This window comes from Sinohyriopsis cumingii, chromosome 17 (assembly GCF_028554795.1).
Source record: "Sinohyriopsis cumingii isolate HCF-2022 chromosome 17, ASM2855479v2, whole genome shotgun sequence".
Lineage (NCBI taxonomy): Eukaryota > Metazoa > Mollusca > Bivalvia > Unionida > Unionidae > Sinohyriopsis > Sinohyriopsis cumingii.
Window position 1 is genome coordinate 66,778,448 of NC_142977.1, and position 72,089 is coordinate 66,850,536.

General features: G+C 37.5%; 1 protein-coding gene across 1 annotated transcript; it reads right to left on the minus strand.

Annotated features, from left to right (window-relative positions):
- Positions 1 to 20,622: 20,622 nt before the first annotated feature.
- LOC149779148 (uncharacterized) lies at positions 20,623 to 58,482 on the minus strand. Its single transcript, XM_089938574.1, has 6 exons — positions 58,304 to 58,482; positions 50,067 to 50,173; positions 25,702 to 25,845; positions 24,394 to 24,509; positions 23,095 to 23,206; positions 20,623 to 20,887 (listed from the first exon to the last, which is right to left on the minus strand). Exons 3-6 carry the CDS (start codon positions 25,832 to 25,834, stop codon positions 20,754 to 20,756), a joined length of 495 nt encoding a protein of 164 aa, XP_089794700.1. The 5' UTR covers positions 25,835 to 25,845; positions 50,067 to 50,173; positions 58,304 to 58,482; the 3' UTR covers positions 20,623 to 20,753.
- Positions 58,483 to 72,089: the final 13,607 nt, after the last annotated feature.

Genomic DNA, 72,089 nt, shown 5'->3' on the forward strand with positions numbered 1-72,089 from the left:
CGTTTAGCAAATATTTCTCTTGCAACCACATGTCCAAATGCAAACGGTCCATCAGTTCTAAACTTTTGTTGTCTCCTTTGATTCTGTCTCTTCGTTCTACAAATCCCGCATTGTGTTCTTTGCTTGTATCAGTTACCAATTCTTCAAACTGGCCTGCATCGTCAGCTTCCCATACCACACAGGCATTGAGATGAGTGTTCTTGGCATCTATTCCGTACGTCAAGAGATTTTCCAGGTAGGCACGGTAAGGGTAAGTATCCATGCTGCTACTGACTAGTTTGTTATTCAAGTACAAGTCCACTCCACTGAACAAGGAATGCATGAAATTGTTGACGGGAGCTACCGCTTCAGTGTCTATATCACCTCCTGTCTTATCTATAACTTTGACTTTCAGGTACAAGTAACTGCTATTCAGATCGATGTAATCTTCGGGCTGTCCTTTGATTTCAAACTCGATGGGAGCGGAATCGGTCAGTGAGGAGACGGGGTGAAATTCCACCCACTGGGATTCTTGCATCGTCAACATGGTGGGGGGCATGGCAAACAGATCCAGTTCCGTCTTGGAACAGGCGCAAGACTCTCGGTGCATCATTTTTTTCTGTGTCTCAATAATCGAAAACGTCTAAGTCTCGAACGGTTCTTCTTTTCTTGGCCTTTCTTGCTTGAAGTCTGGTGAAAGGGTGTTTTCTTCGTCGTCTCCTTCTGCCTTGTCCTTGCTGAATGCCTGATTCGGTAGCGTGCAGAGCATTTATAGGTGTGTCTCGTCGACCCAAAATGTCTTTGCCCGTTTGCAGCAAGACATTTTTGCCAGCCCTCATGAAGGCTTCTTTAGGGTTTTGTTTGTCGATGATGACATTTTGGAGAAATTCTTTGCCTTGCGTCAGTGCCGCATCTTTCAAGGCGTGCAATCCGCGTGTCACCATCGGTTTCAAGACTGGGGCCACCGAACGAAAGGCCGATTTTAACATGTCTCCTAAACCGTGTCCTCGTTGTCGTGCAACCCCTCGGTACACTGGATACATGACTTACTTACGAGTTGTGAGAGAACCGTTTTCGAAAATGGAGTTTCACCGTGACTTTTCCTTTGGTGAATGGAATATTTTGCCCCAAATCTCCTTTTATAGTAATGTTGACCGTGTCCAAATACGACTTGCTGACAGGTAAATAGTGAGGATGGACAAATTCGCGGTGGACGTGGTAAGTGTTTCCACCTTCCTCGTCAGTGTTTGCGGCAGAATCCACTTTGAAAGGAATGACACGCAGTAATTGCACGGAGGTGTGTCCCACCACGTTGTATTCCACCACATCAGAATACACAAACATCAAATTCAGTCCTTGGTTCAGTTCTACTGGGGTACGAAAAAACTTGGCAAATGTCTCGTTGTCAGAAATGATTGGTAATTCGGGTTTTTGTTCTACTTTCTTCCTCAGTTCCATGTCACCGCCCAACATCTCAAACAATTCAGGACAAAATAAGAAAGACATAACTTTGGGCCCCTCAGGAAATTTTATCAGGAAGCGACGAGATGTTTTGTGGTACTCCAGGGTGACACTTTTTTTAGCACTTTCCAAAGCTTTCAGAAATACACCATTAAACCTGGTGGCTATGGTGTTGACCAAATGTTGACCACTAAAATAATAGCCTGGGGGAATGAACAAGTGATAGGTGGTGTACTTTTGTGTACGGGTTTTCTTGTCATATTTGCTATGGGTATCCATCCACTGTTGCACTTGCTCGTCATGAACTTCCACATCAAATTTATTTTGATTGGGAAGGACATTGAGGACTTGGGTCGGGTGAATCATTTCTACTAAAGCCACTTCCCAATGGGCTTCGTGATCTAAGGGGATGGCTTGAGGTAATTTGGCCGTGTAACAGCACAACGTGTTGTGGGGAAACACCTCCATGGAACTGTCACTGGGTAAGGTTAAGTAAAATTGATTTTGGTGACTCATAATTCCAGAGTTCTGTGGCTGTCCGAGGGGATATTACTGGACGTCAGAGGCGTGTCTCCACCAAAAATGGGGTTCTGGTTGTGGTTGGAGTGGTGACTGGCACTGGCACTGGACACAAAATTCCCGTTCGAGGAGAATTTCAGGGAGGGATTGGGAAGCAGGTAACCGATGCAACTGCTCAAAAAAATGGTCCACAATTGTTTGTCTCCTTGTTGCAAACTCAAATTGGCGATGGCTGCCCCGATGACACAATACACCACGAAGATTTGGCAGAAAAAGACGATTTGCGTTTTAGGCACACGTTCTCCACACCACACCCACAAGGGTTGTTTTTGTAAATCTTGCACAGAAGAACTGGGTGAAGAAGGAGTGGTCGACGTAGCTGCGTCTGCTGTGTGAAAGGGCATGATGGTCACTTCTTCTTTTTATAGTCGATGACTTGCGAAGCGTCGATCCAAGAATCGAAACTGGGTGGATATCCTTTCCAACGTACTTTGACTTCTTTGACACGTCGTTTGCCCACTTTACGGGTTCTGCGTTCGAGAATGCTTTCGATGTCGTACACGTCGTCTTCTTTTTTGGTGACACGTTGTAACTCGGGTAAATAAACCGTTCCTTTGAGTACTTCTCCGTTCATGTCTTCCAATTTATAGACGGTAGGATGACGACCATGCACTCGTCCAGTGACGCGAAACAATTCAGTCGTCCAGTTAGGTAAGTAACCTTTGTCGAAAGTGCGTTTGGTTTTGCCAATGCGCACCCAATCTCCTACGGTCAACTCTCCACTTTTCTTGGGGACAGCCCTCGTCGGGGACGTACCAAACAGACGCTCAAACACCAGCACTTCGTTGTCGGGAGTCACGTCCTGCGGGGCACGTCCGATGCTTCGATGGTAAGATTGGTTGTACGCTTGCACCAGGTGCGGTAAGATGTCGATGTACTTCAGAGTGTGGTGATGCGTAAAATATTTCCACATGCGTTCTTTCAAAGTACGTTGAAAACGTTCCACGATGCTGGCTTTGGTTTCGGGATTCTCGGTGGTAAAAAAATGAATGTCACGTTTCTTTAATTCTTTTTGGAAAGCTTGGTTCAGAAATTCGGTGCCTTTGTCCGTTTGCCATCGAAGAGGGTGACGACCACTTTGTTTCAACACCCGTTGCAGGGCTCGCACTAACTCGCTGCTCGATTTGGAAGTCAAGGGCACGACCCAGGCAAATTTGGAAAAGACGTCGATGACACAAAACAAATATTTGTAGCCACGATTGTAGCTGGCCAAATGAGAGACATCGGCTAAATCGGCTTGCCATTGATGATCGATGCCTTCCACTCGGGTGCGACTTCTGGCAAACTTGCGTCGAATGGGTTTGTGTAAAGTGTAGGTAGCTTGTTCTTGTAACCATCGTTGCACTTGAGGTAAACGGAGACTTTTCAGTCGAGTTTTGGCAGCACGATACAATTTTTGAACTCCTGCGTAACCTGCAGGATGCGAGGGATCGTAGTAAATGCTGGCTAAAACTTTTTCCATTTTTTTGTGTTGGTTGGTGTGTTAATAAGGCACCCACTCTTGGAAGAGGCTACTCTTTTTCTCTTGGGGTATTTTCTTGGATTGCAAGGCTTTGCGTGTGCGACCGGCAATAGGTGTTGAAGAGGAGGAGGATGTCTGAACGGGGGATATCGGTTCTTGTTTCACTTCTGTCTTCACTTCTGTCTTCACTTTCTTTTTCTCTTGTGATGAAGAAGGGGTGGCCATCATCTTTTTAATCCATCCAATTCTGGAGGTAGGTGGTGTTGTTAACTTGCGTACTTTTTCTGGTGGAGTTTGAAACCCTTCTTCTTCTTTTCCTTTTTCTGTCTTGACCACTGGTACTGGTACTGGTACTGGTGATGATGCTGGACTTTTCATCAAGGTCTTAAAATCTTTCAAAGTGGGTAGAGCTGTTTCGTCTGATTCTTTCTGGTGAAAGAGTTGCAGTCGTTGCAAGAGTTGACCGTACTTTTGCGATTTTTCTGTTTCGGACAAATCTTGGCGATCCATCAAGGACTGCAATTCGTGTTGTAACTGGGACATCTCGCTCAAATTGGGATTGGGAGGTAAATGCGGGGTGCGTTGTTCTTGCCAACGATGGTATTCCATCCATCGTTTGTAAGGCACTAAAGCTAGTTTTCGTCCTTCCATGGGGTTGTCAGGGGTCGATTCTGAGATCTTGGGACTTCCGAGGGCCTTTTTATCTTGCTCCCACCAGTCCTCCCAACATGGTTCCCAAGACTCCTTTCAGTATGGGACCTAACAAGAGAGGTAAAATGCCTCCACGTTGCACTAACATCTTCTTTTTTTGACGAATGGGAATTTTTTTTCGAACCATTTGGCGAAGAACGTGACGATGCTTGCTTAAGCATTGTTTCTGGTGTTTGGACAAAGGGATCGTGCCTTTCAAAACGTTCAAACAACATTCGCACACGGTATCGATGACCTCTTTGGAGGCCGTTTGAATGAGTTTTTTTCGTAGGGGTGGAGAAGCTTTGGACAGGACAGATAACAGGTGCCCATGTTTGGCTAAACGTGGTGGCAGTCCTTTCCTTTTCTTTCCTTGGGGTTTTCTGGAGGGTGACATCTTTGAGTCTTTAGGAGCACCAAAAAACACTAATACCCTACTCGGTCACAGGCCTTTTTTATACTGGAACGCGTCGCCACTGATTGTCTTTACGTCGTATCAGTTTGAGGACAGGCATGACACGTCGTGCAGGGGTACGCAACGGACTAAATCGAGCCAGTTCTTGCTTGGACAAATCCAGTAAACTTTGTAACATGCCCGATCTTTCATGGACATTGATTTTGGGAGAAGGTACTTTGTGAGCAGCAGCCACTGCCGCTAAATTGGAAGGTCCTGCCACTGGGGAAGTTCTTTTGGGGGTCATCAACGGAGAAGTTCTTGGTGTGATCAAAGTCTCCAAGTACTCTTCAGTTCCTGGTGACATCAACGGAGAAGTGGATAAACGTGAGGCTGCCGGAGACGCAGTCACCGCCGTGGCAGGTCGTGGTTTGCGAGTGTAAGGTTGCGTCCTGGCCGAAGTGCCTCTCTTGCGACTAGTTTTCTGTGGGCTTTTCTTTTTCTGGGGACTTTTTCTCTGTTTCTTTTTCTGGGGGCTTCTTTTCTTTTTCCGGGGTGGTGTCTGGTAAGAGGAGGGTCCCGCCACTGGAGAGGTTATTCTTCTTGGGGACCTGGTCTTTTTCTTTTTCCTCTTGTGGCTTCGTTGGACTTTTGTCTTGGGGATAACTTTAGGGGCATTAGGATCCCATCTTAAGAGAGAGCGAATGATGACCCCTCCTAGAGTACCGCTCCCTCCAGGTTTCAAAATGATTTGTTTTTTGGTTTGAGTGTCGATGCGGGGATCGGCCAGTTGGATCAAAGCGACTTTGTTTCGATCGAAAAAGCGTTTGGTTTGATGAGGAATCTGAATGATTCCTTGGAGTAATTGAACCATCGTAAGACTTCTTTGAGACTAGCTTCTAAGACACGAGCTCGTGTTTGTGGATCTTTTTCTCGACTGATGCCATACAAGGCACGAATCAATTTGACGGGAAGATGCGACTGAAGGGACGTCATGTTCACACTGTGTGAGACAGACGAAAAAGGGTCTGAGGTTTTTATAGATTTTTTTCATGGGGAGTGAAATGAAGTCGAGGACGGAGACGTGTACAGGACAGGCCCTCCGTCTTGGCACCAGTGGTGAAACAAGTGGGTACGAAATCGCAAATCCTCGGGAGTCGTAGGTTTCAAATCGACGAGTAAATAGGCGTGTGGCGTTTGAGTGGCATCGTCGTACGCCTGAGTCAGCCAAGGCGTTCCTAACTGTTTGGCTAAGACTTGCACTTGCGATTTATCTCGAGGGCTTTTAAACAAGACCACGTAATGCGCATTGAGACTGATGGTGCGATGGGCTTTACTTTGTTGAAACAAATTTTGGGTGATGTAAATGACACTGGTATTACGGTGATGCCTTTTGCGCGTGAACCACAGTTTAATTTCTTCTTCGTCTTCTCCTAACATGTCGTCGAAAATGACCAAATGGGTTTGACGGGAGTCAGAGACGATGCCGTCGTCTTCTTTAGGAATGCCTTCCACAAACACGATGGAATCGCCTTGACTTTCTCGCAAGAGGCTGTACGCCGATTGCCACTCTTTGTAACACCACACGATCCGTTGAGGTGGCCGATCGATCAAATGATGTTTATGTTCGATCAAACGTTTGACGAATTCGATTTTGCCTGAACCGCTAGGTCCAGCAATGAGCATGTTAAAGGGATGGCGAAGATACAAAGCCTCCCAACTGGCACGATCTAAGTGTTCGTCGATGACTTTGACAGTAGAGGAAGAGGGAGCAGAGACAGCAGAGGTAGCCATGGTGTGAGAAATGTCACTTGTGACACGAAAAACAAACAAGACAAGAGTTTATATACTTTTTCAGAACACGTTTATTGAATGTTTTTTTTCAAACATGAATACGAAAGACAAAAATACATAAAAGCCAAAGGCTTAAGTACAAGGATAAAAGGCACATGATAACCATGAACGTGGAATAAACACAAGTGTCTGTACAACATGTTTTGGGTAATGTTCTAACCAGTTCTATAGTAGGGGGTAAGGTCACACAAGTGTCCCCCCGAAAGGGCCTTTCAGGCCTGTCCACGACAGTCCTGTCCTGGGTGACGGGTTCTTCTGGCACCGTCACTAACACGGGTTGAAAAGTAACTTTTTTCCTTGAACAACTCTCGTGCATACTGGGCCACTTCTTGGGTCCAAGCCTCAAAACCCCATTCTTTCCAGGCACGGACATCTGTCCAATGGGGATGTAAGTCACAAGCTACACACACATCGTCATACACGTCTTGGGTAGCTAAAAGTTGACGAATCTTTTTTTCCTGTTGAGGTCGAGAAGTATCCAGATAAAACCGCAAGGCTTTGAGCAAAAGGAGTTTTTCGTGACCATTTAAGGCCATTGAGGTGGTAAGTACTGATCGTAAAGAGTCCACAAAGAATCGGCTGGTAAACGAAATCCCAGAAAACAAGTCACTAAGACACACACCACTTGTCGTCCCAAATTGAATGGATACAGTTCTTGTAATAATCGATGGTAATGATCCACGGTTTGAATATGGTCATTGAGTTCCTTCCACGGAATCTGTTGGATGACATACGACATAAGTCGTGGCATAGCAGCCTGTTTTTATAGTCTCTTTGTTTCGAAAAGAATACACGTACTTTCTAGCCAGTGATCTTCGTTCTGCAGTTGGGAATGTAAATCTTGCACACTGTAACCGAAACGTCAGAGTTCGATTAGAAGTTTCCTCTTCCGCTAAGTAGATTCCACGTAACAAATGTTGGTAATCCTTTACCTCGTCTTCCTCAAGGGGTTGCTCTAGGTGAATCTCGAAGTAACCAAAATGATCAACACGTGAATCATCGGGGGCCTGGAAGTATTGAACAAGGTCTGACCATTGAAACAATTTCTGACGAATCAGTTCTCTTATACCATTCAGGTACCAGTGCTTAAAGATCTGGTGACGTAACGGATGCAATTGTTCTTTACGTTTCACTTGTATTTTGACCAGCTCTCGGTAAATGCATTCTCTCAATTCCACAGGCAAAGCACGAATGTTCTCTTGTAAAGTATCCATGAATAAGTCAGTCCGTACAATTCACAATCTTCTCATAGAGAGCAAAAGTAATCCACATAGTGAGTAATTTCTGACCACTGCCATTCAGGGTAACGTCCAAGAATGTCACTGAACTCTTTTGATGTAAACGGTCTAAAGCGATATAATAGGATGAATGCACCCTTGACCCAAAGAAATCTAACACACTGGTTGAGTTTTTTCACTTTCCTCTTATGAATTTCTCGACACAAAAGTTCTACAGTGACCCATTGAGATTTCACTCTGGCAAACCCCTGCCAAACTTCTTTGTAAATCTTCTCTTGCAGTTCTTTAGGTAATGATTCAATATCGTTTTTGAAATGAAGTTTAAATACTGGTCTCGGTGATGTCCAACATTTGACTCCTAACCAATCTGGTTTCTTCTTCGTCAACGACATTTTAAGTTACTTCAATGTCTCGGTCCCACTAAGGGTAAGTAATGACAATTCGGTGACCATCGAGCATGTTCTACGTAGGCCGAATCTTGCGGTTCCCAGTGGTGAAGTGACACACCGCAACTGAAGCACTTGACTTTATCTCCTTCGCCCAAGTAGAAAAATCCGGCTCTGGCTAATTCTTCGGGGGTCGGTCCTCCCAGATACTTAGGCCATTTTCCTTTGAACGATTGAAGACGATTTTCAAAGTCACAGTATTCCGACAAACGCACAGGAAACGAATATTCGTTTTTCACAGGTTCATTTCGATGAGGGTTGGGTGACAGGAACAGGAGTTTGCTCAGGGCTGGATGACATCCGTAGGGGGGTAGACGTGAAGGTGAACATTCCCCTTTAAACCCGGTAAAATGTCTAAGAGGACGAGCGGCATCGCTTTCGCATCCCTCAGGTTTGACACGCACAGCATCACTTTCCATGACAGGGGCAGTGAGAACAAAGTTCCCATGATGCTTTACGGCATCGCTCAGGTCACAACGTACAGCATCGTACCCATCGCAAGGCTCACAATCGCACTCGTCTGCAAACTCCGTTACGCAATTACAATGGTAACCACATGGACAATCGCAGTTTCCTTCCGGACATTTTCCGTCGCAATGCATGGGTCTTATCCATCCAATATTAGTCACACTAGAGGAAGATACAACTTTTTTACAATCCCCAAACTGGAACGATGTCTCTTTCAAAGTATTCATCTTGTTCGCTCGGTCTTGGTAGTCACAATGAACTATCGATCTTGACCATAGCCCCCTTTTTATACTAGTCGCAATGCAGTCTCCAGCTTGTACATCTTTCCTTTTTTACGTTTTTTATGTCTTGTTTCGGAAGGTACCGTCTCTAAGGTACCGTCAACATTGTACCGTAGTGTGATGGGTGGAAAGGCCATAGAAAGGTAAGGGCAGTGCGGAGACCATCGAGTATGTTCCAGAATAGCTGAATCTTTATAGATACATAGATCCATTCGTAACTTCAGTCCGCAAGCGAAACACTGTACCTCGTATCCCAATCCTGACTCAGGTCCCAAGTAGACAAATCCTGTTCTAGCTAAAACATGCGAAGAAGGTAATCCTTCCCTATCCGTAGGCCATTTCTGAAACGTGTCCAATCGACGGGCACAATCACAATAGTCAGGTAAGAAGACTGGAAAATGGTAGGGTTTGAACTTGGAGTTCTCATAGGGTTTCTCACTCGATTCTTGCTGTGGCGAAGTCCTCTTTCTGGTGGGTGGCTATCCTCTTACAACCAATGTTTTATACCAACGTGTCCATACGGTAAGGTGAAATGATTGGGAAGTCGAACTCGCCTCTGGTACACGATTTGATAGACTTTTTCCAAAGGTCGACTGACGATGTGGTGAGTGGGTAAACGTACAATCTTGTTCGGTTGGTGAGTGGTCACTTTAAAGTTTCCATCCTCTCCCGATTGCAAGGCTTCTTTCAATACCCCAAAGTTGACCACTCGACTGGTACGATAATTCAGAGTCAGTCCTTTCACTTTGCACGTCGTGTGCACTTCTCCTTGTTTGTCCCGGTATTCGTAGCCGTAATTTTTGGGACCGCCACTGACGAAACTTTGAATCTTGTCGTCGGGATGCTCGTCTGTCCAGGCTCCTAAACGGTCTCCTTCGATGTTAGGGTGATGTTGAATCGGGTGATGGATGTAAGTGCAACTGTCCGTGTCAAAGTACAGGACGCGTTCCCCTAACAGTTCTAAAGCTTCGTACAATTTTAAGCGAGCATGGGCTGTCACGTAAGCCGCAATGATGACATTTCCAAAAGGGTCGTCTTGTACAAAGTCCAGATCTTCTTCGTAATTGACCAAGATCAAATTCTCTCGAACGACGTCCACGTGTTTCATGTATTTGGTTTTGTCGTGAATCATCTGGAAGTAGCGGGAAGGTTCTGTCAAATATTCCGTCTTGGGTAAACACGGTCGTTGTGCCATTTTACCCCACAAGCAATTTAACATCACTTTGGCAAACGATGGCCTGCCTTCGTTTTTCTCGATGTGGTCTAAAGAGATGCCTTCTTGTTCATAGTATTTCTCTTTGAATTGTATTTGGTCTTCGGGAGTGTGACACCAGGAAGGATAGCCGCTGGATTCTTGCTTCAGTTTCAAAAAGGCATCCACGTAGTCTGCGAAAATGCCTTTCTGCGTGGGGTCACCCTTGTGGTATTGTTGTGTCTTGGGAAAGTGGCAAATTTCGTACACTTCTAACAGTTGGTATCCCATGTCCAGAGCTTTGAACAATTCTACGCTGACCCAGGTTCCCGTCAAGGCACGTTCTTCCTGGCTGTGATGGCAAGGTTGGTCTTGGTTGCACGTTTCGGCACAAGTACGGCACAAGGGAAACATCAGTTTGCCTTGACAATGGTGAGGTAAGACGGGATGGTATAGGTTCGTGGGAGGCAAAACTTTGCACTTGATCAAGCCTTCGTATTGTCGAATGTTTTTCAGGTCGATGTGTTCCGTCAGCAATTGCGGGTGCCCTACAGGAAAGCGACAATATTTGCACACGTAGGGATACAGCGAACCCACGTCCAAGTATTTGATTTCTTCTCCTTTCTCTTCGTTAGCAAACAGGTGGCATTGGTCCTTCCCCCGTACAAACTATCCCTCGGGTTCAGCGGGTCCATGAACTGGTAACTTTCCACGAGGCGTGTAAACTCGGGATCGGTTTTCATACGGTGATCGTACTCGTGTTCCCACATTTCCACCACTTGGTATCCTTGCTGTTCTAACTTTAGGCGTCGCTGACAAGTGTCCTGGTACAAGTCTTCCATGGTTCGTTGCAAAAACTGATTTTTAGTGCCACGGTCAGGGTAACAGACGGGACATCCGTGAAATAAGCAACCGTTAAACTCGTACACGATCTTGGGGTTTTCTAAGTCCCAGCCATCGACCGAATACGTTCCGATGGTCTTTTCGCCCCCTCCGTTGCGGGCATGCTGAATCCACTTGTCTTCCTTGTCGCACAAGTAATGTAACCAACGTAGGGCTTTGACCGAGTATTGACGTTTGACAAAGTGGGTCGTTTGAGGACTGATGACAGCCACGGTGTTTTCAGGCATGAATCGTTGTCGATACACTAAGGAACACGCTTTGGCAATGGTGCAAGCTTCTTTCAAAGGATCGACCCCTCCGTGTTCCATGAACAGTTCTCGAAATTTTCCACAGCAACGCCGTAAAATGTCCACGTCGGAACGACAATACTTTAGCATTTCTTCCTGAAAGTCGAAAGGGTCCGAGGCGTGAGCCTGGTACCAAGCGTAGAAAGCTTCTCGTTGTTCGGTACGCATGTTGTCGGGGTCGTAATAGTGAGCCTCGGGCAAATGGGGTAGAACGGCGTGTTGATTGGCTTCCGTATTGAAAAAGTGTGGAAAGTACCCTTTAGCCATTTCTGTCATTCCAAACGTTTTAGGCATTCGACTCAAAGGCATGGCCAAATAGCTCATCGAATCTTTAAACTGTACTTGTCCCACTTGCATGAAAATGATTTTGGCTCCGTTCAAAGTCACTTTAGGACGTTCGGTGCCTTGTTCCGTATAGTACCTCAAAAGAAACTGTCCATCGTATCCGGAGAAATTGTGAGCCATCACCGTGGCATGACGATGACAATCTCCGTAAAGTTCGATGTCCTCTTGGCTCCACGTCTTGTCGATGGGGTCTAAGACCCATTGGGCAAAATCGGCTAACGTGTTCGGTCCCCGAAAGATTTTTTCACGCCCTCCAGGAATCTTGCTACAATGAGGGCAATGACTGTAGATAGGTTCTTGAATGCACTTCTCGCACGCTCGATGAGCCACGCAGAAATTAGGAATGTGAATGCCGGTCTCTTGCATGCATTCGAAATCGAAAAAGATGAAATTGCTTTTCTGCTTGTGACCATCCTCTTTCTCTGGTGGGGGTTGGTATTTTTGCACGTAACATTGGTGTTCCAAGTCCACGATGTGGTGACAAATGTGACATTTTTTCTTTCCTCGACATACGTGTACCTTGGTACTATTGGTACGTATGACTTGTTCACACGTAGGGCACAATCTCAGGAGTTGACAAGCACATTTCTTCTGTGAACCTTGCGTTTTCAGATGTTGTTGGTAACAGGTAGGGCTGACAAACGTGCGCAGACAAGTTGAACAAGACACTGGTTCTTCGCTCAGACAGGGTGAAGAGGCCAAACATTCTGAGCATTTCGATCCACACTGCTTGTGTTGCTCTCGATTATTATAACCATAGTCACATTTCTCACAGTAATAACCGTATCCCAGGAATCCGGTGATACTGGTAATGGTATCGAAATGGTCATCGTGATGATAAACATGAATGTATTTTCCGTCCTTAAAATCTTGCCCTCGAAACAACAGAGACCCGCGCACTTCTTGAGGGTGCACTTTCAAAGTGTATCGTGGAGCTAGGGCATCTTGCAATTTTTGCATCTCAGGAATGCCACAGGGTGTGTCTTTGGACATGCCAGCTTGTCGTAACAGGAGTTCTGCTTCACTTCGTTGTTTGGCTCGGTCCGATTGTCGAATGTTCTCCCAGTCTCTTTTCCATTCTGCCGTGTCGTTCTTGTTGACATAGGTTCGTCCCACCACGATGGCACGGGCTAAACACATCTGGTCATGAGGATTGTGAATTTGGACAAGGCTACGCTTAATGCTGCGAAGGTCGTTCACCAATAACATCTTTTTGCGTCCGGTCCCTTGAGGAGGAGAGACGTGGGTCATGTCCAATGTGGCTTTTCCATCGGTGATGTCAAACTGGTCATTAGATTGTTGCACGTGTTGAATCTTGTCCATGACTTTGGAAGCGGTCAATTCTGCAGGGGTGCTAAACTCGATCCAAACAGGGGATTTCAAACCGTCGTGTTGTATGGAAAGTCTCAAGCGATCGTCTTCTTTGGGTTGACATTGTCGCTTGAGTGAAGTGAGCAGAGAATCCCACACTCCGGTGATGAACCCTTCTGCTTTCTCTAACGGTACTTCGGACTTGAAATCTTTAAACTTCACCGTGTATTTGTAAGCCGTGGTTCTAAATTTTCTAGAGGAGCGCTTTTCCGTCTCTCGAATGGAATAGTATTTTTCAGGGTTGACTAAGGGTGGTGAAATTGGTTTAAAGGTTTCAAATTCTGGTTCACTCATGTCCTCTTCAAAATCACTGGCATGAATTTGTGCCAAGATTTCAGCCCTGGTTCGAGGCGATAGATCACGTTTCTGCCTCTTACTTTCTTCTTCTTTCTTCTCGAATGAATTAGATCGTTTCATCTTGAAAGCAAAAAGTCAAATGACTCAAGTTCAAACACCATGAGCTTCTTTATAGTCATAGCAGACCAGCGTATATAATAGGGTGTGTGTCTTGTCCTTTCACTATTCATTTCACTCTCAAGCCGAGCACAACGATGGAAGAGACTAACCAGATGGAACGTTTCGTCAGAGCTTTGCGAGGGGTCATTAGAAAATTCTCTTCAGACCAGCCTACGGACTACTCTCCTTCCTTTAGAGATAAAAGTCAAGATACTTGCTATATCTGTTAGAAGAAAGGGCATTGGTCTTCAGAGGGTCCAGACCGTCAAAAAAGAACAAAAACAGGGACTAAAAAAGACAAAAGTCAAGATACCTGTTATTATTGTAAAGAAAAAGGACATTGGTCTCCAGATTACCCAAAAAAGAAACAAGAGGAGTCAGAAGAAAAGAGGGATTCTTCAGAAGAAGAGAGGGATTCTTCGAAAGAAGAGAGGGATTCTTCGAAAGAAGAGAGGGATTCTTTAGAGGAAGAAGAGGAAGAAAAAGGACAATTCTATTTACAAGAGGCAAAGTAACAGGAGAAGAAGAAAAGAAGAAGGGAAGAAAATGAGGAAAAGACGGTGAAGAAATTCAAAAAACAGAGAGACTAAACAAGGAGAAAGAAGAAGTCAATGAACTTTTTATTAAAGTGTTGTGTTGTGAATTGTGAATTGGATTGTAAAAAATGGATAAAAGAATAAATTAATGATATAAGGTAAGTGTCTTTGAGTTATGATTTTAAAATAAGAACGTACACTCACGCACTCATACGCAGACACGTACTATAAGGTAAAATGGGTGGTTTTTTTTTTTTTTTTGAGTTATTGGCAAATTGAAATTGTATTTCTTTTCGAGAAATGTGGGTGGCCCTGAAAAGGGCCTTTTTCTTCATGGTGAAGGGGTGAGTTTAAGCAATCAACTTTAACTGCCTTATGCCTTTGCCACGGCCAAGGCCTACTTCTGGACTGCGTAATGTTGATGATGATGATGATTGGGTTGAAATCACTAAGGGTGGTACGGTAGGCTTAGTCACAGGGTTGACGTGTTTAGCTCGGGAAGGTCGTATTCTCTTCGGTCGTGATAAAGAAGTCTGATACATTTGTTTCAGACTTCTTAACTCCGCTAAAATGTCCAACAGTACCGTGACCGTTTGATTTTCACCCTCTTGTTTCTTTGCTGCTACTTCTTCTTGCTGTTGTTTTCTTCTTACCTCTTCTTCTTGTTGCTGTTGCTGTAGGAGAAAAGCCTGTTCCGCTTCCTTTTGTCGTTGTATAAATTTCTCCAATTCTTCTTTCTGTCTCTGTCTAAAATTCTCCACTTGCGGTAATGAAGAAGGTAACGAAGGTTCCGGAACAAATTCTTGCGAGGAGAGAAAATCCACAAAATCCCAATTCACCTCTTCTGAAAGTAAGTCCGAGTTCCCTTGGGCGGTCTCCGCTGCTGGTGCACCCCATTGGATCGTTTTCTGAGTTTCCGTCATGTTGAATCACTGTCGCATAGATTGACTGCACACAAGCGCTAGCAAATCTATATTGACTACGTGACGTCACAGACTGCTCTCTTCGGATTGGATGCGGCTGGCTGAATTTTGTAACGCGTGTTCGGATTGGTGAATGAACTCAATCCGTTTCAATCCTACCTCTGCCTATAAATAAGCGCCGTTCACTGCATTGATTCACCTGTTTCTCGGAGCCTCAAGATGTGGACCGACGTTCAATCTTCAACCCTTGTGTCAACAATGATGTTCAGGACGGACATGCTCATGTATGTCCGGTCCAAGTGGACTGTTGTTGATAGGACAGATACAAGTCTATGGATGAGGAGAGTTTATATAGAAAGACAAGGATGTCTCAAGAGGGTACTTGTGTATGGACCGGCAGTTAGAAGGAGTTTAAGAAGAAGAAGATGTAACAGATGCCATCTATGTTAATATTAATATTAACATAAACCCAAAGGCCCTTTTCAGGGCCAGCCATATTTCTCGAAAAGAGATAGCCTTTCCATTGCCTACCCCTTTTTTTATTTTTTAGAGATATAGACCCTTCCCTGTTTCAATTTTACATAGACCCTATACAGTCCCAGGGGTTTTTGGCCATGTTAAATTTACATAGACCCTATATTGTCCCAAGGGTATTTGGCCATGTTAATTCCCATAGACCCTATATTGTCCCACGATTTTTGGCCATGTTAATTCCCATAGACCCTATATTGTCCCACGATTTTTCTCCATGTTAAATTTACATAGACCCTATATTGTCCCAAGGGTATTTTTAATGATAAGTCCCATAGACCCTATAGGATCTCCATTCACTACTGTTATATCAACGTTACTGGATTCATATGAAAAACAGTCTTTCAGAAAATATAGGGAGAAAACATGTACGAACGATACCTAGTCACATTGTACGAGAATGAATATTTTTTTGTGTGCAATGCTGCACGTCTTCGCATACATTTCTATTAAAATCAGCTATTCTAGGTACAAAAATGTTATTTTTGAACCGTGTTCCATGTTTAGATGCATTATTAACCGAAGCGTTACAAATAAACTTGCCCGACGGCACCTGAACAATAAAAAATTCGACTTGGACAAACTCAAGCCTGCAACTTACTTCCACGTAGTTAAGTCCCAAGATGGTGCGTGTGTGTTTGTTTGTGTGTGTGTGTGTGTGTGTGTGTGTGTGTGAGAGAGAGAGAGAGAGAGAGAGAGAGAGAGAGAATTGTAACTACTGCAAGGTCTGTATTTTTATATCTTGCCATGGTAAACATATCAACACGTGTGTTTCAGGTTTATATGTGCTGCATAGTTATCTTAAATAACTGCATGCAATTTATTTCATATCCTTCATAAACCACGACACGCTTTCAAAGTCAGTCTTTTTCGTTTAATATTCACTGCCATATCCGGTCTTGCATTTTCTCCTGCAGACACGCTAAGATGAATAATTTAACAATCTTTTGACTAGTACGTAATATATAATCAAAATGTTAACGTATTACTTACATCTTAATCGCATAATTTGTGTTTATTCGCCCTCTTGCAAGTCCTAACATATTTGCAGGCATTCACTGAGTTCAGCTATGTGCCAAGATGACCTAAGATCATTTTGATACTTGTCACGTAACGTGCGAGATTTATTTAGCAGGTCTGTTTGGAAATAATGGGACTAATCATTAGACACCCATATTTTCTTAATGCTGTGATCATTATACCCAAAATCTAACACATCAAACGGTGTTTATCATATAATGTTTGGGCGAAAACTACAGGAGTCTAGTACATATTGTCTGTCTGGCACATTATTAAATAGGTCAACATATGCGTTCGCAAACTGATTTTCTCAAAGATTGTTTTGATTAATGCCGCCAATTTCAACCTAGTTGATACTTATTAAGTGGATATAAAATAGTGTTCTGAAATCACTCAACTGAGCATAAAAAATCAAATCATAGCAGAAATTATATCTTACATTATGGTTGTGTAATGACCCTGTTTCATAGAAAAGGTTGTTTTTTCATTCAGTTCAAGACCCTGTATTTAAACATCTCTACCACTCTCTCTTAAAAATCTACCTGATCCAAAACCTATTTGTTGTATATACACTGTAACACTACCGTTTTCTCCTCTACATATCGATCGAGATATACTGTTTGCGCCTGTAGATTTGATCAACTTTAATTAATTAATTAATTAATTAGTTAATTTATGATCGGAATATGGTTTTTAGGCGCAAAAAAAAAGAGAAAAGGAAAAACTTCGTATCTGTAAAATAAATATAACAGAATTAATTTAGACACCCTATATTTGATTTAGCTTAATGTTTTAACTTTAGTTCTAATATTACGTTGTCACATTTTGAAGCAAGCTCGAATCGCCAAAGGTAAGTAAACTTTTCCAGTTAACTATCCCTACTTGAATAATAGTTTTAAAGCCTTGAATGGTATTTGAAATTTGTAAGTGGCAGATAATCAACACTAAGTCAGTAAGTGAGTAATGATATGAATACTAAATTTCCAAGGTAGAAAATATACTGTTTTCGCTTGTTAAATTGACGGATCGTCAGTATTTAGAATGAAAAGACTGTGCAATTTTTAAATGCGTGGCACCAAGTAAAACTTGTCACAAATAAAACTTACCACAATTATTAAAGATATGTAATATCGTGCATTTCGTTTTACATTTATAACGTTTTGAAAATGTGTTTAAATTCCGATATTCTAACCATGATGTGAAATATAATTGAATGTGAAACATTTTAGAACGTAAATTAAAGAGACTCATAAATTGTTTAATTTGGGTAATTTAGCATCTTTCCTCGTGTCTGTACCTCTTGCTTGCAACTCCATCTTTGAATTGAACAAATTTGATGGGCATTGATAAAGAGTATACAACGGTGATTAATTTAAATATCAGTGTAAAACAATTTAAAATAAAATTATATCCTAGAAGATCTAGTATCATATGCAACAATTACAGTCCAGCAAAATCCAAACGAGATTGGAAAGACATTGCTTTAATTTATCTCCTTTTTCCAGTCTTTTATTTTTTAGATTACTTATTTATGGCATGGAACTCATTCCTATAAATAGAAGTCTGTATCATGCTACATATCTGCAATACTTCGAAAAGTAAAGATGCGATATTCCGATCCATTCTACCTCACTCGTCCCTCTCCTCCTCCCTAAACCCTACTGGTCAAGTTGGCTACTACTGATATCTCTCTGCATTTTTGTCGTGTTGATCAATTCTTGTGAGTTGTTTAAGTGTATATTTTCTTTGGTGTCCTTTGCATATATTATATGAATGATGTATTCATTCTGTTCCTAAAGCTAATAGGATATTCCGAAATGATTATATCAATCATTGCTTGCCTCTTTTGGAAGTGAAGCACATTTCAAATTTCAAAATGTGTAATATCGTTCATTATTTGGATTCGCTCTCTTTCTCTTGTTACCATTGCAACGTTTACGTTACAGTGTTATTTGTGATCAATTGTCGTTATCACTATCTCATTGGAGTATAAGAGGACGAATGACTGAATAAAAAAAGGTATAGAAAAGGCAATATGTAATAATAAATATAGTAAAACTCTCTGAGAATCAATAAATCAGAACAATGATATATGCATTGGCATACACCAATACTAAACGAAAATTGTTTTCAACGTAGGACATTTGAGAACTACTTTTCTGTCTTTACCTACAATTTGTCATAACAAAAGATATTGATAGGACGAAGCTGAATACTTTATCTTAAGACTTGATTCCACCACAGATCCAAAATATATATTGCAAATATTTTCGAATGTTGACTTTGTAAAGATAATACACGATATTAGTTTCCCTTACTTACATAGACCATTTTGGATTAATTTATTAGAACTGAAATATATCTTGAAGACAATATGGCACTAGCGTAAGCAAGCGCGTGAAATTAGAATGCCTTTTAAATGTCATTCGCAGGAATAAAATGGAAACCCCATGATGGATATTGATACATCTTTTCTTCCCTGTGGGAAGTGAAGTTGGGTGACAGCCAGCCACATAGAGCATGATCTGTCATGGATTTCATTGAAATTTCAAATGTGTGTGTGTGTGTGTGTGTGTGTGTGTGTGTGTGTGATTTGGATTTTTAACGTAGCTTTAACAATTTTTCAGTCATATCGCTACGATGTCTGCAATGTAGCAGTTTATAGTGATGTCTAGCACTGGGGCACCCTGCTGCAGACATGTAGCATGATGTCCCACCCAGTCACATTATCCTGACACCAGGCCGACCAGTCATAACACTAACCTCTTAATGCTGAGCGCCAAGCGAGGTACCTGTTAGTACCATTTTTGTAAGTCTTTGGTATGACTCGGCCGGGGATCGAACCCACGACCTCCCACATACGAGGCGGACGCTCTAACCACTAGGTCACCGGAGCGGTCGCAATTTCAGATAAAATCATAATGCTGACAAGGTTCAAATGTAGATAAACGGTGAGTGAAATTTGTATTGGTCATCTGAATACTAGTTACCGTAATAATGAAAATGAGCGATGGTTACGACCCCCAAATCTAAGGTAAAGAAACGAAAAATTGATTTTTCGTTACTTAAAGCATTTTTCTGATAATATAACATCGTTTCATAATATATTTGTTTGATTGTATTTCTTTGCAATTTTCTTTAAGACCATGCTGTTAATATGTAAAGAAGAAATATGTAAATAACTTGTCATCTGTGGTTGGGAAATAAACGTATTAAGATAGATAAGACAGCAGAAACGGAGGGAAATGATCTCATGAATAACATTAGTTATATATAAACAAAACAGAGCGTATGATATAGAACATAAAGAGCAAAAAGAATTTCACGGAAAAATGGACTGTGTAAACAGTAAATATAGTTGTAGACAGTCGATATTCTATCATCATTAGGAGCTGTTCAAGGATAACAGGTGATATTCTGAAGGTATTGATATGGACACAAAAGAGGTTGACATATTTCGTGTTTTATTACGTTTGATTTGGAGTGACAGCATATATTTCTTTCCATTTTTGTTTACCCTTATGATGCATATATATATATATATATATATATATATATATATATATATATATATATATATATATATATATATATATATATATATATATCACATAAAGCAAGTTAATATACCAATACTATAGGTATATCAAATTGTGATTTGCTCATGGCGCAATAATAGGAATATATGAACATTGTTGGAACTGTGTGCTGTCGGTTCTAGTTCTATATATCAGTGATTAAGTTTCACTCATTAATTATCAGTGAGGTATATAACGATAAAAGGTAATAATAAAACCCCGTTTTGTAAATGAATTTAACATGGTACACAATTTCACTGCATTCAGTGTTTCCTTTTCTCCCTCCCCTCTCACACATAAGGGATAAATACGCCGAAATCAGGAGTGAGAGACAAATAATTTGGGCTTGATGAAAACCTTGAAATTTGGGATCTATCAATAGCGTTCATGTAATGAATGATACAAAGTTGCAATAGTCTGTCTTGGTTACGGGGCACGCGTACTGTCATTAACGCTTGGTTGTTTTTGTTTCTTAAACCTATTATAAGGTCCTAAAATCCGATTATTATAAATTAAATATTAAAATGTCCAAAGGTCTCTCTCTCTCTCTCTCTCTCTCTTTTGACCATTTTAGCCGGAGAAGGGCGAAAATCCATAAAAGGCGAAATAAGGAACCAGCAAGAAGTAATTGAAACATAAAAATGTATTACAATTGTTCTAAGTCATTAATATGATACATTAGAAATAAATCAGTGATTTTATTATGTATGGTACAAATGCAATTGCATCCAGTCAAAGTATCGTCTTGATAAACAGCACTTAATAACTTCGACAGTTGAGTTCCTTTCGACCCATTAGAATATCCATTTCCGGTGAACAGAAAGAGACGTCAGTGGAAAATGCTATATACTGACACGTATTGCTGTAAAGTACACCGTCCTGACCCACGATACCTAAAACAGAAAATAATGCTATACCGATTGTTGTCTTTAGTTATCTATCTATCTATTTATCTATTTATCTATCTATCAATTTATCTGTCAATAAATTTGCAATTGTTTCGTATATTGAGCTTGATGTTATGTGTTTATATATGTCATTGTCACGTGCTTGAAGTATCTGTTCAGAATTACATCCTGATATTGAGGCGAATGTTATCACTAAATCAGCTATTTGTTTCTTATTAGAATTTCATTACGTATCATGTTTGTAAAATGTACTCATTTATTATTCAATAAACGAGACATACACCTGGTGCCATCAGTTGATGCCACTAAAACACTTGTGTGTTCATTAGTACTTTCAAGACTGGACTATTGTAACTCAGTTCTGTCTGATTCATCTCAATATCTACTGCAGAATCTTCAAAAAGTTCAAAACACAGTTGCTCGGATCATACTTAGAGTACCACGATCAGAGCACACATCCCCGCTGATCTGTACCCTACACTGGCTATCCATTCCATCCAGAATCAAACACAAAATTTGTTCTCTGTGCTACATTTCACTGTCAGACTCTAGTCCAACATACCTATCTGACCTCACCCCTGTGTACACACCAGCAAGATACTTACGCTCCTCTTCCGACAATCGTATACTCATTATTCCCACTATGAAAACAAAGTCATATTGACAGCGTTCTTTTGCATACCAGGGTCCAGCAACGTGGAATGAATTGCCCACTGAACTTAGACACAAAGACACAGTGATGACATTCAAGAGGGCTCTCAAAACTCACTTATTTCGACAGCAAGAACAAATTTAAAGACCTAATAATGTTTCCTACCTGAAATATTCTCAGCATGTTTTTTACTTTTTAATGTTTTTCTAATTTCATGTTGCTTGTTTCTGGAATAATATTATTATGTTTCTTTTCTTATAAGTGTTGTCTAATGTTGTAACGCGCTTAGAGCTTCTAAAGATTAGGCGCTATACAAAGTCGTTATTATTATTATTATATACATATATTAAAAGTGCAAGCATTGGGGCTTAATTATCATTCTTTATTGACTACTTTTCTACTAATGTAAGCGCTAGGTTATTAATTTATTTCTAACGATTTGCTGTTTAAACATGTATATGTGTATGCGTGTGTGTGTTTTAACAATTGTACATGAATGTTATGAGATTAATGACTGAATTTTGAGACAAATAAATAAATACTCATAGTCACATTATCTTCAGGACAACTATACATATCTTAGCAAAATTCATGTCTTAATCAACATTTATTTAAAAAAAAGGAAACACCTGTAAACAACTACTCTTGATTTGTGGATATTTGTCACCTCAAAGGAAGACATGACAAACTGTTTTATTCTTCTGAGTATGGTTTGTAGACTGACGTTTTTCACAATGATTTTTCCCACCTGAGAATGGTATTAAATATCGCAAATCTGACCCCTCTGATTGACCCTGCTTTCCTTAATGTTGTGTAGATTCGATTATCAAATGCTAAGTGCAATGAAGATAGAAGGATTAGACTTGTATAGGTATGCATGCAAAACAATGCAGTCCGTAATTTATGTGTGACTGAATCAGGAAGCAAAATTCCTAAATGAACTTAGCTACATACTTTTCTGGCATGTTAAGCATTGTTGGCAGGGACAAGCCTTTCTCTCGTAAAGATGGTATTTTTCAAATGAATATTTCACAGCAGATGAACATATTGTTGTTCACATGAACGTAATAAATTTCACTAAACTGGAATACTAGTAAATCTTGCATGTTTAACGCCTTTAACATCTATATTTTACTACCAACATATATCGTCTTTTTGGACTAAATACAATCAAATTCACAATACGGGAAGCTATATGACGCATTCTGTTCTGCAAGTTTGTTGTTCTCGAAACTGAAATTTAGTAGCCACGTAGGTACAAAACATGTTGCCAATGTTTCCAGTTCGTAAAGTTCTCTATCATGATAATAAACAGCTTGCAAAAATAACAAACAACACGAAATATGACCACAAAGAAATCAGATACGTATATGATTAAATCAAGGTGAATCTACTCTAAAGAGTTAGAAAGTTTTGTGCCTGTGTACGCGTGCACAAAGTAGTACTTCAAAACTGTCGTCTTTGTAACCGTTTCTACGTTGCCAAGGACGCAAAAAGTGAAATGAGGTTGCTCTTGAATTTGCAAAGTTATACATCTTACCAGAAACGATATAAGTTTGGCCTCCGAACAAAGGACGGCCACAATCAGTTTCAGAGTTGGGCAACACCACAAAGAAAGTACCATTACGTACGCCTAATGGATTGGAGCCATTCTGAAAAGATAATGGTGAATTACTATTACTCTTCGCCATTGCTGCTTGTGAATCAACAAAATTAAGTTTGAGATTTTCAGTCCTATTACATATTTCATAATTTGTTAGAAGAAGTAGCATTGTTTAGATTCCGTATTCAGATTTCTTCAATTATAACAGTAGTTTACTGTCCGTTGATAATACAGGATGGACTGTATAGATTCTTAATGCATCTTTGAACGCGTTTGTTTGTTGTAGTAACTAACAGAGAAATACATAAGCTTCCTGCAGTTCATAACATTATCCATCTAATAAGCAAGCAATTCTGGTTCGATTATCAACGTTACTGGTACTGTTAATGGGTGGTGTCTGTATTTATTTCATGCAGATAAGTAAGCGACACGTGTCATTTGCGCCCCTTAATATAATATACGCTTTAACGCCGTTCAACAATAGTATTTGCAGTTATCCAATGAGCTGGAAATGTATCTAAAGGTCATTGTTTCATGCTCAATAACTACTGGGTCATATTTTGTTTGGCAAGGAATGACTGTACTTTCAAGGAGCGTTTACGCTACTTGAATAATAGACCCGTAACCTTGGCACTCAGTCGATAACCTTTGGCCTCGATTATTTACAGTAAGTAGATTTGTTTCTTATTCTTATGATATGGATATATTAAATCGCAAAGAATCTATGTAAACACTTCAGCATTTAAATCAATTTGGTAAATTTGAAGCATTCTAGCAGTGCAAAGAAAAACATGGAAAAAATACATCTCCCTATATCTACCATCTGAACTTTTAACAGTACCAATGTTCTCGTTGGATCATTTCATGTTCATATGGATTTAGCTTTGGAAAAAGAACGTACGCTTGACTCATCCTTAGAGTGCAAACGCAATAATAAGACTTTGGTATAAAAGTTTCATTAACAAAAGGACCCTTAAGAGAACAATTATTAAAATTAAATGCAAAATAGATAAACAGTTATGACACAGGGCATTGAGTTAACACTGTTAATAAGCAGTTAATCCCCCATTTTGTTCATCTACTCACTTAAATATTCTAAGGTTAATCTCCACCCATGAAGTATTGGATGGTTGTTTAAGTAATAAATTGCCATTTTCTTTAATCATTCAGAACTCAGCTATAAAGCTTACGTGACGGGATTGGTTTTAAAGATGTATCATAGTCAGATGTACTTACTTTAAATATTTTTTCCAGATGCATCGTGTAACCTCCGCAAAAAGCCAAATCTTCAGGGTCACCACGATTGCGTAATATCTCCGTTAGATGTTCACCTATCACTGTTCCTTCGGCGACTGTTGTATAGAACAATTTTTTTGTATAGCGACGAAACTCCACTTTCAGATTTTCTAATTTGCCTTCAATAATTCTGAGTATGTATGTATGTATGTATGTATGTATGTATGTATGTCTTCAAACCCTACAACAACAACAACAATAATAATAACAGCATTAAAACTGAAAAAATAATATATTTATTAATGTCGAATTTATCAAACTTTCTCATTGGTCATATATGCCTTTAATTGAATGCAAGGAAAATAATAATTATAGTAGTACTAATTTGTTTCGTCGACAATTTATCTACGTTACCAGTACCTTAATCTCCACAATTCTTACTTTTGTTCTCCGCCTTTTTGCAAGTACAAAGACATGGCTAATGTGTATTATGATTAAATGAAAGTGGCAATGGCCGGACTAGTTTCTGTTGTAAATTACAGGTAAGATACCTTACTTCTGTAATGGGATGGACATGCTTTGTGCTGACGTGACGTGAATTTTTCGATTGAACTGAACGTTATCCACATTTGGAATGAATCATTGAAGGAAAACATATTTCGACACATGATATGCAATTAATAATAACGAGAGACAAGATTCGAATCATTCTTTCCACTGAACCCGTTTCCAAACTTTAAAAATGCTATTTTCCTGGATATCTGATATAATAATCAGAAAACAGTACCGCACCCAGAACGGCATATGCAAGTGTAAACATCCCACCCTATAGTAACTCCTTGATAAGCAATACAAACTGTACAGCGCATGTCCTGACTGTCCATGTGTCAGAATGTTATTGATTACCACGCGCACTCAAATCTAGCTCTACCTAAAATGTCGCAGACCACTCATAAAATTCACTATATAAACCCTCTCCAAGATTATAAACTGGTTCCGTGTTTTGAAAGTCACCAGTTTGCATATTAATAGTATAATATGGAACAGATAAACGACATCAATACACCAATTCCATCCTCCTATCAGAACACTGAGCAGAATAAGAAGACCTTTGTTTGGAAAAATATTTATTTTAACGGTAGAAGTAGATGATATAGAAGTAGTTGTCTTGATGATTGGCAGTATCGTTATGGGGTCTATGTAATTAGAACAAGGAGAAGAGTAATTGTATTATTCTCAGAGCCACTTCTTGCGTTTCCTATTCGTGTAAAAACGTGAATTCCCGAAGATTATTATATTTTTACCAACCTGTTTTATCACGATCTGGACACATGATATCCTCCCATTTGAGCATTCCCCCTCTGCATAGACAGCATGAGGTCTCGTGTAAAGTCATCAATAGTACCAATAGACACTTTGCGAAGATTACTTGTGTCTCCATGATGCAAACACCTTAAGAAACAAATATTCGATTTAATCGATTAGGACATCTGGAGTATATTGTAAAGCATGAAGAGTTGAAACTGTGTATACATAAAATCATCTTTATAGCAAATATAGTCGTAGGCAGCAATTTTAAAGTATACTAGATAATGAATGACAATGGATGTGAACAAAATTAAATTAAAATAATATTAAACAAATGAGTATTGCCTATAAAATTTAAAACTTAAAGGAAATCTGTAAGGTACAAATAAATAATGCTGATGTAAAAGTAAGTGATAGTAATTAGATTTGTGGAATAAATAAGTGACTGTAATATAGAAGATTTTGAATTTCGAGCTTCTGGTCCAAACTACCCAAAAGTATGCTTCGTAAGGATATCTCTCTTGCTGACCATTAACTACGTTTTCAAAAGCTAGATAAGGATATAAGGATGGAATGCAGAGAATGCATTATAACAAGAATAAATATGAATTTCACCTTTTCTCAGGTCCCGAATATCTTGACTGCTTGTTAACACGATTTTAACATCACAGAGGAAGAAACGATTCGGATTTCTTTTATAGTCCCAATCAGATATCGATAAACTCTGATCTGATGGTCATATGATAGAATGACGAATTTAAGGTTTCTGTTCCTCAAGCCGCGAAATCATCGTTACCTCAATGAATCACTTACTAAAGTACAGCATAAATCAAGCGCAGAGTACTATATTTAAACACTGAAATTCATTGACCTTCTCAGATAAAAAATAAGTAGCCTTGGTACGTATTCTAGAGCAATTACGCACATATTTTAATTTATATGTCCAGTCTCCATGCACTGTGCTCTAGCTGTGTAGTTAATTGGCAATAAATATTATGTATTTGTTTCAAATGCTTGAGATGATAATAAAGTGAACATCAAATGAAAACTATTTTTATAACCCGGTGTCTGAATAATGATATGTAGGATACAAAGTTTCGTTTCGTTTATAAATTACATCTCAGAATATATGTTTTCTTTCCGTTTATAAATTGCATGCTTTTACACACCAACTATTTCCAGTCTATTTTCGATCTGACGACGAGTTATACCAACATCTAAGACAAGTGTAATCAATATTTTACAGTATTTTACAGTATATAATTTTAATTTCCTAACACACAGTATGTGGTCATCGGTGTTTCTTATACTTGTATACGTCCAGCAACTCTAGTAGCTTTAACAGCGTATATTACGCTTTGATCAGATTTACTTCAATTAATTGGAGCAATTACTAAAATATTTATTCAAGTGTTAATCCTCATACAAATATATTTGTAAAACAAGTTTAAGTCTTTGATTAAAAATAGAGCAAGTAACAAAGAGGTCACAATGAAGTACGTACTACGAATTTATTGTCCAAAATTATTTGGATAGTATTGTTGCATGTGCCCGTTCAACAAACCTCTTATTGTAAGACAAAATTGTTGGATAAAACAAGTCTGTGATTACGAACAAAATATGAACAAACATAAGGGTTCTCTACCTCGTATATTGTGATTAATGGAATGTGAATCGTAATATGACCATCTACTAGACAGTATTTTGGTATTACTATTCTCACAGTATTTAAGTTCCCCTACCTTCATGACTATTTCCTGCAATCTGATATTTCTGGTCTCTTTTGAATTTCATTTGATCACACGAGTATAAAACGGTAATATAATAATTTTGGTACTTCCCCCCCCCCCCGCGATAAATACAGCTAAATATATCTAAAATATGTTCTAATTACACGAAGGTGTACGAGGGCAAAAATATCATCTATCTATCTATCTATCTAAAATAAGAGAGAGAGAGAGAGAGAGAGAGAGAGAGAGAGAGAGAGAGAGAGAGAGGCTGGGGTTAGAGGGTTGGAGGGACATACATAAACTTGGGTCACGACGTTCCAGTTCGTCTTTTGAGTGACATTCCGACATCAACATATGACTGTTACATCAAGGCCAATACGCGTCATATCGTTACATCTTTTAAGGTCAATAGTAGTCATATTGTTACATCTATTAAGGCCAATATGAGCCATATTGTTACATATAGTAAGGCCAATATAAGTCGATTGTTTCGTTAGGAATGAATGGCTGAATCGCTTCTCGATTAGACATGCTCTGAATTTGGCCTAATGTGGTATTTCCATGGTTTTAAAAAAATATGGGTCTAACCAAAAATTCAAAACACAAGGTACCCCTACCCCATGATAGACGTTACACCAATGAATGTGTCATTGACTATTCTAGTGTACACTTTGCAATCTCACGAGTTTCCCCTCTCTCATTCTTTCTCCAAATCCAACGTTTCGAAAAACATCGATTTACGAAAACAGGAAAGACTAATTATTTATAAGTTCTTTCCTAACTATGCTAATGAGCTAAGTACTTGTATTCCGTTGTAAAACCATCAATAATCCCAAGATGTTTAGGGAATTGTTGTTTTCTGTTTGAAATTTACTTAATTTATTTCTGATCTACTGACTATTTTCTCGTTTCTGAGTCATTGTGTTTTATGTTTATATGTCCTCTATGACAACTATTTTAAAGTTTCCCTATTTATTATGTCAACAGAGTAAAAGGTTAAATGTATGAGCCCTTATAAAAAGTTATCGTCAGCACACGTTTTTTTAAATGCGTCAGCTGAAGCTAAGTCGTCTCACTCGAGTCGTACATTTTAGATGACAACGTATACGACAATCGAATCAACATACACACTACATATTCATCTACTATAAGGTAGTGTACACTGAAGTGGGAAATGGGATTGGTTCATCGGACACAATCCACACACCTCTTGAAATAGCCAATAACCAACTCATTTCACATGCCTCGATTTATTTTGTATACTTTATTGTATTTGGATATGATCCTTGTTTTTTACATACCGCGTGGGAAACGTCACCATATAACGTCCTCGCAAACATAGTTGAATACGCATCTAGCCCAATGTTGCGAGTGTCCAATAACCTGCATATCTTCCGTACTTGGTGATACTTTCAACAAAGTGGAATTGAGATAGGAACATTTAAGATTTGCCTGGAATGCTAGTCGACGACACCTACATTGTTCCAAATTTTTAATTTAGCTAAATATGAATTAAAAATGTTAGTGAACATGATAAAAAATACAAAGCCAGTGCAAAGAAAAATCGACAAAGAAGGCATATATATGGACAAAGAAGGGTCATCTTCTACCTAGGGTTCATGGGCCCCGAGTGGCAGAGTGGTCTAAACCGCTCTCCGTTACGGATCACTGCCATCTCACATCTGTCTGCGTGAGTTCGGGTCTAGGATTCGGTCAATGTAGGTATGTCAGAAAGCTTGCCAGTAGCTTCTCGTGGGTCGGTGGTTCTTCCCGGGGTTCTTCCTCCACCATTAATACTGGCCGCCATGCATAGCCCATCGTGTGCTGAAAAATGGCGTCAAACCCAACATCAACAACAACTACCTAGGGTTTAGAGCTACTGTTAGAAATTGCTTAGAATAAAAGTATCTTAAGAGATCAAGGGAATGTAAACTATTACATTACCAAGAGGAAGCATATAAGTACACTGATGACTTTATTATAAAACCCTTGCCAATATTACAGAATATCACCCGTGTCTGGTCTAACTTAAAGAACACCACATTGTAAAGATGGTCCAGAATGCTATATCGAGTACAAAACTTATTCGATTTAAGAACGGTTATGTTGAGAGAGTATTCACGCTCTACAGGGTACTGTATCTAATTAACAAGCAACATTTTACAATGATAAAACCAAAGCAAAGTCCTTAAAAATTTCTAATAAAGATAGCTAGCACGATAAGGACAGACTACGACAATTCTAATTTTAAAGACTGCAATAATTCCATTTGAAAGATTGTAACTTTAAAATTTGTAATTGATGATCAAACAGGACATTAGTAAATTTTAAGGATGTAAATGTTGTTGTTGCTGTTGTTCTAGGATTTAACGCCATTTTAGCACAGGATAGGCTATACATGGCGGCCAGTATAACTGGCGGAGGAAAAACCCTGGAAAACCCAGGGAAGAACCACCGACCCACGAGAAGCTACTGGCAGGCTTTCCCACGTACTCACGCTAGCCGAGCCTTGGACTCGAACCCACGCAGAGGTGATATGGCAGTGATCAGGAACGGTGAGCGCTTTCGACTACTCGGCCACTCGGGGCCCCGGATGTAAATGTATTATACGTTCGAGTATTTTAAAGCCTGATTTAAATTATGCTATTATTCCTGTATTATTGATAGAAAATTGTTTGCTATTAAAATTTCTGTAGAAAAGATCCCGTTTTGTAAATTATACTGGAAATAATTGTAAAGAGTAAGAGGATAAAAAGCCATATGTCGAAGTTTTACACTTTCAATTTAATTATGAATGTTGTCCAGAGTTATAGTAATAATTCGGCACTTGTCTTCAAATATCAATGGTCCGTTAAAGTTGTCAAGACGTATATTGTAAAAAATATTTCCTTTTAGCCCTGACGAGTTACCATGCAAATCATATTTAACATATTAATTACAGTATTATTTGTAATTCTGGTAATTGTTCCATATTAGTTTGCGGATATATTTTTACAAATACTATGTATGTATGTATGTAAGTACGTACGTACGTATGTATGTATGTATGTATGTATGTATGTATGTGTGTGTGTGTGTGTGTGTGCGTGCGTGCGTGCGTGCATGCATGATGCATGCATGTATGTATGTATACATGTATGTATGTCTGACTGAGTGAATTTTTTTTCTGTATGTAAAGGTCTGCATGATCCTATGTCTTAATATGGAGGAGTCAATTATTAGATTCGTGTTTTTGTGGTTTGTAATTTCCACAGTTATATTATGGAAAGTATTGCAAATATAACCCTATGTTGAAGGACTGCTGAATATTATGTCTCAGTCGTGTGAGCTTTTGGAGTCTGTGTTAACACATTTGTCTGACTTGTCTGAGACCCAGTTGATGACGTTAGCAGCAGACTTGTCTGTTGGGATGAACGTGAGTGTATGCTTATTGCTGTTGCAACTGTTTGGTATTTCTGAGAGGAAGGTATTGTCGTTTGCAATGTAGACATTTTAGACATCAATTATCACCTGTACGGTAATTTCTTATTTCTGTTGGCTGTTATAATGATTGTTTGTGTCTGAACATCTTACACTTTTATGTTTGGAGATCGGTCTGAATCGTAGTTTCAAATGAGGTTACGTGTCCATTCACCCATTGCTGTGCTGACTTAATATGATATAATTCTTGTTGAACCTGTTATATTTAAGCATTCAAGTCCTTCGTTATTGAGCAGCAGCGAGGCTGAACAGACCTTTTACTGAAACGTTATTTTTGAAAAATAAAGCTTCCTACCAAAATGAAAATATAAGGTCACTAATGCCAAACCATAACCTCTTACTTTACCGAGAGTTTACCTAATAGGGTTAGTTTATTTTGTTATTTTACTTTTGTCGTTAGTGTTTCTCTAAATTTGTATGTGTGTTTTCGTTTACCCACCGGACGTTTTATTGAGGTCGCACCCTCTCTGCTACCATAATTAAATCATTATTAGATCAATAATGACACCAACTATGGCGTCTTATACTGCTAGAATAGCTCGAGAAAGATTAGAATCAAGAAAGAAATTTCTTCCTGTTCGTGATTCTGTTAGACGAAAACTACAAGAACGTCCAGAATATTAAGTTGAATTTGCAGAAGGTTCAGAACAATTATTTAAACCAATTGTCAAACCAACAAAGAAAGTTGTTACAGCAACTGAGGCGACTCAAAAAGCTCTTGAAATAAACCTATTGATATTGTTGGCCGTCTGTAGCAGCTCAACCACCACCCCAGCATCCTCCCCAAACACAAGGTTCAGAACTAAAATTATGGATAAAATTACGCCTGAAGGTATTGCTGCAGTCAAAGACCAAAACAAATTGCCGCGTTTGGATATTATGACAGAGATAAGTATGTAAAACTCAAGTATATTAATACTCTAAAGGCTGCTGATTGGAGGAGATATTTATAATTTTGAGGTCTTTGAGAATTAAATAGATGAGTATATTAATAAAAGACAATACAAGATAAAGGACAAAAGGAAGAAGAAATGAAGCAGCAGCTTAAAAAACAAAGCTAGAAAGATCACCCCATAAGGTTGTGGAAGAAAAAAGCGGATAAAACAACAAGTGAGGAAGAAAGTGCAACTGGAAGTGGTTTTCTACTCAAAGAAGTGGTTTTTCTACTCAAGGAGGTGGTTTTATTGCTTGTCCGAACAATGCTCTTTCTGACGTAGATAGATTAAAAATTCTGATCAGAGAAAACCGCGCAGGAAATAATTCCAGAAATTATTAATGAGATATCTGATATTTGTCAAAGATGGTTTAAAAGCGATGTTATAGATCGTAACATTTATCATGTTGATGATGATCACAGCGACTGAAAACAATTATTTAATCAGCGTGTAATTTAAAAATGATTATACACACTGCTCAACGTGGACATGTAATAGATTAGTAAACTCACGATTCCCAGTTTACAAAGCGATTTACGGAGATGGACTCGTTGATATCGTTATCGGTTCATTTAAGAGAATAGCTCCAAAAGCAATACCGATTGCAAAACAATTAGGGATGAAGGCTATTGAGGCTCTTCGTAATAAAGGCATTAGTGCTGTTGGTAATGTTGATGTTAAAGCATTTTCATCGGTCAAAGAAATATTACCTCGATTAGTACGAAGAAAAACACAACCAGTACAATTACCCAGTACTGATGTTATGCCTGCAAATATCAGTAAAAAAATAAATCAAGCTGCAAATGAAAAACTAGCAGGATTGGCTGTTAATGAAGTTGTTCCTATAAAGTTGACTAATGAAATTATGCCGACAAATACAAGTTTTATTTCAGGAAGTGAATTTAGAGAAGATAGTTATAATAAGATGTTAAACGTATCCAGTCCAGCGTTCGATATGGATGCACCAATTCTTACAGATGAAACCATACGCGATTATCAGTTTTATTCTTATGACGCAAGTGTATCAAATCAGCGTGGTCGAATAGAATTGCAAGTTTAAGATACAAGTAGATATTGTTTACCTGCTGAAGCATTTATTGAAGTAGAAGGAGATCTTGTAACAAATGTTCCTCTTAATACAGCATATATAACTACAGCCATAGTTGGTTTTGTTATTACTGTTTGTTTTTGGCGTTGTTTGACAGCGTTACGTACATGATTGACGGAAAAAAAAACATTGAAAAAATTCAAAAAGATGTTGATGCTGCTACAACGATAAAGATTTAGCAAGATCAGCTGGACCGTCAATGATGTTCGCTAAAAATAACACAGATCATCCTAAAAGTGACAGTATGATATAAGACGACCAAGAAACAATGTAGGCATTACTGACATTGATGCTGAAAACATGATTATTAACACCGAACCAAATTACAAAGTAGGATTTGCTATACGTAAATCGATGTTGAAAGATTGTCGTAGAAGATTTACAAACGCGATTCCATTATTACACATTTTTGGATTCTGTTGAAATGTCAGAAAAGTTATCTTTGGAGCGAAACATACAGTTCTACTTTTAAGAAAGGTAAAGATATTGTTGCCATTTGGCGACCAGCCGCTGTTGCTGCTGGTAAAGTAATATTATTTAAACTTGTGGATACCAGTAATGACTCCATCAATTGCTTAAGAACAAATTTTTACTTTATTTTATGGATTCAGGTGGTAAATCATTATTATCATGGTTAACAATGACCGCATATAGCATTTATAGTAATATTGCTGGGTAATTTATATTACATATTGCGTCACAACAAGGTGTTTCTGCGCCAAGGAATATATTTAGCGCTTTACAAAACGCTGAACGATTACATAGTAAAGAACGTAGTCATGTTATATTTGACGATTTCGATGTTAATGAAGTTTCTTTACGGATAAATGAACATAAAGAACTATCTGAATATATAATTTTAATTTAGCACTTTACAAAACGCTCAACGATTAGATAATGAAGAAAGTAGTCATATGACATTTAACGATTTTGATGTTAGAGGAATTTCTTTACGGATAAATGAAGAACCATCTGAATATATAACTTTAAGTTTTGAAAATAACTACGTAGATCAAAATATAGATACCAGTTTGCAAATATCACAGTTGGATTGTAAAAATATGTATCCAATTTATTACTTTCCTCTGGAACATCTTGATTTATCTAGATATTCTGTTGTCGATATTCACATTCCAGTTCGTGTAAACCCAGCTGTTGGTGTTAATTGCTGACCTATCGCTGTTATACTCAGCGACAAATCAATGTTACTTGAAGGTGTTGCTGGACGAATGAAAGGTATTGAAGCTCCAGTAGCAAACATGTATTTAAATCACTTACTATATTTATAAACGTCATACCATCATTTATTGTCAGTCTGACTCCTGGTCATATTAAAAAGCTTCAATCAAATTCAGCAAAGAATTATGGAATAAAATTGGCGCTACAAAAAAAGAAATCGCAATTGGTCCGAATAAATTATCGCCGACTGAACGTAAATGTAATCATTTCAAACAGTCATGAATAGGAGTTAATCTTTCTGCCGACGCTATTAAAAGTTCAATTTAAACAGATAGTATATTTCCACTTTTTACAGCTTTACCGGCGTTAATAGCCGCTGAAGCTCGAACTATTGCAAAAACAGCTGCAAATAGTGTTTTAAGTGGTAGTGCTGGATATTCTGGTCAAATGTTAGCCGAAAAAATAACAGGAGGGAGAATACAAAAAGGGAGAGGGGTCTAAGATTACCAGGAACCCACTATCGATATGGAAAAGGTCTGTGACTTCCAGGAACAATTAATTAATCCGTCCTATGTAAAATTATGATTTAATATATACTGCTAAAAAATTAAATGTAAAAATGTTTAGAAAGAGATTTTATGCGTCATCAATTGCCAAAAAAGCAAATAATATTTAAACAGGAATTATTAATCTTGATTATGGTTCTGGGCCTGGTACTCATTGGGTTGCATACGCCTTCTATTTATTTTGATTCATTCAGGCTTCCTCAGCCAATAGAATTTTTAAAATACGCCAAGAATATTTAATTTTGGTATTCATCATTACCAACAGAAACACTAACTGATTCGCCAGTATGTGGTCGTGAAGTAATTAGTGTATTAAATGCTATATCATCATCAACAGTACCACCTCATAAAGTCGTGCACGAGTATACAAGTAGCCGTTAATCGTTTTAAACAGATCTTAAATTATAACGGTTGATAGTTACGAAAGATCTCCTTCTATCAAAGACAAGAAAAAAAGATGATATTGATTTGTCAAATAACACGACTAAAGTTGAACTCGCCGATATTATGAACCTCTCTGTAGTTGACCGAGATGATGGTTTTTTTCCTTAGGATAAATACGGTGTTTTAAAGACGAGTAATTTCAAATGAAATGACCTAGTTCGTAGAGTTAGCGGTGCTACTACGGATAATATTCCAGTATTTGCGGACGGCCGTAGAATCAGAGACTCAGATATATCAATCGCAACTATTAGAAATGAAATTGCAAAAGTTGTTGCTAATCGTTCACGACCGACCGGTGAATAGAATGACAGGTGAACTCAGCATGAATGGAAATAAATTAGTTGTTTTAAGGGATCCTACATCTGATTAAGATACCGCAACAAAACAAATTATGTAGACACTAACTATAATACAGTAGATACTAAATTATCCTCGCTACGAGTTGACTATGACGCTCACGTAAGTATGTTTTAAATCTTCGTAGAAAGTTTCGAAAACTCAGTTAAATCGTTTAAAAATTGCCTTATCACGATGAGTTGCAGTATGTCCTGGTCTGATTTTGAGATTAATCGTTTTTCATCAGAGATGACACGGCACCAAGAAATTCTTTGCCATGATCAACTTGTAATAGTTGTGGCCATCGTAAGAGTTCTCGTTGATAAATTCGTTCAATAACAGAAGAAACTTGAGTTGATGTTTTAGTTGATAATGGTTATGCTTCCTTATGTTTACTTGCAACGTTAACGACTGTTAACGCGTATATATACGTACATGATTGCCGTCATCCAATTTTAATAGTATCATGTTGTAAACATAAAATATTTGCTTGATGAATTTCATTTGGATTGTTGACATCAAATGTGCATGCTGAATAATTTTAGGTGGTGGTAAATAAATTTGCCTAATTGCCTGTCGTGCTAACCATTTTGCAGCAACATAACGTGCAACATTTCCTGCATTAGCGAGTTTACTATTCGCTGCTCTACCCCTTGGGTTATTATAAATCGATTTCATTATTTTATAATAATCGGTTGATTAATTACCGGTTCCGAGTAAAAATTTACCTTTAATCGCAGATCTTACCAACCAATTAGCTAATGATTATCGGAAAGATTTTTTTTGTTATTTTCTAGAATTTAATGCATGAATAAGTTTTACGTCTGCAATATGTCGTCGTTGCAGGTCTTTACTTTATAAGCTGCATCATGATCGATCAATATTTTATAGGATACTCTCCAGGTCTCGGTTGATCTTGTTTATCAAGTGGAATATCATATCGGTTTCCAGGACCACAATAATTATATCCAGGAAGAATTTTTTCCCCTGGATATTTAGCAAATGGAGCAACTGGTTTTTGCCCTTATGAAGTAGCGATATCAACACCATTTTTTAAATAAAAAATTAGAAATAAATTTATATCTATTTGTACCACATTTTACACATTTACTTGTAAGTGCACGCTTTTTATTTTTTGTGATGATGGTTGTTAATCCACTTGTGGGGGTGGATGGTCTACATCGAACACAGTATAGAGTCATATTATTTATTTTATTTCTACAGCATGGATTTTATTGATTTTCTCAGCGAAACGAAAACAAGAGCCAGTAAAACATATTTCAGCATTAGTGAATTCAATAAGAACATCTGGGTCTGGAAAAACGCAATTATTACTTAATCTGATAAAGCTATGGTTAAAGTGGGATAAACTATATTTAGTAGCACAGTCAGTTGATAATCAGCGGTGTTATGATGTACATATTTTAATGCAAATTGTTAAATGAAGATGGCGATGCCATTATTAATTTTATAACTGATATTGATGAAGCACCATCCGTAGGCGAATTAGGTGGATTTATGAATAATTTATTTGTGTATGATGATGTTATGCTTGACAAACAAAGAAATCCAGCAAGAATATTTTCCCGTGGAAGGCACACAAAAAAATGATGTGATTTATGTTACTCAGCGATATGTACAAATACCTAAAGTCATAAGAAATAATTGTAATAGTTTAGTTGTGTCTAACGGAGTCGATACACATACTCTGCGAAATATTGATCAAACCTGGTGTAGTGGAGACATGGACATAGTTAAGTTTAAAAACTTCTTTTCAAAAGCACAGGCTGTTCCACACGGATTTATAACAATACATTTACACGATCCCAGAACAAGATATCGTGTAGATCTTGATAAAATATTTGGTTGATATAATAATGATATAAGTATAGCAGAAGAGAGGGTGCGATCTCAATGAAATGTCTGGTGGGTAAACAAAACACACATGCAAATTTAGAAAAACACAAGCGACAAAGATAAGGTAGCAAAATAAATTAACTTAATTAGAGAATCTCTCTGATGAGTTAGAGGTGTGGATTTGGCGTTATTACACTTATATTTTTCATTTTCGTAGGAAGCTTTATTTTTCAAAAATGGCGTTTCAGCAAAACAACGGTTCACCTTCTCTGCTGCCAATTGTTTGATGTCCACGCATGGAAAAATTAGTTTTGCTTAAGGGAGCACTAGAATGTTCGTAATTTATATAGCATGTAATTGTTTTGCATTCTAGAGAGGTGTGATGTATCACGTAGATCGAAGACTTTAGAAACTGTATAATACTTAGCAATACATCTATATACTGACTCAGCATTAATCATGTCTTCATTTATAGATTACATAATTCAAGCATATAAAATATTTCTGTCCTTGGATGATATCATTTTGAAAACTTCACTTATATCGTCACAAAAGCCTATGATTGACATATCTGTTTTACAATCTCAAACGTTTGTTGATCTGTATTGATAGTGGCACTGCTCTGTATATTTTGTTTAACCATCAGGAATTATTTACAAATGTCCATGATATTATACCAATCCCTGTGGTTATATGTGTTGGTATTTTATCTCTATTCATGGCTTTCATGTGCTGGGTTATATGTATGACTCATGTCTTATAAGACGTAGAAAACCTCGCGCCTTTAGAAAAACAACAACAAAAGCTATTATATTATTGTTTACATTATTCTGGTATTTTCTGCTTGTTGATAAGACTGTTAAGAGAAAGAAAGCTAATGTACATATCCATACTTTTAAACACTATGCATTAGAGTTTGAATCGTTACTGACATATCTCATCTGTAGTTCAGATATGGCAATTTGCAGTTCAAATTAATCCGCTTTTAGTTCCCATTTATAAAAACTTAAAATCCATAGCTTTGAACAGCTTTCCTAAATTTTCTTCTGTACCTGATACTCTGCACATTAAACATCATACTAATGTTATCTTAACTACATTATAGATTATGATAATATTAATTGTTATTATACAACACTCCGTGAATATCATATGGAGATGTTATAGATACCTCCACCATACCCATACACGTGGTAGACATTTTGGAACTGAATATCCTTTGACATAATGACATCATCATAATTATCGGTATTTTGCACAAACATTGGGACAATTTTATGGTAGTTATAAGAACCGTAATGAAATCAGACAAAAGACTGCTTTTGAGAAAAATTCACGAGGCAACATGTAGGTAAAATATATAGTCATGTCACAATGTTGTAAGTCTAGCAGACATTTGTATTAAAATCAACTGTTTTACCTTCATACATTTTATTTTCGAGTCATGTTCCATTTTTATATGCGTTGTTTACCCGTATATATATATATATATATATATATATATATATATATATATATATATATATATATATATATATATATATAACATAATCAATGTCATGTGCAGTCTCGCATTTTCTCCTGCAGACATGATAAGGTGAATATTTATTAAATTTTTTAAAGATATTTGACGAATAAACAATACATATTGACATTTTAGCTTCTCAGTCACGTTTGAATCACGAAATTTGTACTGATTCACCAGATTACAAATCGTATCAGTTCATCAAGCATTGCATGAGTTCAGAGATTTTGCAAGAAAATCAAAGATTAATTTGATGTACGTCACCGATTTGAAGAAGGAGTGGTAATAATGACTAAAATATACAGTGCTCAATGATATCTGTTTTAGACACAAGCCCCGGGCTGGTGACTTAAATAAACTCACATGCAATGAACAGAATTTCACAAGCCCGTACTCCAATTTGCACGTGCCCAAAATTTTCTCTTTTCTAACATTGTCACACAATGTTGCAATAGCTACAATTCGATCATAAGTTCAAAAGGGTCCAAAGGGGTTTGAAGGTGATGCAAATGTCATTGGTGTTCATCACTACGCTGGGGTGCCTCACAAAGCGAAACTCCATCAACCAAGAGTTGTGGAACTTATTTTTGTTTGGCTTTGCTGATAGCTAATCTAAATCGGCTTCATAAATGAATTACACTTGAACACTATACCGACAACTGAATTTGTATTTGATTGGATATTTTCTTAACGTAGTTTTAAAAATTTTTCAGTCATATCGCTACAATGTCTCAGTGTGACAGTTTTATAGTGATGCCGCAAACACGTGGCATGATGTCCCACCCAGTCACATTATCCTGACCAACCTAACACTAACCTCTTAATGCTGAGCGCGAAGCGAGGAAGCTCTTAGTACCACTTGTATGATTCTTTGGTAAAGCTCAGCCGGGGATTGAACCCACAACCTCCCGCATCCGAGGCGGAACGGTTCCGACAACTGAAAGAACCGTGCTTTCATTTTTATATGCAGTGAAACCCCGCTTCAAAGAAACGTTGCCGCTGTTCACAAACTAGTCATAAATATAATACATATGGCTTAAACATTCCTATTCAAGGCAATAATGTGTAATAACTTTTGTTTTCTGTCAGGGCCGTAGACTGCGATCACGGACCCTGGTGTAAGAAACACCCGGGCCTCTCCTAGTTCTTGTTCAAAGAAAATGTTTCTTTTATAAAATTTAAAAGTGTTGCTTGGCCCGGGCCCACTTACGGACCAGAGCCCTGGGGATATATCCCCGGTTGTCCCCCCACCCCCTTATTGTCCCTGGTTCCTGTACACGCATCTAGCATCTTTGATTTACCTATAATAGGTTGTTCCACTTCTTGATCATACCTACACAAATGAGCACAATGGGCTCGCCTACTGCAGCATTCAAATACAACTCACTTGCTATTGTCAGCCACTTAAGTAATACGTAAAATGTTGCTTTATACCTGACCTCTTTGCTTTTCAATGCTGCTATTTAAACTGCCCAAGGGATATTTTTTACATTAGCTCCAATCAGGACTGTTTACCGTTTATACATGCTACCAGGGCTGGCGCTACCACATAGGCAAACTAGGCAGCCGCCTAGGGCGCTGATTTCAGGGGGCGCATTTTTTAAAAAAAATTATTGTTTATAAATTTTGAAATTGATATTTCTCGGGGGGGGGGGCCAAAATCTAACCTTGCCTAGGGCGCCAGATAGTTTGGCTGGGTCTGGCGCCGGCCCTGCATGCTACACATAACGGGCATATACTGAAAGTGATGTTTTGTTGCTTGTTTCTTTTTTTTTTTGAAAGATTACTGGAAATTGTATTTTCTAGAAGCACAACCATGTCAGGGAGATTGGGAGTACAAAATGGCAATATTAGCATGACAAACTATGCTTCAATCGGATTAAAATCAGATCTCAATTTCACAGAGGAGTGAGGTGATCTGATTGAGATTGCGCCGGGTTATGGCAGGTTATGTCAACATCTTGAAAATACATTTACACATGTCATCAGCGTCAGCAAAGTTTCTTCAGCCAAATACAATTAGTTTTTCGACCAGCCCGACGGGAATCTAACTTAAAATACAGGACGGGCCCAATCTAAAATTAGAGGGGCCCCGACCGTCGAGCTATCCGATATTTTGAGCACTGATAATATAGCTGAGAGGTTTCCTTAACACTCTTATCTAAAAAGACATAGAGGCACTCGTCTCTAATGATTAGACACCTGCTTTTCATAATGGTGCGGTTCGTGTAGCCCCAAATATAAAGCACCCCGAATAGTGTTTGCAATATGAAGTTTAGATGAAAATTTAAAGAGTCCTGCACATATTGTACTGTCACACACACACACACACACACACACACACACACACACACTATTTTCTTCTAACTGTATATGAAATGTAACCCTTCCTTTTCTTCTCATTTGCACATCTATCAGCATATGCTATTCACACGTGTACTTTTTTCAATCCTTTGTTATCGGCATATGAATTCAAGGTGCTAACAAATATACACGAAAAAGAATTTCTTAAATTTAGATATCCTAACCATGATGTGAAAAATAAATGAATGTAAAACATGTTAGAACATAAATTAAAGAGATTTGTAAAATGTTTGGGTTCCGTATTCAACATAATTTCTCGACCTATCTTTACCTCTTGCGACTCTACGTTTCAACTGAATAACGTTGATATACGTTAACGGTGATTATTTTAAACATAGTGTAAAACAATGTAAAGCTAAGCTACGTATATTAAAAAAGTCTAGTATCGTTAGCGACAATTACAATCCAGCAAAGGTTAAGAGACATTGGAAAGACACTTTTAATATTTTCTTCCTTCTTTTCCGGTGTTTATTTAAATTACATATTCCTGGTATGGAACGTTTTCCTTTAATTAGCAGTCTGCAAAGGGCATACATGCTAGCAAATGTAAAACTTCAAAAGGCAAAGCTGTGCCATTGCAACTCACTTGTTTCTCGCCCCTCCCTAGACCCTACTTGTCCAATTAGCTACACTTAGTATTTATCTTTCTGTTTGTAGTTTTGTCGCTTAGATCAGTTACTGTAAGGCTTTGTTTTTTGTTCGAGTATTTAAGTGTACATGTTGTCTAGTGTCCTTATTTCATGAACAATGTCTTCCTCAAGTTATTACCTCTACTACGATATTACGAAATGATTGTATTAATAATTTATTGCATGGTTTTAAAGTGACCCATTTGAAATTTCGAAATATGTACTATTAGTGACTAGTCGGATTCACTCTGGTGGATTTGTTACTCTTGTAACGTTTACTTTACAGTGTTATTTGTTATCAATTGTCACTATCACTGGAGTAAAAGGGGACGAACGACTGAATATGAAAGGTATAGAAAAGGGAATATATAACGATGATAAATATTCAAACTTTCTGAGGATCAATAACTCATCAAAACGATATCTGCCTTGGCATTCACAATACTAAACGAAAACTGTTTTCGAAGTAAGACATTTGTGAGCTACTTTTCTGTCTTTACCTACAATTCTGTTCAACAAAATATATGGATAGTACAAAGCAGTATCGACCCATGAGTGATACTTTGACATTCTAGTAGAATCTCAAAAGGTGGTTCCGAGAACAAATATGTAGAAAAGGCGGCTACGAGCACAATATATGATATTTCATCATAATAGGTTACGTTTGACAATAACATACCCCCACCCCCATTGCTCTGATCCACCCGACTACCACATTTATTAACGCTGAATCTATTTGATGTACAAAGGCGGTTCCGAATGCAAAACAATATATGAAAAGGCGGTTGATCTTCGACCCCGCTGTGATGACGACTGCCGCAGTGTACTGCGTACATCGCAACGATCAGTGCTCGTTCCCCGTTTACACGTTGGTGGTGTGAATGAGTTTGAAAGATGTTCTAAGATTGAATAGTACGTGTTGTGTTTTCTGATGAGTCCTCTATCGTAGACGATATTGATCGTGCCTCGATCGTACAACTCTTTTTGTTGCTGATCTGTGAGCAAAACCTGATCCACCATCTTGATGAGTGTTAATTCCACCGTGATGCCAATATTTAGCAGGTACGCGTTAATGATATGAAATCTCACAAAATATACTATCCCTTACACCACAAAAACACCATCCATCACACCACTAAATCATACAACATCCATATTCTATTCAACATCCCATACACACAAAATCATTTGCGGCCATTTTTAGCTTAGACTTTAAGAGAACAAGATGAAATCCCATCAAAAGTCTCTCACATACCTTATATAACATCCAACATCTCCTTACGCAGACTATCCAAAACGCCATTTGTTAGCTTAGTATGTAAGAGAAGGAGAAGAAATCTAACAAACGTAGTACGAGATAGTATATTTTTTTAAAATAGGTTTCCTTCTCTTCTCTTACATTTTAAGCGAATACATGCCTATTGGATAGTGAGTATGATATGCTGGAGAGCACAGTGTTGTGATGGATATTATTTATCGCGTTGTGAGTTTTCATCGTCGTCGTTTACATTCTAAGCTAAAAGGCAAGACTTTTGGGACAGTGTGTTTACGGGGTGTTAAATGTTATAGTTTATGTTATGGATAGCCTTTTTTGTGGTGTATGGCATATTCTATCTTGTGAAATTGCATCTACTTCGTTTACATTTTCAGCTAACACATTTTGTTTGGAATGTGTGTGTGTGTGTGTGTGTGTGTGTGTGTGAGTGTGTGTGTGTTTTTTGTTTTTGTTAGTCCCTATAAAACTCCCTTTGTCCTTATCAAATTCATTTCACCTACCCACCTACAATAGCATATATTCAGGTCAGCTACTTGCAACACTTTTAGTAATCAACCGATTGAGGTCAGTCACTTGCAACCCTATTGCCAATTATTCCCTAGTGTCTAGGACCGTGACGTCATTGAAGCCAGAAATATCGAGGCTATAAATATAAACCTAGACTGTTCCATAGGATGTTACTAAAAGATAAAACTATGAATATATTCTGTTTTTTTCCATAGGATTTTACTAAAATATGAGACCATAAATAGATTCTAGCGTTTTACAAAAGATTAGGATTTACTATAAGTTGTAGCTATAAAAAGGGTGTGATGTTTTCAGAAAAGGAATTTCAACAAGTTGCAACTATAAATTGGTACTATGTTTAAAAAAAACACGGTAGAAAAAAAAAAACAGAAAAACAAAACGTGTGCTTCAGTTATCTACAGCGTGCGTCTCTGATGAACAAATGTGCCTAAAGGGAAACACTGCTTAACAAATGACACTTGACACAAAATCCGACAAGGAAAACAATTCAGCTCCGTATATGATTAAATCACTGTGGCGGGACTGAAAATATCGAACGAATCTATATGGGATCTTCTTACCTTCTTGTCTATTTTTGTGTTTGTGTGTGTACCTATAGCAATGCCTCAAAAGTGATAAACGGAGAAAATTTAGTTCGAGTTTGTATTCGTTTCTACGCTGCCAATGTCTTAAAAAAGCCAACAGAATTTGCTCCCGAGCTTGAAAAATTATACATCTTACCAGCAGCAACATAATCTCTGCATACGTACAAGTGACGGTCACACTCATTTTCAGAGTTTGAGAAAAATATAAAGAAAATACCAGTGTCTACCTATAATGGATTAGTCTCGTTCTTAAAAAGATAAAGGTGAACTACCATTATTATTCGCCAAAGCTGCTGTCTTGTGAATCAACAAAATTAACGTTGAGTTTTCAGTCCAATTACATATTTCATAATTAATTAGAAAAAGTAGTATTATTCAGACTCCGCATTCAGATTTATTCAATTATAACAGTAGTTTATTGCCCGTTGATAATACATGATGGAATGAATATAATCTGAATGTATCTTTTAAAGCATGTTTTATTTTATTTTTTAGTTTGTTATAACTAATAGTGAAATACAAAGTTGGCACAGTTCATAACAGTAGCCATATTTTAATCAATTAATTTATCACTTACTGGTAGTATTAATGTTTGGTGTCTGTATTTGTTTCATGCAAATCGCTTAGGGAAACGTGTCATTTGTACCCCCTAATCCTATATATGCCTTAACGACGCTCAGCATTAGTATTCCACTCATCCAATATGCTGGAAATGCAATTAAAGGTCACTGTCATATATTTAATAACTGCTATGGCAAAGTTTATTTGCCGTGGAATAACCGAACTTACACGACAATTTACGCTATGCGAACAATAGACCCGTATTCTTAACACTCAGTCAAATACATTTTGCCTAGGTTAGTTATTATTCGTAGCTAATTTCTTATTCATAAGCTTTGGATATATTAAAACGTAAAGAATGCAATGTAAACACTTCAATCTTTCTATCAACTTGTCAAATTTGAAACGTTCATACAATGCAAAGAAAAAGATGGAATTGTGGTGTCTGTTTTTGTCTCATGCAGATCGGTTAGTGACAGATGTCATTAAAGAGTCATTAAAGACCAATAATCCAATGTATGCCTTAGCTCCATTCAGCAGCAACTTTGCACTCCTTTAAAGTGCTGGAAAGATACTTATTGGCAGTTGGTTGGTAAATATTAACTACTGGGTTAGAGTTTTTTAGGGAAGGGTTAACACGATACACCCTACATAAACATTAGTCCCGTATTCTTCATGGTTATTTAATTACATTTTGGTCATAGTATTTACAGTTCCTAATTGTTTTATATTTCATTTCATTTGGATACTTTACGAACTAGGGGTTTAACCGACTTATCAAGAAAGAGCGACAATCAACAAGCTTTATATAATTGAAAATATAAATTTATTTTCCTAAAATACAAATTGAAAGTGTTAACAAGAAATTGCAGTGGTTACTGAATTTCTACTACATCATAAAAATCCTATAAATTCCAATATATTTAAGTAATCCGAACACGTTCGGAGGGTATTCAGAATGAAAACAGCGATGTTCGCATGAAGAATCACTATGTTTTAAATCCAAATATCATTTAAGTAAATTCAGGAATATAATACGCAGTAGCAATACAATGCATTATTATATGCTCATTTATTTCTCCGTTAACTTTACATTGTCAAAATTGTGCAATATTTTACGATATTGCTCACCTTCATATTGCACTCACGTGCAGGACACATGCGCCCAATAGTGTATTAGGAACTACTTTGTAAATAAATCATATGCGCTCGTGTAGCAGACGCTTTAGGTTTTGGTTGTTTCTGAATGAACTAAAGCAGACGTTTCGTGGACTGCCACATACCAGCTGCTTTGCCACATTCCGCGTTAACTTTGTTGATGCAATGTTTCGGAATTTGGCGATAGACGCCAAATGTCATAACATTGGTGGGTACATACAAAGAACATGCAAGTTACAATGCATAACTGTCTCATTTAGCTGGTAATAAGAATGGCAAACATATACTTACAGTTTTGCATCCTGAATTTCCTCAAAATGTTCTTTCTTATTTGTGCAAATCCAAATTACATGAGCCATTTCATGGGTTCTCAAGCTTGATTGCGCATTTCCAAACTGTACTGCAATTTCGACCATATTCCAAGTGCATTTACATCCTCCTTACTGCACTCAAAATGAAATAAACATTATATTCCATAGCGTCTTTTGGATAATTGAAATTGATTGACTTAATATGTTTCCAAAATTATGATTTCAAACATTCAGTGGCAGAACAGAAACACTCTTGCAGATGTCAAGACGTTGCTCCGTCGCCGCTGAATTCCAATGTACTTCATGTAGAATTTGCATATTAATCCAGTCCATAATCACGAAATTTCGTAGAAACGACAAAACTACAAAAAATCTGTTCATTCCAGATCAAATGGAAAGGTTGTTGCAATGCACATTAATTCACAGCATAACTCCAAATTTCAACTTTAAGTAGACCAAAATGCCATTTCTTTCGAAATGTATGTCTAGCGAGCCACTAAGTTCAAATTTAATAATGTTGCTGTTATATAATGATGAATCTGCGCTTTTGTATTTAGTTTGAAACACGGCATACATTCAGTTACTTTGTTTCGTGTAGTGTATTTTTGTTTACATAATTAAGCGTTATGTAGAGTAAGAAAATGAGCATATAACAAAAGAGTTACTGCATTTGTATGGGAAAATATGAACACATTTTGTAAGCTGGATATATTGCACTCCCAATGTCGTGCAGTATTTCCATCCGAAAAAAAAACTCGTTCATATTTTCCCAAACAAATTCAGTAACCTATAAATCCTATCAAGAATAGTCATTACGTATTTCAAAATTCTCAAATTCAGTCAATGAACGGAGCGGTTTTAGTTCTAGCCAATGAAGAACGAGGACAGTCTGATCGTTTAACAGTGGCAATGTTCTCGTTGGATTATTTAATGTTTACCTGGATGTAGCTTCGTGGCTTATGAAATAAACCATGCACGTAGTACACTTGACTCATCTTAAAAAAACAATGAGTAAGACTTTCTTATCAAAGACGTGTCACAAACTAAATCACCCATATAATACAAATAATCACAAAGAATCAATATAAACTCTACACCCAATCGACTAATTTGGCAAATTTAAAACTTTGTTGTATTATACAGGAAAAGGTTCAGAACATAATTGCCATATTTGAAAATAACCTATAAGATATGCAAGTCAAAACGATTTTAAAGTCAACACAGACGATGAAAGTCCTCATTTCAGTAGATTAATAGAACTTTACCTATTAAGCGACTGGTGAACTTGCAGGTGTAACAGTTATATAGAAAAAGTTATACGGAAAAACACACTTTTCAAAAGAGTAAAATTCGTGGATTCAGTGTAGTGTATTCAGCATTACCGGTTGTTATCAATGAATATACATAAATATGTATAGAACAGAGCATTGGATTTTCGCCATTAATTATACATAATTTCCCTTTTTCCAAACCAAGGTGGGAACTCCCGTTTTGTTATTTCTTTGATATATGCATATTTTATGAATAACACTTTTACTAGTACTTAAGTTTTAAATGCTAACAGATAAGACTAAATGAGCGAACTAAACTGCTATGCCTACAAAGAAGAACCAAATTCTCATCCTTTCAGGTAATTGCATAGAAGCATTTGCCAAACTGATCATGTCGACCTTGTAAAGACGCAAAAGGCGGAGAACGTAAGTAAGAATTGTAGTTTTTAAGGTATTGTTAACGTAGCTTAATTCAAAACGAGAAAAATTTATACTACGATAATTATTGTGTTTCTTGCAGAGACTGAAAGGAATCAACGAGCAATGAATACATACATACATACATGCATACATACATACATACATACATACATACACACATACATACATACATACATACATAACACACACACATGCATACATACATACATACATACATAACACACACATGCATACATACATACATACACACACATACATTCATACATACATACATACATACATACATACATACATACATCTATCCATCCATCCATCCATACATACATACATACATGCATACATGTCCTATATGTCCTATATATATGGGAAACGAATGTCGGAATCTTAATGTGTACAGTGCAGGGCCAGTAACGGTATAAGTGTGCACCAAAAGAGAGATCCAGCTAAGTAATGTTGTTCAAGATCTGTCACTCAGATGATTCCAGTCCACAATTGTTTTATTTGATACTAATTTATCGACAATGTTTGCACTTTCAAAATTTAGAAAAGATTTGGCTTTAAAATATCTTTGAATGCGTGCTTTATGTTTTTCTGTTGTAACTTATAGCAGTAGCTATCTATCAAGCACGAAATTCCGGATCGTTTATCACCGATACTGGTAATATTAATGTTTAGTGCCTGCATGTATTTCATAAAGATGGGTTAGCGACACGTGTCATTTTCGCACCCTAATCAACTGTATGCATTAACACCATTCAAGAATAGTACTGGAGTTATCCAATGTGCTGCCAATGTATTTGTAGGTCATTATCTCATGCTTAAGAACTACTACGTCCAAGTTCATTTGGAAAGAAATGACCACTTACACGGATCGTTTACCCAACAAGAACAATATTATCGAAATCTTTACCCTCAGTCAAGTACCTTTTGCCCAGATTATTTACTGTTCGTAGATTCGTTTCTTTTTCATATGATCTGGATATATTAAAACATAAAGAATCAGTGTCAACACGTCACCCTTACAATCAATTAGGCAAATTTGAAACATTCTTGCAACCAAAAGAAAAAGGTGTAAATACGATATATCCAGTTTTGAATTTAAAAATATTACAAAACAAACACGATGATAAAACCAACACATGCCGTGAAACCACAGATCGCAACAAACGAAAAGAACTTTATTTAATATGTAATTGTCAAGTATCTGGAAATTCTTCCGGTTCTAGCCAGTTAAGGACTATGACAATCGGACTTTTTAACAGTACCAATGGTCTCGTTGGATCATTAGATGTTTACTAGGATTTAGCTTTGAAGTTCATGAAGAAACCTTTTACGTGACTCATCTCTGGAGTGGAAACGTAATATTAAGACATTAGAATTAAAAATATCATTAACTAAATGGCCTTTGTAAGATCAATTACTATGAAAGTAATATAAATAAAATACAGATATATGTAACAATATAATAAATACAGATATATGTAACCATATAATAAAAAAACTCGATATAAACTCTTTTGAATATCAATTAATTTAGAGAATTTCAAACGTCCTTGTAATACAAATCAAAGTTTGAAAACCTGCATTACATAATTAGACATAAAAAGCAAAACGATGATAAAATCAATACAGACCATGAAACTTCCCATTTAAGTAGACTTATAGGACTCTATTTATTAAGCAACTGGTAAATGGCAGCTATAAACATTATATAGAAAAAGAAATGTGGAGGATAATATCATCAGAACGTGAAATAAACTTTTCTAAAGAGTAAAAAAATTAGAAGCAATGTAACATATACAGTAAATTAAATGGAGAATAGATAAATCTGTATGGCACAGGACGTTGAGTTAGCACTTTTTATCTGCAGTTGATCATCCACTGTGTTCTTATACTCACTTAAATATAAGGTCAATCTCCGCTATGGGAAGTATTGGATGGTTGTTCAGGTAATAAACGGCCATTTTCATTAACCATTCTGTATGTATCTATTTACAAGTTTGCCGGCTGTATATGTGACAAACAAAACTTAACAGACGTGATTTATTTAAAGACGTATCACAAGTAGATGTATTTACTCACTTTATATATTCTTTACAAATACATCGTGTAACCTCCGCAGAAAGTAAACTCTTCAAACTGATCACGATTTCATAATGTATCCACAAGTTGTCCACCTGTCTCAATACCTGCAATCATACAAATATGTAGTTAGAGCCAACTAGCATTTGGCGTAGCATGGCACTGATCTTTGAACAACTGCTTGATGATAATAATACTTCAAAAATGGTGTTACGTCTGTATTGTTATGTGCTGAACATTAACTTTAAAATATTAACGAAAAGGAATGAAAAACCTGTACAATTTCAACTATATATTTATTTCTTCCTTGATGACAAATGTATGCACGTATATATGTTTGTATTCATGTATGCGTTTTTGTATGCACGTATATATGTTTGTATTCATGTATGCGTTTTTGTATGCACGTATATATGTTTGTATTCATGTATGCGTCCGTGTGTGCTTTTATCTACATCAGGCCAATACAAATACGGATTATACATATTGCAAGATTATGAGACACAACATAAAATCGAGAACATAAACAAGAGAAATGCATCATCAAAAAACGCAATTACAAGATCAATTATATAAATACAAACAATCGTGTACTAATCTCTGTGAAATTTTGGGGTTAATAACCCTTGACGTAATATGGCTCCAACCTCAACTTACATAGATAAATACACGTTTCACATATACACACACACAATCTCACACACACACACACACACTCATATGTATGTATGTATGTATGTATGCATGCATGCATGCTTGCATGCATGCATGCTTGCATGCATGCATGCTTGCATGCATGCATGCATCTATCTATCTATCTATCCCTTACATACATACATACATATATCTATACACACACATACACATGTGTGTATGTGTGTGTGAACATACCTATATATATATATATATATATATATATATATATATACGCACATGCATATATACATTCACGCATGCATATATGTACATAGATACACACATACCTATACATATACGCATACACTTGTATGTATGTATGTATGTATGTATGTATGTCCGTTCGTCTGTATATATGTTTCCATAAGAATGTCGTTTTAAGCAGTGTTTGTATTTTGGCAATTCTTTACGGACTCTTTTACGTGAACATTCAGCAAATATATTTATTAGTGTGTACTTTATCATCCTTTTCCTTGCTCATTTATGTCATTGATTGGCTGCCAAGAACATAATAAGTACCGTAGTGCCAGTTCTTCAAGTTCTGAGTTTAACGACGTTTGCAATGCCTTAATTTCCAGAATTCTTACTTACATTCTCCCCCTTTTTGCGAGTACAACATTCTCGACATAGCTAACTCGGCATATGCATCTTTGCAATTGTCATGGAAATATGAGAATTTATTTTCTTTACAAATATAACATTTAGTTCTCATAGTTAGTCTGATATCTGATCACTGTTTAAAATTAAAGTACTGGAGGAAACTAGATGTAATAATTGTTATACACAAACTGTAGAGAATCAAAGGAAAAATGAGGAATGGGACTTCCATTATCCATTTGCTTGAGAACAGATACATGAGCTCGGCTGATTTCTGACATGTCATTATTCACTTATGTGTAATATGATCTTTTGACAGCGGCAATGACCAAACCCATTTTCTGTCGGTACATTGACAGGGAACAGGCTTCATTTTTGCCATAGGTTGAACCGTATTTGTTGTTGACGTGACGTGAATGTTTCGATTAAAGTGAAGGTTACCCACACTTAGAATGAACTCATATCCCGCTATACAAATTATACGTTCGCGGTTGACTGATAAAATTGGTCAGAAACCAAAACTGCACACAGCACGGGATAAGCAAGCGTAAACAGCCTACCTTTCATAAGCAATACAAACTGTACAGCGTCTGTACTAACCGTCCATTTGTCAGAATCGTATTTATTATTTTGCCCACTTAAATCTAGTTCTGACAAAATGTCGCAGACCTCTCATAACATTCATTATATAAAAAACACTGCACGATAATAAACCGGTACCTTGCTTTCAAAGTCGCCATGTAAAACGACATGAAGACCCCAATCCCCTCCCCCCTAGACAACATTAAACATAATGAGCTGCGTGTTCCACCTTGATTTGAGAGAAGGAAAAAGAAAAAGAAACTTTTGGTAGTCAGTAAGATAAATTAAAACAGGTTTGCCGTTTTAACTTTTGAGAGTGATTGTAGGCTAGACTGGACGATCACAGAATTATTATTTAATTAGGGACTCAAGACTACAAAACTGGCAAAGTGATATTAACAACTAACATAAATATGGGTACGATATGATTACAAAGCGAAATTAGGACCGGAAAATACCTTTAATGTGGATTAATAGCATTTTCTTTTGAAACTACTTGCCAAATTTGGACGCTCAGCACATACGCTGAAAATAGAGACAGGTAGACATAGCGGGATTGTTGTTGTTGTTGTAGGGTTTAACGCCATTTTTCAGCACACGATAGGGTTATACATGGCGGCCAGTGTTAATGGTGGAGGAAGAGCCAGGGAAACCCCGGAAAGAACCACCGACCCACGAGAAGCTACTGGCAAGCTTTCTCACATACCCACATTGGCTGAATTCGAAACTCGAACCCACGCAGACAGAGGTGAGATGGCAGTGATCCGTAACGGACAGCGCTTTAGACCACTGGGTCACTCGGGGCCCCCCATAGCATGATTGAGAGAAATAATAGGTGGTATGGAGTATGCTAGAAAAATAATGGTTATTTGGGTGAAGATGAATTCCATTTTGTTTGTGTTTGTCCAGCTCACGAACATACTAGAACGCAATACTTCATTGAAGTTTATTATCTCTTTCCGTCTGTAGAAAAGTTGTATCCCTAATGCGTCATAACAATATATTAATTATAATAAATCTTTCTTACTACATCAATTCGGCTTTTTTTCCGCCATAGAGTATCTTTAATAACTCAGACGAATGGTGAATAATATAGTTAGAGGTAGTGTCATCTTTATAAAATAATGCACCGATTATTGGAAATTATGTATCTATACTCATGATGAATGCCATATTTAACGTCTTTAAACCATAGCGCACATTATATTTAATTGTATTATATTTTGTTATATCGGCCGATGGCCTATTATATGGTGTTCATTTTGTGGTAAAATACATATATATTTATCATGTGTAGATATACAAGGCAAGGTTGTTTGACCGCTCCTGTGGCCTAGTGGTTAGAGCGACCGCTTCGGATGCGGGTAGTCGTATGTTCGATCCCCGGCTGAGTCATACCAAAGACACAAAAATGGTGCTAACAGAGCCTTCGCTTGGTGCTCATTAAGAGGTTAGTGTTAGGATTGGTCGACATGGTGTCAGGATAATGTGACTGGGTGGGACAGCACGCTACATGTCTGCGATATTATGTCCCAGTGCAATGCATCACTTTAAACGGCAACACTGCAGACATCGTAGCGATATGACTGAAAAATTCTTAAAGCTACGTTAAACATATCCCCCAAAAATGCAGGTATGGTTGTCTTGTCTTTAAAAGCAAATTTATGTCATGTAACTCGGGACAGCTTTAATATAAATTAGAAATATTCAGTAATATCTTTTTATTCCATAGTTCCACCAAAGACGAATATTACGGTGAAGTACTCGCTTAATGTTACAGTTATTTCATTGTCATGTCGGAGGCCTGGGTAGCGGAGTCGTCTAAAACGCTCGTCTTTACCGATCACTGCCATCTCACATCCGTTCGCGTCGGTTCGAGTCTCGGACTCTAATGTGAGATTAACTTCCCGTGGGTCGGTGGTGTTTATCAGGTTTTCCGGGTTCACTTTGCAAGAGATATACTGGCTGTTATTTATAGCCTACTGCGTATTGAAAAATGACGTTAAACCAACAAGAATAACAACACTGTTATGACTGCATTAATGTCATAATCTGGTTGTGGCATGGGTTCACTTAACTGATTTAAATCGAGAAGGCTAAAAAGTGAGCTAGTTTTAGTTGAAGTCCGACAGCGAAATAATTTTATGAGGACCTGTAAAAATAATATTTTATTGGTCAGTAGAATCGGTAGATGTAGAAGTAGCTTTCATGATGATTATTAACATATTTATCTGGTGTATTCACTAATAACAATGATAAGAACAGTTACATTAGCTCGTGGTAGTAAATATAACAGTAGAATCAGTGTCATTATTCTGAGTCACTATCACCACTATCATGCTAATCATCAAATTTAAGCACAGCCTTGCTTTTTCTATTCGTGTAAAAACGTGAATTCTAGAAGTTTATTATATTACATCAACCTGTTTTTTCACGATTATGATAAATTATATCCTCCAATCTGGTCATTCCGTTGCATTGACAGGCAGAGGTCTCGCGTAAAACCATTAACAGTACCAATATACACTGTGCGAAGATACTTATCTCTCCATGACCCAAACACCTTAATAAAAAAACTTTTCAATTAGGACTTCAGGATTCTATTGAAAAGCACGATGAGTTGAAAGTGTGTATACAAAAATTCATCTCCATTGCAAATATAATCTTTGGCAGCAATATTAAATTATGATAAGGAATGGCAATAGATGCCAACAAAACTAAATTTGAAAAACTATATGAAACACACAAATATTGCCAATAAAATTTAAAACATAAAGGCGATCTGTAAAATCCTTGCATGTTGTTTAAGTATAAAAAAATGCACCTGTAAAATACGTAATAGTAATTGTATTTTGGAATAAATAAGTGACTGTAAGATAGAAGATTTTGAATTTCGAGCTTCTGGTCCAAACTACCCAAAAGTATGCTTCGTAAGGATATCTCTCTTGCTGACCATTAATTACTTTTTAAAAAGATACATAAGGATATAATGATGGAATGCACAGAATGCATAATAACAAGAATAAACTTGAACTGGACCTTTTGTCAGGTCCAGAATACCTTGAATTCTTGTTAAAATGATTCAAATAGTACCGAACCGTCCGTTGATATTATTTTAGGAAGAAACGATCCGGATTTCTTTTATAATCAGATATCGATGAACTTTGGTCTGATGGTCATATGATAGAATGATATATTTAAGGATTTTGTCACTCAAGTTACGACATGCTCTTTACATCAATGAATCACTGACTGAAATACACCACAAATCATGTGCAGGGTTCTATATTATAACACTGAAATTCATTGGCCTTCTGAGATAAAAAAAATAAGTTATATTGTCAGCATCCTACCTATTGCATGACTATTTTAACATAGTTGTTCAGTCTCTATTCACTGTGTTCTGTTTAGCTGATTGACAATAAAGCGATATTTGTCTATCCGGATTACTTTTATTGTCAGATATCAATGAACTTTAGTGTGAAGGTTAAATGACAGAGTGACTTATTTAAGGTTTAGTCACTGAAGCTGTGGCATACTGTTTACAGAAATGACTAAATTACACCACAAATCATGCGCAGAGTAATATGATTAGACGTTGAAATTCATCCACCTTCTGAGATAAAATTAAGTTATCTTGTGATATATCCTAGAGTAATTACACACCAATTTTAATATAGTTGCCCAGTCTATATTCACTGTATTCTAAATGTTTGTGTATATGTATGTATGTATGTATGTATGTATGTATGCATGCATGCATGCATGCATGCATGTAAGTATGTATGTATGTATATATGCCTGTATGTATGTAAAAATCTGTTCAAATTTTCAACTGTTTCCGTCCATCACGAATATCGTTTCGACCAACTATAATAATAATGTTGTTTTATTTGATTAGTTCTGCATTCATTATTCTGTCCAAGATAGTATTGCTTTTCCAATTTCCAAGAGACTGGTAATCTGTTTTTAAAAGTCTCCTTTATACTATGCCTTTATTATGAAGGAGTCAATTGTTAGATTCCTGTCTTTCTGTGTTTGTAATTTCCACTGATGGGTTATGGATGTTATTGCAAACATATCCCTTTGATGAAGGGCTGCTAAATTTGATGCCCCATTTCTGTGAGCTATATATAACATACAAAACCCTCGCTAAAAACAACAAAGCTATTATATGATTGGTTATATGATTCCGGTATTTTCTGCTTGTTGGTATTACTGTTAAGAGAAAAAAACGCAATAGTACATATCCATACTTTTCAAAACGATGCATTTGAATTTGCATCATTACTAACGTAGATCATCTGTAGATTAGATATGACACTTTGTAGTTAAATGCTATCCACTGTGGTTTCCATTTATAATAACTTAAAATGATTTGCTTTAAACATATTTACACCTTTTTCCTCTATACTTGATACTATGCACATTAGATTTCACCTAGTTTAATATTATCATAAATCCACAGCATTAATTATGATAATTAGTACCATTCTTCTTCTTCTTCTTCTTCGTCGTCGTCGTCGTCGTTTTCGTCTTCATCTTCTTTTTCTAATTATTATTATATAACTTTCCAAGAATATCGAGTACAGCTTTTACAGATACCTTCACCCCCACCCCACAGCCATCACCGTATTCAACGCAGTTTGACAAAAAGACATCGTAATAACTATCGGTTTAGCTTGCTGTATTTTACACAAGAATTGAGATGCTATTTATTTAAGTTATATCAAGGCTACTGGATTCAGACAAAAAACAGCCTTCGAGGAAAAATAGAGATGCAACATGTACGAACGATACTTAGTCACACTGTACGAGAATCAATATTTTTGTACAATTTTGTACGTCTTAGCAGATAGTCCTATTAAAATCGACTATTCTACGTACATACATTTTATTTTTTAATCATGAGAGAGAGAGAGAGAGAGAATCGTATTTACTGCAGAGTCTGTATTTTCACGTCTTGCAATAATAAACATATCAACAGGTTCATACGTGCCGCATGATTGTATTACATAACTGCAGGTAGTTACTTATATATATATATATATATATATATATATATATATATATATATATATATATATATATATATATATATATATATATATGACCTAAGATCATTTTGACACATGTCACGTAACTTGCGAGATTTCGTTAGCAGATCTTTTGGAAATAAAAGCAGTCATCTTTTATGATTAGACAGCGGCATTTCTTTAAGGTGCGATCAAAATGTAATATATTTCATGCACACAATTAAATAGAGAAACATACACGTTCGCAAAAGTGATCTTCTAAAAATTGTTTTTATCTATGCCGCCTATTTCAACTTAGTTGATGCTTCGTAAATGTACATAAAATAGGGCTCTGAAATCCTCAGTTGATCATACATTACAAAATCGTGGCAGAAATTCTAACTTCCTTTATTGTTGTGTAATGACCCTGTCACATAGAGAAGGTTATTATTTCATTCAGTACAAAAGATATACCGTGTCTGGTTGTTACATTCATGGATCGTCAGTATTTAGAATGAAAAGACTGTGCAATTTTTAAATACGTGGCAGCAAGTAAAACTTGTCCCAGTTATCAAGGATATGTAATATTGTGCATTTCTTTTCACATCTTCACCTTTTCGCAATATGTGTCTAAATTCAAATATTCTAACCATGATGTGAAAAATAAGTGAACGAGAAACATTTTAGAACATGCATCAAAGAGATTCATAAATTGTTTAGTTTCGGTAATCAGCATCATTCATCGTTTCATTTGTACCTCTTGCGACTGTATCTTTGAATTGAACAAATTTGATTATTGATAGAGCGTATGTATTAACGCTGATTAATTTAAACATTAGTGTAAAACATTTTTAAATAAAATTATATTCTAGAAAATCTAGTATCATATGCGACATTTACAGTCCAGAAAAATTCAAGTGAGATTGGAAAGACACTTTTTCGAATCTCTCCGTTTTTTCCAGTGTTTATTGAGATTACTGAATCATGGCATGGAACATTTTCCTATAAATAGTGGTCTACATCACGCTACGTATATGCAATACTTCAAAAGACAAAGCTGTGAAATTCCAATCCTTTCCACTCATTGTCCTCCTCCCTTACCCTATAGGTAGAATTAGCTACTACTGATATGGCAGTCTTTTTGTCGTTTTGATCAATTCTTTTGAGCCTTCGCTTTTGTTTGAGGTGTTTAAGTGCATATATTAAGTAGATATACTTAATTAGACCTTTTCGGGTACGTTTATGAAAACTAAAATATGAATTGGAGTCAATATGACTCTAGCGTAAGTAAGCGCGTAAAATTAGGATGCCTTTTAAATATAATTCGTAGGAATAAAAAGGAAATACCTGAGCAGCAGGGAGGGTGAATCCTACAACTTTTAGAAGGTTCCAAATGCCGAAATAAGCCCTTTATGGAGGGCGAATCCTAAAGGTTCCAAATGCCGAAATGACGCTTTATGTAAACGCAATTGTCGCCGTCGTTGCTGCCCTTTGTTGTCCTTGCCCTCCCTGCTGCTTCCTGCGTCCTTTTTCGAAAACTAGGGTCTTTATCGAGATACGAAAAATTATCCAAAAATCGCATCTAACCCGACACGATACCGTGTTAGAGGATCATGTAGATTTATCGTTATAAATCCGTGCGGGATTGACTGCGCCTGACTAAATAAATTTCTAAACATATTTATATCCATATCACCATGCACCAAGTCTGATGTATATTTCGTAACGTGTGTGTATCAACTCCGTTAAACACAGCAAGAATATTACAGTTATCCCTGATCACTTTAGGAATTTGTGTATATCACTGGGTTACATAAATCACATCAGTGTTTTTGTGTCTGCCTCTGGAAAATATCCTGGCAGGATTTAATTGTTTATCCAACATGACATCATCGTAAACAACTAAATTATTAATAAATCTATCAATATCATCAATGCTTGGCGCTTCATTAATGTCAGTTATAAATTCAACAACATCATCACCGTTTTCATTTAATGATTTTTCACTTTCATTAAAATCTTTTAACACTTCGTAGCATCGTTGATCGTCGTCACTTGGTGCTACCAAATGCAACTTGTCCCACTTCATCCACTTCATCCACTTCATTATTAAATTAAGTAACAACTTAACAACTGTGTCTTACCACACCCAGATGGTCCAATTATAATCATACGAACAGAATTTGGTAGCGCTGCGTGATGCTTAACTGGTTCTCGTTTATTTGTTGCAGAAAAGTCAGTGATTTCCATTAGAATAATATAAAATAAATATGGATTGTGTGAAATGCAGGGCGCGCACGCCAACAAGTGATCTAACATCCATTACAACAAAAAATAATATATCCGCGGTTTCAGGCAAGTGTGAGCGATGCGGTACAAAGAAATTTAAATTTATCTCTACTAACAAGTCAGTGCAGTCAGCGCCAAGTAAAAAAAAAAAACGAGGAGGCGATATTGCCGCCAAGTTAGGAAAATTACCAGGGGCTCCGTGGGCTAAATACCCAGGAGAAAAACATCTCCCAGGCTATAATTATTGTGGTCCTGGAACCAGACTTGATATCAGACTTGATGACCAAAATCAACCAAACCCAGGTGAGTATCCGATAAACGCTATTGATAAAGCGTGTCATGTTCATGATGTAGCTTATAAAAGTAAAAATCTACAAGACAGGCATCTCGCGGATGTGAAATTAATTCACGCGCTAAATTCCATTACTGATAAATCTTTCAAAGACAGGTTAGCTAGTTGGTTAATAAAATCCGCAATGAAAGGTAAATTAGCGCTAGGTGCTGGTAATTAATTAATCGATTTATTATTCCCCAAGAGGATACTGGAAAGGTAGCGCAGCAATTAGTAAACTCGCTGAAGCAGCAAAAGTCACACGTGATACTGCAGCAGATTGGTTATCCAAACAGGCAATATGGCAAATTTATCTACCACGTCCCAAGATAATTCACTTTGCGCATTTTGATGTTAGTGCACCAAATGAAGTTCATCAAGCTGATATATTATTTCTGCCACATGATACCGTTCGTCGTCGAACATATAAATACGCGTTAACTGTAGTTGATGTTGCAAGTAAATACAAAGATGCAGAACCGTTAACGACTAAAACAGCATCTGAGGTTGCTTCTGCTTTTGAACGAATTTATCAACGAGGACCTCTACGATGGCCAAATCTATTACAAGTTGATCCTGGCAAAGAATTTCAGGGTGCAGTATCATCAACGATGAAGCGACATAATGTCACCATCATACGAGGACATACTGAGATTGATCGTGATCAGGCAATTGTTGAACGATTTAATCGAACACTTGCTGAGCGGTTATTTGGATATCAGTATGCGAAGGAATTCATTCAGGACAAGAAATCTCGCGAATGGGTTGCAAGATTACCAAGCGCGATAGCTGCATTAAATAATGAAATTACTCGAACAACCAACATGAAACCTATTAACGCAATTACCAAAAAAAATATACCACAACGACGTGATTTTTCAGCACAACCAATACTGGGTAATGTCACTGTAAGATATTTATATGAACCAGGTGAACTTGAAGGTGGTAAAAAAAGAGCGACTGGTCCTATCTGGAGTATTACCACACACAAGATATCTAACATAACTAGATCTACTGGTAGACCAGCAATCTACAGGCTGGATTCAACTGCTCATCAACGTGGATTCACACGTGAACAATTACAAATAATTCCCGAGGACACACAATTACCGCCCAGATCACTTAACTAGCACCCCTACGTCGATTACATTCAAGACAGGTCAGCATCACATTTTGTCGTGTATGACCGCGACTACTATCTTTTCTATCTACGGTGAATTGTCTTGGATTATTACTCGAATACTGCCACAACATTATACAATTACAGCTCTCACAGTGATTATTCTGTTGTTGTTTTAGTGTCATGAAAAATTCAACATCAAGGTCAAAATGGCGATTATTTTTTTTGTCACTCTGTTTGTAACCAGCTAATTTTTTTCTTATTATATCACTGTTGTTTTCATTATTAATTTCATCAGTCATTGACTCATCCAAAACAATTCTTCGCAGTTGAAATATTCTTCTGACTCTGGACACAGCTAAGTAAACTAAGTTTGACCACTCGATGCGATCATCAACGATCCAAACAACTGTATCAGAAATAGTCAGTCCTTGAGATGAATGAATCGTCATTGCGCATCCTAGCGTCCACGGGGATTTGTTCATTTTTAGTGCATCTTCAACAGCGTTGATATCAACTGTGACAATATCATTTAATACTAAATTCTGTTTCTCCGTTTTCCCAGGAATATCAACGTCAATATTTTGTAACCGTGTATCAGCTGGTCTATAACACAATGGCACTGGCAACATTGGAAACTTTTCTCGTTGTAATTGAAATAACTGTTGTTGAAGTGTGTCTCTGACTATCTTTCTACTTGCCACTATCAAATTGTTTGGTTTCCACGTTTTCCAAAAGTCGCTCATTGAAGTCTCTGAAATTATTTTACGCATAATTTCACATTGAATTTTATTCGGTTGTAGTCTGATTAATGTTTTAAATTCCTTCAACGTTGCATCAATAGATCTATAATCATCAGACACTTCTTCAACGTAGTCAACAAAATCTTTTAACCACAAATGCGGAGATGGACCAACAAAAGGTGGTGGCTGACCGTGATCGCCGCACATTATCACTGCAGTATTTTTTGTTAGCAGCCAATCAAGAAATATTTTTAATATATCTAACGGTACCGTACATATTTCATCCCAAATACTATTCCGTGGAATATATTTCTCTCCTATTCGATCTGGAGTGCACACACCACCGCTGTATTTGAAAAAGCTGTGATAAGTACAAGAATTAACTCCTCGTTGTTTGATCTCCCTGGCGAGTCTGTGTGTTGGTGTTAGCACAATCATATCTGAATCGAAAATCTTCTATTTTCCACGAAATAATTCAATCGCTTGAGTTGTCTTACCAGAACCTTCCGGTCCTTTCAAATAAACGGTTTTGTGTCTGGTGATTGGATCATATACAGATGGTGCATTCGACATTTCTGATAATTCTGATTTACAATAATTATCTTTAATCGCAATATCAGCCGATTCACAATATCCATGTAACATTTCCTTTTTTATTCTCCATGAACTCCATGATTCATCATTCCTTGTAAAACGAGCCAGTGATTCTGAATATCTTTTATCGATATAAAATTAATCCGTTGCAACTCTAACTGCAGTGTCGGGAAATCTATTTACTTGCGATAGCAAATTTATAGAAGCATAAGCCAGCATCGAAGATCTTAGATGTGTGTACTGAGGTGATTTTCCATTAATGTAACTAACAATTGTGTCCAACCGTGTTCCGTCGGACAAAAAAGCGTCCTCCCGATTACAAAATATATTTCTCGCAGCGGCATCAGCAGTTATAAAATTTAATTCAGCATCATCCATAATCAATCGTGAGTGATGTCGTTTATGATCATATGAAACCACCTTGAGTGAATTTACCGATTATTCTTCTACCGAGATCTTTTGCTGTTTTTTCACTATTGCTGGGTTTAAACTTAAGAATATTAGGAGCGTTATTGTTAATGACATCCATGGTCTGATGGGGCACTGTCGTGCATATTCCTCAATGACTTCATCGAGACTGATACGCTCCGGTGTTGGTAACCAAACCGAAGTCTGCGGTCGATATAATATGATTGCTTCACTGACCGTCAACGATACCAGTATTCGGCTGTCAGGCATATATCGCAACAACACTATTGGTGTCCAACGTTTCTCTGAGAAATGTCTGCCAAACCAAACATGACAAATTGGCTGAAGCTCTTCAGCGAATTCAAACGATGTCACAGGAGCAAATCCTGTCAAGTCAAAATCGGGTAAGGGACCATTTATAGCAACTCGCGTCATCGAGTTCGTGGGATGTCCAAATCTTTTAAAATATCCACTACACTCACCCATCCCAAGAAAGCTTCCCGGATAACACGCAACCATGTCTACGGAAATGATATCCTTGTGGTCATACTTGGTATTCCACAAACCGCCATGTCCATACTCGACAAACTCAATTGTATATCCTCGAGAAACTCACTTCGGGTTGGCTTCCATGAATTTCTTTCTCTGGAGGCGTGAGCGGCAACACTCGGAACTGTAAAACAATTAGTTAATAACTGTTCAATGTTTTCTGAATATCTCTCTGCGAGTTTTTTCATTTCCTGTTGCAGAGATTTCGTCCGGTATAATTCAACGTTAGATCTTACAAATTGATCATACTCGCCATCTTCGGAACTTTTAAACAACCACACCGACACAGGGTCGTTTTTGCTTATCTGTTTAATAAAATCAAACATATTTTTACCAGAGTTCTCCCCGGAAAACTCCGAGGGGTAATATTTCACAACACGATCCCGGCGGAAATATTGTAACTGCGTTAGTCCAATCGTGAGCGTTATGATCAATGATATTTATTGGAGCTCCGTTCCGATTATATTTCGATTTGTATAATACTTTCTCTGTTATCGTTGTTACGGTTATGGGGAATCTTAGTGCTTTTCCTAGCTCGGAACATCATTTATTGACGCTCCTGTATCCTTGACTTTTTCTGCCCACGCTTCTGTCTTGGAACGTCTTAGATCAGTTAGACCGTTTCCGCGCATCGCATTTTTGAAAATGTTCCATTACTCATTGGGGCAAGTTTATTGATTTTTGATGTTTTTATCGGATAGATTCCATAAATGACCGCGGTCACAGGATACGCTCGAGCGTAATATGGTTTATCAATCCCAGTCAAGATTCCTGGTTTGGAATCTTTACTTAACAGAACGGTTTTTCCATTAGCAAGGACAGGGTCACGTTTGTCACGGATAATCCACGTATCGGAATCTACTTGTACAATAAATTTTATTCTGATAAAATATTTCTGATTATCAAGTAATCGATAATTGTTTTCGCTCGTGCATCATTCATTGTAGCGTCCTTGACAGAGTCAGTGTCGCGTATAATTTTAAATGTGTACCATACGTGAGATGATCCATCATTACGAAATTCTTTTTTTGGCATTCCTGATAATATCAAACAGATCAGTCAGGGCTTGTCTCCGCGAGCCAGGGATTAGTCTGTCAAGATCGAATCTAGAAGCTTTCCAGGGTTTGATTGCAGATAATCTTTCAAGCTCCTCCATATTATATTTAAGACAAACATTTAAATAAAAATATTATGAATAATGAATCAGTACAAGTGGTTTAAAATGGGATCTGTAACCGCCTGTAATAAATCCTGCAAGAAAGAATTCTGCGGGGAACATTCTCAAAGCATCCGAATGGGGAGTTTAGGACCAATACCGTGTCTGCGATGTGGTGTTGGGGTCAGGGGTAAAAGACAGCTATGTGCAAGTTGCGGGGGAAAAAGATACCGTGAACTTTAAAGATATTATAACAAAAAAAAAATAACGATGTTGCGCTAAAATGTGAGCGCGATTATTTAACTAAGTTTTCAGACAAATTATAAATTAGACAAATAATATTATTATATAAATGAGCCAAGAATTTGTCCCACATCCTATAACAACAAACTACGAATCAAATCGTGATGGCGTGATGAGACACTGTCAGAGGAAAGTACCAGTTGGTTCTGTTAATAATACTGGTTATCTCATGTTCTCGTTTCGTGCTGATAAGCAGAAAAGTTATTACGGTCATCGTTTTGTGTACGAGTGTTTCTTTGGGATAATCAAAGATGGTCTTGTGATCGATCATATCAATGGTGTGAAAACCGACAATAATTTATCCAATCTGAGGGTTGTCACACGAAACCAGAATTGTAGGTTTGCTAATACTGGTTATAACAATAAAAGAGCCAAAGCAATTTATCCATAAATTTAGATACGAATGAAGAAATAATATTTCATTAAATGTGCGAGGCTGGCAAGTATCTTGATATTCACAGATTCTCAATACACTCCGTGGCGAAAAATATAACCAAATCTGCCCTATCAAAAAAAATATAAGCAGAAAATCACCTTCCAATATCAATAATGGAGATAAACTATCAAATAATTACGTAGAATTATATTTAATTAATTTTTTCTATAAATTTTAGTGTATTTAAGGGAGATTACTCCTTTAAGCATATCTCATGGAATTAGTTCCCTCCCCTTGTCAAGGTGACTTCGTCCAACACCTTTTACAGGTAATAGCAGAGCGGTACACAGTTATTTTTTTTTACAGCCAATTGTATACACACTGCGTCCCAGTCTATAACACTTCCGCGTTTGATATTGTCAGTACATGTAAGTGTTATTTTCACAATTAAAATCCAGTTCAGAATTTAAATTTAGTGTTTAAAATCCAGTTCAGAACTTAAGTTCAGCAGTAATGTTTCAGAACTTGTTAACTGTCTGTCAAGTTACCTATATGATAATTTTTAAATCCTGTATTTTCAGATGAGACCGTGGTACAGTGGTAAAGCGTTTGACTCTCGTCCCGACTTTATCAAATGCAGCGGTTCGTGTCTCGTCACGGACATATTGTCGACGATGCCCATTTAGTGTTTTAAAATTGGGAGCTCCAGCAGGAAGCCTTGTGTACATATCTCCTCCACGTCGAATCGTGGTGGTATGTTCTCCACCCCTGGGATTTTGATATGGGGGGGTATGTACACAGGCAATTTCACTTTTGCTTTGGAGCCCCCAAAAATAAACAGTAACCTTGGATGCAGAAAGCTTATGTCACATGGGTCTCATTCAGAAAGAATGCGGCCATTGACTCTGTCACGAGGATGCCGAGAAGCCATTAGAAAGGCTCTGTAAGGCTGAGATAAAATCTTCAAGATAAAATCTTCAAGATGAAATCGCCTTGCTAAAATCAAGGAAGTTAAAAAAAAGACAGTCTGAAAGGACCTCGAGGCCAGTGAAAGACCCATGATTGATAACCGCTCATCATGGTTGCTGTTTACTTTTTTTCTTTTTAAATATATAATATTTATATAAATCCTGAAACAATCATGTCTGATTTTGAATCACTACATGAAGGTAAATGCGCAGGGCGTTATATTTTGCCTGCTCAGTACAGATTTCCAGACGAATTTATATAAATCGCTGGCTACAGTAGAAGAAGCACAAATAAATGAATTTGTTTCGTTGTCTCGTGCAATTGACAAAATTAGGCCAAGAATATGAAACAAGGAAGGTGATAAATACTCGTGTAAGACGGCTAAAACATTGTATGTCCCTTCCCTGACTTTGTCAAGGGGAAGTAAATACCTAGAAATGAAGTCAAGTACTTGGAAATGAAATTGAAAGTAAAAAAAAATATATCACTCTTTTTTTACTTCCTTGATACTTGGTTAGATAATATTTCCCTTAGTCGATCGGATTTAATGCAAGAGTGCGCATAATTGAGACTTTGATCTCGGTTACATACAATGCTCACGTCTGAGACTATCTAACTGTTGCTGTGTTAGTAAGAAATCTTCGTTTCCGCCTTCGTCAATAATGAATTTCTTCTTGGGTAAATGCAGCCCTAACTGCTTGCTCGAGCGCTTGTTTGTCATACACGGTGGTGGTACATATTTATAAATCTAAGATCTAAATACGCGTGTATACTCTAAAATTTGAGGTATACTGCAATGCGCGATCACAATATGATCTTTCTTTAGTCTTTGTAGTTGTGTATCAGTCAATATAAAATCGTCAGTGCCGTATTCTTCAACAATTATTTTTTCCGGGGTAACTTTTCCGGTTTTGACAGCTTCATCAAGAAGTTCTTTGTTATGTATGAAACATTTTACGCGTTGGTACATTATATAATACTCGCTTGATTAATTGTCAGTGTGTGTGGATATACTTTCCCTTGACAAAGTCAAGGCGAATTGAAAGTGGAAATCTTTGACTTCTAAGACTGAAAGTCTTGAGATTGAAAATCGTTTCACGATTTCACAAGTAAATATGTAGTGTTTCATTTTGAAAATAAAGATTGTGGCCAGACTGGTCTGTTAGTTTGAAATTTATTCTGGTCAGCCACGGATTATGACATCGTACATACACTGGATTGATTGGCTCTTGCACGATTGGATATCCAGGTGGATCTTTCGGGGTGAATGAATAAAGAACAAATCCTTGCTGGGCTTGATTTGATACTGTCGTGTCCGTGCTGTAACTGCCATCAATGACATCACACACAAGATTGACCGCGACCACTTCAGTTATGTTTACGATGCCCGGAGATACATTTCGGCCTTCTCCTTGTGAGTTATTGTTGTGCCGGAGAATAGTTGGCTCCGGTAGTGATCGCCTGTGTTGTGCAAGTATGTCATCAAAGAACTCATTGATTAGATCGTTGACTGATTTTTTTAGTTCGGTTGTATTATACCCGGGAAATTTAAAATTTGGCAGAGTGGCTTCTGTTAGCGAATATGCAGTTAAAAATTGTTGTTTAAAGCGATTTAAGTCGTCAGTATAATCAATTGTTGCCTGAATTCCTCGCTGGTTAATATATTCCACGTCGGATACAAGCTGATTTAATATTTCAATCCGCGTGATGATTTCGCTGCGTGTACTTGTTATATCAAAAAATGTTCTTGGAAGCGCTGCCGTAGTCGCTCTAGTTGTGTTTTATGTTCTTGATTAATGATTTTAAAATATTTAATAATATCTCTTAGGTCAAGAACAAAAGCACTAGTTCCCCCTCCCGGAAGGTGTTCATTAATAAAAAAAACACCTAATATGGTCCTTACTGTAGAAGCCAAAATTACTACCCAACTTTGATCCTTTTATATTATCCAGACGTTGTTTGTATGACGGGGTGATTTTGTGATATGATTGTTTGTCAGTGATATAATCAGACTTTACAGGCGTTGGTGGTATTGGTGGTGCCGGTGGTGGAATTTCAGGCCATCCTAACAGTGTTCTGATCGAACTCTGATATATATATCCACGACGTAGTCTGAGGTGCTTATTTCGATGGCAGAAGACAGCGTTGGCTCATTAACAGTTATTGTTATCTTAGATTCTTTTTCTGTGATATTTTTTATTCGACGTTGTAGTTCCTCATTTATTTCTTCGATTTGATAAGACCCGGTTGGTAACCCAATGACTATCCAGTCTGGTGTACCGTCGGGTTTATTTTTATGTGCAAACACAAACGAATCATTTGCTGGCAATCCACCAAACGATTTTGATCTGATATTGGGCCAGCTGTGATATACTCGTAATTTGTGCTAACGCGATCTCGTTTACTGGAATCGCAATTGGAAAATTAATACTGAATTCTGGTTCAGTCGAAATTATTATTATCGAAGAAGTTCGTTTTGTGCTTGTATTTTCGACTATCTGTTGAAGTAATTCCGACATTGTTATTTATCTTTTGTCGCCTCAAATGACTGGTGTAGTCTTCATACATCTTTGACATTAGCGTAAATTCGAAATCTGATATTACTGTATCGTCGAGACTTGATGATATCAGAGACGATAATTTCGAGTAGGCGCTCGTGGCCGCATTGTTTAACTTTTTACACTCGTGATATTTTGTTAGCACGCATGAGGATATTTTTTTCGCGATAATATTAGCAACGCCTGCAATTGTCGCTGATGTTGAAACTGTAATTGTGACCGCGATTGCAGTTGTCACTGGTGTTAGCGCTGATAATAATACTCCCATAGATGCCACTATCGCGGATACTGAATACACTATTGTGTCTAGGATGATTACACGCCGTTTGTATTTTTTTTGCTTTAATTGTGCATTCGTTAATGGTATTTTTTAACTCTTTACTTTAATTGTGCATTCGTTAATGGTATTTTTTAACTCTGATTACCATTCACGTACTTGATCGTACCTATATTGCTGAGCATCTGACGCCATTTTATTATTTTACGCAGTAACCAATTGAGGCGTTTCAGCTACAAATTCCAAACACCACCAGTAAGATGTTGCGGTCAATTTCTTGTTGGCGGATTCCAGTATAAATGTTTCTTCGGTTCCCTTGTTTAATATGATAGCCACAACTCCGGAAAGCTTGTCAGTGGAATGTCGCCAGGGATACGTTGTAAATATCTCAAATTCTGCAGCACTGAACACAGACAGCCTGTATACTCCAGTGACTGTTGCTGTATATTTGATAGTATTATTTTGTTTAGACCATGTTGCAAATCCAGATGATACTGTGTATACTATGTTGGTAATATGCCCGGCAGTTACTTCAGATGAGATTTTAATCAAACCGGTTTTGTTAACGATCTCAGGAATCCCATTTACGATATCTTGTTGTGTTTGTTCGATCGTGTCAATGTTAGTTTTGATATCAGAAAGTTTCATATCGATGACGGGAGGAGTTCCAAAGAACTTATCCGTGGTCTCATCGGTTTTTCTAAAGTTTCTACGGAGATTTGTAAACGCGTTTACATGAACATCATACTCGGCCCGCAACGTGGAGAATTTACCATCAACGGTGTCAGCATAATTTTTCGTCGCGACATCTTCCGGGGACGTTGGATCCGCTAACACAATTATTTTATTTTTGTTCACCTGTCATTGTGTCGCCGGTATTTTTTAAACGAGTAGCAAATATGGTTCCGACGGTTGTAAATAACGCGTCAACATATTGTTTGTTTGCGGCATCTTCCGGGCATGTTGGATCTCTTAATTCAGTTATTTTGTTACCGTTCATGCTGAGTTCACCTGTCATGGTATCACCGGTCTTTTTTACGCGTTCCTCTGCAGCTTTCTGCGTATCATCTCTTAACGTCGCAATTGATATCAGCGAATCTTTGATTTTACCGCTTTCAGTGAACACAGGGATGTTACCCGGAGTAGCTCCAATAACCCTACGAATTATTTCATGCCATTTGATATCGCTGGTTTTTAGTTTTCGGTGTCGGTCCTGAAAAATAACAACCTCCTCTGGGTTCATCCCGGTCAGACTTAAAAGATTATCGATTTCATCTTTGGTCGCATATTTTGATAAGTCTATATCACTTTTCTGTTGAGAAGAGATCTTCCGTAGATATCAACCATTATTTGATAGGAAACTGTTTAAATTGACCGGTGGTATACTCATGCACGGCTTTATGAGGTGGTTTGGTTGGCGTTGATATCGCATCGAGGACATTTAATACTTCACGACCACATTTCGGAGAATCGGTCAGTGTTTGTGTTGGTAGCGTTGAGTACCAAACTTTCGATGGGATGTCTTTTGTATACTTTAAAAATTCAACTGGCGGTGCTAACTCATACGAATCGAAATAGATAATTCCACGTGGATGTATCGCGTAAGCAACCCAGTAAGTTCCTGGGCCGTTACTGTTATTGAGATTAATAATTCCGGTTTCTGGGCTATTCGGTTGTGCTGGTAGCTGATCTTTCATAAAAACGCCTCTGAAATTTTTTATATTTAATTGTTTAACAGCATCGAGTAAATCAAAATTTGACATCGGTGAAAACACTTTGTGTTTTATCAGAACCGTTTTGGGTACCATGAGGGCGGAGTTCATGGAAGTCTTAGACCCCGTCCTTTTTTATTTGTATCCTTTTCCAGTTGCTTTCTTCAGTGCCATTCCAGCATCGGTTCCGACAGCTCCTAACGCGGCGGCCTTAGCGACAGCTGGGGCAGCAGCAGCTATCAGTGCTGGTATCGCGGCGAGAAGAGGAAATATACCACCGGTTTTAATCATGTCCTTGACGGCTTTTGGAGCGAAATCAAGTTGAGTTCCAGTTTTCGCTTTTTTCGCTTTATTGAAATGTTTTAGTTGGGTTTTAGTTAGCGATAACTTGTTTGGACCACCATTAGCGATTTGATCGTTATTTAGTGTTATCGTTGCCCCACGTGCGCTCGCGTTTTTCGATTGTAATTTTTTCATCTGACCAGGAGTCAGAGTGACATAGACGTGACTGTATGTCATTTTTGTTATTAACTTGATTGATCTAATTGTCTACATGTTTTCGGAAAACTACATGTTTTCCACTGGTGCATCAACGATTCTCATTCGACCACTAATACCTTCAAGTAACATTGCTTTGTCACTGAGTATGACCGCGATTGCTCTATAGGGACCATATTCAATTGGCGGACCATCTGCAATTTTAGGTAGGGTGCCGACACGAGCTTGGAAGTGGATATCAACAACAGACTGCTTGGATAAATCAAGATGCTCCAGCGAAAAGTAATAAATCGGGTACAACTTTGTAAAATCAAACTGTGATATTTGCGTCCCAGTATCTATATTTGTGTTACGCGACAAGAATGTCAGCCAGCGATGATATGCGCGCGCCACATGATTATTTGTGAAACTTAATGATATATCTTCGGATGGTTCTTGTTGTCCGTTTATTCTCAACAAAACCTCGGTAACGTCAAATTTGTCAAATATCATATGAGACCATTCCTGATTATTCCACCGACGAATATCTTGCAACGCAATAAAAATATGTCGTGGCGCAGAAACACCCTGTTGTGATGCTATATGCCAAGTAAAAAGATCTCTGACGAAACTTTGGATGGCGTCTGTGGTTACTGAAAACCACGATAGCAATGATTTACCACCTTGATTCATAAAAGAGAGTAATCGTGGCTCTTCTGTGATCGATGGAGTTAATACCGGCATCCACAGTGAGAGTTTTGTTATGTTTACTTTACCAGCATGGCCAGCTCTTCGCCAAATCGCATCATTGTCATCAGTTTTTCTTACGAGCACAACTGTGTGTTTAGCTCCAAAGATGACCCTTCTAACATCTCTGCAAAATCCAAAAATGTGATTTAGTGGAATCGCGCATGAAAAACTTTTATTATCTTCTGACAACATTGCTCGGCGTATTGCAAATCCTAAGTTGTAAGACGCGCTAGCATCCTTTATAATATCAAAAATATCAGCTGGTCTAGCTTCATGTTCAAAATCAACTGGTTGTGCATCAGATGCAGTATTTCGTGGTGTTCGCAACTTAATATACTGAATATGGTCGGCGTTGTCGGTAATATCTTTAGCAAACATCATTGATGGACCAGCCGATCTTGTGTAATCGTCAGAATATCTCGCTAGACCAATTATTGTTATAACAACATCGACATCATTCTAAATCGATTCGACATTTTTTTCCATCAATCATATATGTGGTGCTACTAAACAATGCCATA

Excerpts from the sequence above, each read along its gene's own strand:
- LOC149779148 (XM_089938574.1), bottom strand. The coding sequence starts at position 25,834 with ATGGAGACACAAGTAATCTTCGCAAAGTGTCTATTGGTACTATTGATG. Across the intron at positions 24,510-25,701 it reads TCCAGATCGTGATAAAACAG|TCGCCGAAGGAACAGTGATA; the intron begins GTTGGTAAAAAT and ends TCTATACAACAG. Across the intron at positions 20,888-23,094 it reads CCAAACTTATATCGTTTCTG|GTATCGTGGGTCAGGACGGT; the intron begins GTAAGATGTATA and ends TTTCTGTTTTAG.